The 57774-nt window shown below is 32.7% G+C and overlaps 2 protein-coding genes across 3 annotated transcripts; both read left to right on the forward strand.

The window, feature by feature from the left end:
- The first annotated feature begins 5572 nt into the window (after positions 1-5572).
- LOC148597301 (uncharacterized) lies at positions 5573-13498 on the forward strand. 2 transcript variants are annotated; one of them, XM_088564177.1, is made up of 7 exons: positions 5573-5600; positions 6875-7006; positions 8477-8773; positions 9400-9582; positions 9976-10253; positions 10582-11468; positions 12943-13498. In XM_088564177.1, exons 3-7 carry the CDS (start codon positions 8735-8737, stop codon positions 13233-13235), a joined length of 1680 nt encoding a protein of 559 aa, XP_088420303.1. In that variant the 5' UTR covers positions 5573-5600; positions 6875-7006; positions 8477-8734; the 3' UTR covers positions 13236-13498. The 2 variants fall into 2 exon arrangements, with proteins under 2 accessions (XP_088420303.1, XP_088420301.1); XM_088564175.1 differs by lacking the exon at positions 5573-5600 and adding an exon at positions 5641-5858.
- Positions 13499-18963: 5465 nt separating this feature from the next.
- LOC148597302 (uncharacterized) lies at positions 18964-39752 on the forward strand. Its single transcript, XM_088563425.1, has 9 exons — positions 18964-19077; positions 25775-26959; positions 28077-28282; positions 30078-30266; positions 31044-31252; positions 32960-33062; positions 34536-34656; positions 35580-35695; positions 37940-39752. Exons 2-9 carry the CDS (start codon positions 25900-25902, stop codon positions 37976-37978), a joined length of 2043 nt encoding a protein of 680 aa, XP_088419551.1. The 5' UTR covers positions 18964-19077; positions 25775-25899; the 3' UTR covers positions 37979-39752.
- Positions 39753-57774: the final 18022 nt, after the last annotated feature.

Raw genomic sequence — 57774 nt, forward strand, 5'->3', positions numbered from 1 at the left:
TATTTTATATACATCTGAGAAAAAACTGTTTCACATTATGGGCTGAACTTAAAATTTGTAATTAGAAAATGAATCTTATATTAAGCTCTGTAGTTTTCGTTTTCAGTATGCCTGGGACAGCCCCCAAAAGGAAATTGTATTTTGTGCAAAAAGGACCAAGTCCAGACAACGTCCACGGAACAATGATTTTTGTACTTTCTGAAATAAAGATTTCTTTCAATCTATAATTCGGCTTGAAGATACTTCAGTAATAATTTTGAATATAATAACCTGTCACCTTCAGAATATCCTTCCTAAAATAACAAAACTCACAGCAAAAAATTTTAACTATTTATAAATGGACAATATTAAAATTGCACCAGCTCGTAATCATCAAACTAGACTATTAATAAAAAAAACACCAGGTCTCCTGTCTGTTTTTATTTTATAAGGTGACGGAACATATATGCATGCAGATGCTATACTTGTTTTTGATAGAACCCTCATATATTTTCAGGTAGAACTTAAGTCAGACATTTAGCAAGGGTTGTTGGCATCTACTCCCATGTTACATCCTTTATTTTGTACTATGCCCACCCCAACCTGTTGTGAACTGGTGAAAACCTGGATTCCATTGAGAAGAATTACACGGATTGCGTAATTGATGAGTAAACTGAAAACTATTTATTTCGAGATGTTTAGTTGACATAAAATTGACTATGTCTTGCTGAAACTCTTTTCTTCACAAATTCATTCCTGACATTCTTTGTGTTTTCATCGAGATATTTAATTAAACAACACAACTTGTATCACCCGTAACTTTTTTATGGTCAATTGAACTCATTTTATATTTAGCCCCAAAACACTACATTTATGTACAAATATGTCATGCAAGTTACGCAAAATCATGACGTTGGGCCATGTCGGAACTTTGGGCCCTATCCCATTAAGTCGATAATCAGTATAACTTATCAATCTGTCTGAACAAAAGGAGAATTGACCATAAGGAATGAAAAGTCATATTGTCGTATAGTTTGATCAATAGATTTCATTTATCCACCTGTTAATTAAGTATGCGTGTAAAACATGTTCAATAAAAAGGCACAGAGGATTGATGTCGAAACTTTTTGTTACAACGCTATAATGAGTTTTAACTGCCATTTTTAACATTTATTTTGTGCATGCCTGGTAATATTTAGTACCGTGACAGAAAAATAACTCTCTAAATATTAATAAAATATTCTATTTAATATCATTTTTAGCCCACCAGGCCAAAAACCATGTGAACTATTGCCATCACTTGGCGTCCATCGTCGTCGTCGTCCGTCGTCGTCGTTAACAATTATACAAAACTCTTTTCCTCTGATACTACTTGACCAATTAGAACTAAACTTGGTATGAATGTTCCCTGTGGTATCCTGCATTGAACTGATGTAGGGATTTTTGATAGGTTGAAAACATGGCTGCTGTTACTAAAAATAGAACATAGTTTGTTTTTTTTTTGCATATATCTCCAAAACTGTTAGCTTTAGCTAAATTCTGACATGAATAAAAGTATTCAGCATGATGAAATCTATTTATGGTCAAATTTTGGTTTTAACCTGTTAAGACATCTTGGAGTTATTGCCCTTTTCAACGATTTTTCATGTTATTTCTTTCAAGGATCTCCACTTATTCTACTTGACCGATTGAAACCAAATTTGGTATTTAATTTTTCTTTGGGTATCCTGCATAGCACTAACGTGGGGATTTTCGATCTGTCAAAAATATGGCCGCCGTTACTAAAAATAGAACATAGGGGTCAGACAGTAGTTTTTCACATATATCTTCAAAACTGCTAGGTTTAGCTAATTCTGGCGTATTTAAAAGTGTTCAGCATGAGGAGATCTATTTGTGGTCAAATATCCGTTTTAATCTGTTAAGTCATGTTGGAGTTATGGCTCTTTTCTGACGATTTCTTGCTATTTTGCTATTATTCATGTTATTGTTTTGAAACATCTTCTCCTCCGACATTATTTAATCAATAGGAAACAAACTTAGTATGGATGTTTGTTGATGTATCCTGCATTGAACTGATGTGGGGATTTTTTATTCATCGAAAAACATGGCGGCTATTACTAAAAATAGAACATACGGGGTCAGTCAGTATTTTTACGCATATATCTCTAAAACCATTAGTTTAGCCAAATTCTTTCAATAGCTGGAATGATCCTTATTTTAGGACTTCAAAAGTCTTCAGGGATCAAAATTGTCAGACGACATAAGAGTTATTGCCCCTGAAATGGGAAAAATGATGTTTTTTTTTAGTTTTCAGTCAATATCTTGAAAACTATGATATATTAAAGGAAACTTTCAGTTGTTGAAATGATCCTTATGATAAGTTCTACCAAAGTCGTCTTGAGTCAAAATTGTTGGACAACTTCATGTTAAATTTATTGCCTTTGAAAGGCAAAATTCAACCAGGTGAGTGATTAAGGCTCCTGGGAGCCTCTTGTTTTAGTAATCAAGGCTTTCCATGTAAGCTGACACTAAATCATAATCTTTGAATTAAGAGTCCATTAGGGTCAATACTGTAACTGACATGTTTGGTTATAAATCCGATCATATTGATAGAGGACCACTCATATCAACTGAAATGCACTATGGACACTCCACTTGAGATATCGGGACGACGCGTTATTCCCTTTCCCGCTTATCTCGAAACACTGAGGTATTACATAAATGTTCACATGAACACCAATGTTATCATTGAAACTGGTGTTACTGAGTATATATTTTTGAATACCCTTTCGATTTCTTAAAGTTCTGCTCACCCTACCCCCACTTAAAATGTGTAGAAATTCATAAATTTTAAATAATTCAATATTTGAAAACAATGGGTAGCGAGTTTACCAGTCATGTCAGTTTACACGTAAAAAGGGGAGGGGTCCGGACTTCGGGCGAAGATGTTTACACATAGGAGGGGGAAGGTTTATTTCGACCCGTTCATCGCCTTTCTATGTCTTGACAGCTTTGCACTTCAGAAAAATACTGGATGTCGTTTAGTTAAGCAAAATAATGAACGCAAAATTCTCGTGTAACACATGTACACACGATCCGGATAGTACTTCGATTGAGCGCGCGGGAAAGCGTATTATAACACACGGACCAATGACGGAAAATGGATATTTTCCCAAACATTCGTGTTTTACGTAGAAAAAATTTAGGAAGTACACAACACTATGTTTATACCTCATATCACAAACGTATTCGATCGTGTATGGTTTCAGAGGAGTTGCGGCTAAAAGAAATCGGTCTCTTCTTTTAGTAGTATAGATGTTGTAAAATCGTGTAAACAACAACAGAATAGTCTGTTCATGGGTGTAACAAGGGTTCTATTAATTCATTTATTTAATGTTTTGTCCACTTAGCAAAGTACTTGTTGCTTAATCGTCAGTAACTGTCAGAGGCATTAACATTATTTATAAAGATAACTTTTTATTTTCATCTTGGATGTCTTGGACTTTGCGATGACAATTAATGCCATAGATGCGGAACAATCTGCAGTATTTATGATAAGTCATTGACTTTTTTTGTAATCCATAATGTATACCATTAGAACGCTTTTATCTATTTTAAAACTATCTAAAATACATCTAATATAGTCTTGATTGGATCAGAGATTTCTACTACGGAAGCAGCTTTAATGAGAAGAATTTTATAGTTCAAGGTCTACATATCGCGGTAACTACATGGTGTATGCATACAGTATCAAATTTTTAAATACTTAAGGGTGTTCGCTGCTCTATTTGGAATATAATACTTGCAAAAAATTATATGTCTATTTCCGTATTTAAATTGCATCAGTCCATAAAATGCTATATGGACCGGCTGGACATTATGTTGGACCGGTAGGCCTGGTTTATTTTCCTTGACAGTCTCCTCCCGGATTCGCTTACAATATTTGATTTTCATTCAGAACAAAAATTTCGTCTGACAGATTTGCTTTGTTAGACAAAGACGCATGGATGGCTATACAGTTTTGCATGTTGTAGAAAATGATATCTTCAGCATCACACAGTATGAGTATGAAAGAAGCTTGTTAAAATGAAAGAGTATGATATAGGAAATAGTTAATTATACGGAGGGTCAAATGGTATTATATGGACTGTATGTCGCATTTAAAAATTATATGGACCACAGCTACGCTTCGGTCTATTTATTTTTTTCGGGACTGGAAAAGGATTTTACTAAATTTTCCATACGTTTTGTCTTGAATATTTTTATCCTTTAAAAACTCTGACGAAATGACAAAGATTTCATTAAAATTACCAAAATAAATTTTGATGTGTGTTTGGTGAAATTATGAAAAGAAAAGTGGGGATCACTGGGCACAAAATATGAATGTTATGAAATGAATAAACCCGGAAGAGTACAAATATCTGACAAAAATGTCTGAAAATAACCAGCAAACATCCTTAACAGCATACGCTTAAGTTTAAGTCCAAATAACGGGTTTTAAAAAAAGGTTTTTTTCAACACTAAGTGGGCATTCATCGTCAGTTGTTGAACACTTGTTTTCACTTTATCAGTATCATTGAAATTCCTGCTTTATTCCTATGTAAAAATGTATTGGTGGTTAAATATTTACTGTACCATTGCTCGCATGGCAGCATTATTATTGTTATGCGATTTCATATCCATATAATCATGATCAGCGAACGTGATACATCAAACAAGCAATGTAACATTTTCATTCTAATTTCTTGAAGCTATATAAATTTCACTGATCCCGGATGGGGAAAAACTTATAAATTGACAGTTTGCTTCATTAGAGAGCTAAATGTGACCGCTAATATTATATCTAATAGTGATTTTAAAACATTAAAAATTCCGGCTAGTAAGCATTCAATTCTATTGATCATTTAATTTAAAAAGTCTTATGGAAAATACCCCACGCTATGTACTGATCAAAGATCAAGTATTTGGGATCTTATCAGCATTGAAATAGTCCCTCTCGTCACAACGCAATACACACAATATTTTTCTTCATACCACTAAAGTCATGAATAGCAAGCAAACTGTATTTGATATACAGTCACCTGTTTAATTTTGTCATGATCAAGTCCCTAATGTATAGGGAAAAGGGGCCTTGGTCTATATGTTTTATAAGATTTATAAATTATTCATTCTTTTATGTAACATCCATTTGCAAAAAAAATTAAAGAATTAACATTTTTTATAAATAAATGTATAAGAACATTTGTTAAGACTATGATTTGAGATTTTACTGTTACGAATCTTCTATATTTAGGATCTATCGATTATTCTCTGTATCATGATTACGCTGGTCTGAGAAAGAAAGACACGATATACGTATTGTGTCACGTGATAATCGTTGTTTTTTAAGTATTTTTTAGATAGGTTAAACAAGAAGAAGGCATTTAAATCTTTTATATTTCAATATTTGTAACGGTTGTAAATAGTTATACACTTGACGATGATAATCTATTTTATAATTCAAAATATCAATTATATATCTAATTTAGATCTATTATCAATACAATTAAAATATGTACACGTATCTTATTATTAAAAATCATTGCATGGGTATCTTTGATACAGTTGACCACTTGAACACTGTGAGTATTGAAATGACGTAAATTAAGCAAATTGAACAAACTGAGACTTGTTTTTGTGTCAATTCATTTTCACAAAATAATGATTTTTAATAATTGGAAAGAGTGGATAGCCAACATATGATCACGAGGGCCGAAGAATACTAGATTGAACGATTGTATGGAACTTGTTTCGCGCATGCATTAAATTTGAATGCGTCTTTGACACGAGAACCATGGAAAGCAATTGATTATCCATTATAAATTGTAGCAATAATAAAGGTATATTTGACTTACATTTTCGTTATATACTGAGTTGTCATTGTGATCTTTAATTCCTTTTTTTAATTAATTTTTTTTAAACACAAAGGAACCGCATACGATAGGTGACGGATTGTCATAATCTTAGTCTTGTTTCGGAATCGAATCCTTATGGTGTATTATTGTTGTATCAATTGATTTTTTATTTGAAATTAATTACGCAGTTATTTCTACTGCAATGAAACAGGAGAATACTTTTCTACAACAGATACAAATTTTGTTAATAACTACGGCAAGAATGACATCTTTGCATAAGACCCTCCGAAAATAAACGTACTTATCAACTTTTCAAATTTAAAAAATTAAAATTAGATTTCCCGTTCATAAGATGAGCATAAATGTTCAAAATAGAATACTCAAAAGAGCTATTAGTGTATAACTAAGCCCTTCTGTTCTCTATTTCGCTTTTATCTTGTTTTTTTTTTATTTTGTGAGTTGGTTGTTGTTGTTTTGTTTTTCTTGTTTTGTTTTGTTTTGTTTTGTTTTTTTTTGTTTTTTTTTTGTACCATTGTTTTTAATACCTACTGTAGAAAGAAATGAATCCGCCAAAGTAGAGAAGGATGAGCAAAGAAAGATATGTTTGAACATTTTACATTCTCTTGATTGAATTAAAAGTCATCTTGTCTGAAGGATAGTATACAAATGTCCATTTTATATTGATGTGACCTAAATGATGAACGAGTTTCTGTTTTATTACAACATTTCATCAAAATGTACACTACTGTTAGATAACGAAAAATACAACGGAACATTCACCCTTAAACCGAACAAAATATTAAAGGAGACCGGAAATCTAGAATGACAATGTTATTCGTGCATGTTTTGTGCGATTTTAATCATTTTTTTATAATATCACAAATAAATTGCAAATCTACAAGAGCCCCTAGAGAAGGCTAAATAAAGGCGATATAAAGCATTTTTTCGTCGGTAAAACATAGTTTCAGCTGACTAAGTTTTATGAAAAAAGTATATTTTAGGAATGAACCAAATGAAGCAGTAGAAGAAGACCACGAAAATGACGAAAAGGAAGAGGTTGGGTTTCTCTCTAAGTTCAAAGCCCTCCTATCACCTTTATTATCCAAGGAGGCGAAAGATGACGATTTGAGGGAGTAAGTAAGCTCTGCATCTTTGTTATCCAAATTGATGATAATTTCAGGAAGAAAGTACACTTCTCTCAATGTTCTTATTATAGAAGTCTAAAGCGTATGACTTGAAGTAAGTATGCGTCGTTTGTAACCAGTTTTATCCTAGGAAGTTTAGATTGACGAATAGAGGGGGAGGTACATTTACATCACTGTAATTCAAAGAGATAAATAGTAGAGCCTTGAAGGAATGTTTTATATTTCTCCAATACGTTCATCTACTTAACGTTGTAATCCAAATAATCTATGAAAAGAGAGTTCGTAAACTTTTGTTACTATTGTTATTTAAAAAGGGGACGGGTAGACGGGTGATAATCAACTGTCACAATTGCTGTAAGAGGCGAAGGATAACTCCATAACTACGCAGATTTTTGTAACCCAGATTTCTTACAATTAGGCTTCTGGGACAGGGTTATGTTGCTTCAAGATTGAAGTCATCACTACAGAAGTTTTATGGATGTCATGAATTCGTTGATCGTTACGGTGTATCCGAACTGATTTGTTCAACAAGTCATAGTTTTCCTTTCCTCTTTCGTCTACCCCGGACTCGACTTTTTTATTAACAACACGATGGATGTTTCTAGAAAAGAAGAGGACGCTTACCCTACCGCTGCATCTGGTCAATGATCCCGGAATTTAGTGGAGTAAGAGTTGCTCATTTACTTTTTTTACTTTTTTTACTTTTTTGTGGTTCTTCTATGTTCATTTTTGCGTTTGTCTGTTTTATATGCCTGTTCTTTGACACTGGATAACGTTCGTTTAATTTCCGCTAGAATTTCCCTTAATTTCTCTTGAGAGAGATGATGTACTTCTGGCACTAGTTTTATACAATGTGGAAAAGGTGAAAACTCGAGAGAGTCTGTGTCTTCCTGTCAGCTTTGATCTCCCAGGAGGCAAAGGGCGACGACTGGACAGAGTATGTATATTTCTGTCACATGTTTTATCCAAATTGGAGAAGCAGGATAGCTTGAGATAGTATGTAACCTTTTGTAACAATTTGACTCTCAGGAAATAAAGTGTGATGACATGAGAGAGTCTGTAAACTTCTGTCACTAGTTTAATCTTAAGTGGAGAGTGTGACAGCTCGAGATCGTAAGTAACGTTTTGTTATTATTGTTCTCCCCGGGACGAAGGATGACGACTTGGAAAGTAAGTTCACTTTTGTCAATATCTTTATTAGAAAAAGTTAAGAATAACAGATTGGGAGACTTAGTATTCTGTTACCATTTTTAATTGCAAAAATAAGTCGCCATGAAGATACCTTTTTGAGGTACATGTACGTATCCGCAATTATATTTAGTTGCTTAATACTTCCGTTGTACGTGTCGATCTTATAATGATGATATTATTGTAATACTGAAAATAAATAGTAAGAATATGGACTAAAAAATATCAATAATGTCAATGTAAAAAATTGACTTTTTTTATATATTTCAGGATTAATGCTAACAATGGGGTATCTATTCATGGGGTGTTTCTTCCTCATATACAGTTTTCGTCGAGTCCGATGTCTCCTGAAGAAAGGTTGAATTTTGTCAATTTGAAAGAAGATTTCCTGTCAAATCAATTCAAAATTGAAACTGATATATACAATATCAAAGAAGTTAACAGCGCAGCGTTTCAACAGGTTGATGTGGTGTTCAAAATACGCTTACAAGAACAAAGAGAAAACCATGCATATTACCAGGTGTAAAAATGGGCAAGAAGTGGAAGCATGTTGATGCATGCTATGAGGTATGTTTTATACGTTTGGCACAGTTTGTTTGTTTATGCACCAATAAGTAACTGTGTTTAATACCCCTGTAAAAAGGGTGTAACGTTTTTCAGTCCATACCTTTGTCACATGGAATGTTATCCTTCTAAAATACCCTGCTCCCCCGTGTTACTAACTTAAATTTAATTGATCTAATTAATTTAATTAATCAAGAACAATTCTCAATAAGTAAGATGACTTGCACCTTTTATTGTTTTGTTTCGTTTTGTTTTTTTGTTTTTTGTTTTGTTTGTTGCTTTTTTTTTTGTTTTTTTGTTTGTTTCTTTTGTTTTTTGTTTTTGTTTGTTTGTTTGTTTGTTACGATTTTGTGAGTAATGTTATTTACTTTGCTCCTAGCCATGAAGACTCTAGAGTCAGCATGCTTCAATTTTATTATTTTTTGTAGTACATATTGAGCCCCTATCATGATCACCTACAGTGAGTTTTTTTTTCAATACCATTGGGTATAGACAGTATGTTATCACAAGGGGAGTGAGAAATATTAATTTAATGACCTAAGGTCAGGTCGTAAGCATATTCAATGTCATGTACGTGACAATTGTATGTATCGGTCAATAACTTAAAATACCATTTTTGTGAATTTTAGAACAATACTTACGTTTTTGCTGTTTCGCAAGTTCCCAACTCCTTTTGTGTCATTTCCGTCCTAAAAACAGAAAGTCAAGAAGTTTTAACCACCGGGGCACGATACCAATCAAGAATTGAACAAGGTGTCGCTGTTACCTTTCCACCAAATGCTGTTTCAAGTAATAAAACTATAGGGATGAAGGTAAAGTGCCACATGTTTGTACACTTTACATGAAATATTTAACTATACTATAAACAACAAACCTGTGTATAAAAGAAATTTCTGTAATTCGAAATAACTGGAAACGTTGACTTATTCATCGGCGGTGCCAAATGAAAAGATAACTATTTTCATAAAAGTTCCTACATTCCTGGATCAACCACCACAAACGTAAACACATAAAGAGACTAACATTTTTTGTAAACCCGAAGAATTTTCTTTTTATATATTTTTTCGATATTTCAACTCATCGATAAAACTTATTTTAAGCAGCGTTAACTTGCAATCGCCGATCAAATTGAAAATTGTGCTTATTTCGATAAAAGAAAAGCAAGTGGTTTAAAAAAAAAAACATTTACTCTACTTTACTTCTAGCTAAACCCAGTAGATATGGAATGTATTAAAAGGAAGGGTAGCCTGTTCGGCCTACTAACAGGCATATCATCCTGTCTACTAACTAACCATATCGAATTCAAGAAGGCAGTCGATGTTGAACTACCTGTTTCTACAGTATATTCTGTAGAAGAATGCAACAACAGTACGGACTTTTTAGTTTTCAGACTGAAGGAGGACATGACACTATCATGTAAAGGCTTGACGCCAGTTATAGACCAAGAAGGGAAAGCTAAAATTGTTGTGGAATCTTTTAGTGGGTAAGAATAGATGCTCTGCCTCAAATACAGTGTGATATTACAAATAAAGTGTCATTTTTTGACTGGGAAGGAATAGTGGGAAGACTTTAGCGATTCCCTTTCTTTGCAGAGGGGGGTTGGTGCTTTACATGAGAACTGCTTAAGTTGCATTCTACATTACAAAAATCCATACATTTCAGATATCAAAGATGGTTGAAATGAAATACATTGAGGTTTCCGATGTTTGAATGATATTCTTGCTTTTTGAATAAAAAGTCAAACCTCCGAGAGAATACACTTCTGCTGTTAAGGTCTTCACGATTTTTATAAATGTTTTATCTTACTTTAGGTATATCATTGTTCGTCGGACGTCGCTTACCAGTTCAACTTCCAGCATTTCAATGGTACTTGAAGAAGCATTGTCACTGAAGAAATTTTGCAAGATTTTATTTTTCGTTCGGAAAGACAAAAGAACCCAAAGAAGTATTACGATTTTACTAGAATGTGTTGAGAAGGAAAGAATTGCAGAGGTTGCACATAACCGACAGGAATTAGGATTTGAACACGTTTCTCAGTGGCAGAGTAAAGATTTGTTCCTGAATCCAGACAAAACAATTATTTCTGTCGATGTAAGAGGAAAGTTTGCAATTCCAAAATCATCTGGTATTAAGTATCCCAGAATTACATTCATCCCAGTAGCAGAAGATAATTACACGCGATTTCAGGTTGATATGAACCCCTCAGCCGGTGGGGAGATATATGGTGTTCTTTCCTTCAGGGATAGGAGAGGTATTATCGATGAGATTTACTATGATCCAAAAAGTACTAAGCAGTTGCCGCCAAATCTTAAAATACGCCACGATATTACCGGTCGCCATGATGAGGTTCTAAATTTCAGACATGCTCAAACACCATCAAGTGGGAGCCCGTCTACTGGTACTCCGTCTACTGGAACTCCATCGACTGGTACTCCATCAACAGGGAAAAAATTTACCTTTTTGGCAAATTACAATGAAACATTGACTCTTAAAAATGCTGAAATAGCCAGGCCTGGCTCCCGGAAGCCTTTCGTCGACAAAAATACGTTTTCAAAACCAAACCAGGAAAAGTCAATGGATGATCGAATTGACTTAAGTTTGGTTAAACAACCAGAAAAATCGGTGGATCAGACTAAATCAAAGGAACAGAATATATCCGAAAGCAATAACAAACCAAGGGAGCTAACCAAGGAAGAAGGTAAACTATGAAAACTAAGGTTCTTTTTTCTAATGTGACCAATGCTGCACAAATGCTGTATAATGTTCTAAAAAGCAAAGTCCTCATTAAAATATGACAAGAGACCCACTGTAGTTTTGATTTCAGTCTGACACGAAGTTGTGTACGAATCGGAAACCGGTCGAAAATACTCAACCTTTTACGTTCCACGAAAATACTATTATAAGGGAAGTGACCATGCTCTCCGAGTATGGATATACAAACTATCGTGACTTTTCCAATGATTATGTAAGATGTTCTAAAACGACTGATGATATTATAATACCAAAAAAAAAAATAATGCAGCAATAAAGTTGTGTGATGTTATATTATACCTGATGCTGCAATAATTTGGTTTGTGTTTTGAAATAACAAATTCTGCAAGATTGCAGTTTGTTTCAAGGTTCCGATCTGACTAAAGCTGTAACACTTATGTAGTTCTATATGAATCTAATTTAATACTGATGCTGCAATAAAACCTTACATATGCAATGTTTTATGTGATTAGATATGCACAGCTGCAATCGTTTTATGAACCTTTTAGTTGTCAAAATGGCTACTGATCATTATATCCCTTAGAAGTGTATTTGTCCTATAAGAATTGAATAATTCAGGAACATCCAAGGTACATGTAACATGGTGAAACACAAGGAGTGTCATGTGGTATATTTCTGTATAAGATATGATTAGTTTTATTTTTATTTTCAATTTTCTTTTCGATTCTTACATTACTTTCTTAATGCTAGAGTTTCGAATTTTTATCAAAGCATATATATTTGATACTCCTGCGTATAGAGTGTCCATATCACAACTCATACGTTATGCCAGAGCTTGCCGAAACTACGCAGACTTTTTGTATAGGCTTTTGGAAGAGGGTTATATTGCTACAAGATTGAAGTCATCACTACAGAAGTTTTATGGTCGTCATCATGAACTCGTGGATCGTTATGATGTATCCATCAGCACCATAAAAACTGATTTATTCAACGGGTCATAGTTTGCCTTTCCTCTTTTGTCTACCCCGGACTTGACTTTTTATTAGCAACTCGGTGGGTGTTTCTAGAAAAGCAGAGGACGCTTACCATACCGGTGCACCTGGTCCATGCTCCCAGTTTTTAGTGGAGTCCGAGTTGCTCATTTACTTTTTTACTTTGTATGTATGATTTCAGTTACTTTATGTTCTTTGTTGTGTGTGTCTGTTTTCCATGTCTGGTCTTTGTCCCTGAATTAAATTCTTTTGATTACGCTATAGCCTTGGTTCCCTTGATTACTCTTTGACATTGATTAAAGTAGCATTTGACACATATATATACATAATATTGAACATCATACTATGGGGTTGCTTATATCATCGATATATCGCCAAGAGCTTGATTGAGGGTTATATGGATCAAAGGGTTGTTATTTAATGTGAAACACTATGTTCTTTTATCAAATGTACATACTCCTTTTTCAGCATTCTTCAATGACAGAGGACTAATGGCCATCGTAAACGTGCTTACAATGGAACAGATGTATGACATTTTTATCAACATGAACATGTCAGACGAAAGGTATGCCGAAATAAACGATGATATTCTTGCACGGAGGAAACTACTATTACTCAAAGCAGCAATCAAATACCAACCAGAAAATTCCAAGATCAGCAACCTTCTAATCGCTTTGAATGCTTCAAATCAGAAACCGTTAGCAGAAAAAATAAAGAAAATTTGGGATGATAATGACGATTTACACAACATATCCACTTAACCATATTTGTTTGTACTTTTGAATTTGTAGTTACATTTTGTAAATGCACCAGATTGTACTGTGAAATAATTTGTGAGGACATATATATTCTAAAAAAGTTACATCATGAAATACCAATATTTTTTTGGCTTTTTTTTTTGTTTTTGTTTTTTTTGGGGGATTTTTTTTTGTTTTGTTTTTTGTTTTGTTTTGTTTTTTGTTTTTTGTTTTTTGTTTTTTGTTTTTTGTTTGTTTGTTTGTTTGTTTTTTTTTTGTTTTTTTTTTTTTTTGGGGGGGGGGGGGCAATATTGAATATGAATTTATTTGACTTAATGATTTTTTATTTTCTTTATGTTATTTCTTTCATGTTTCATTTTAACCTGTTCTGTTCTGTTCTGTTTTGATTTTGTTTTTTTTGTTTTGTTTTTTATTTTTGTTTAGTTTTGTTTTTTGTTTTTTGCTTTTTTTTGGGGGGGTGTTGTTTTTGTTTTTTTATTTTTGTTTTGTTTTGTTTTTTTTGGGGGGTTGTTTTTGTTTTTTATTTTGTTTTTTGTTCTGTTTTTATTTTTGTTTCATTTTTTTTTGTTGTTTCTTTTGTTTTTGTATTTTGTTTTGTTTTGTTTTTTGGTTTTTTTTTTCGGGGGGGTTACTTTGTTTGTTTGTTTTTTATGCTAAATAAATAACAACTATATATTCGTTTGAGAACGGTTTAAATTTGCAAATATTCTACATATATACTACACAATCTAATTAAGACTTGATTTGCAGGGCAAAATTCTCCAACTTGGGCCCCCATTAATGAGGAAATTAGTCAAGTGATCCCCCTACTTCCTTTTCATTTTTGGGATGAGGGTAATAAAACATAATAAATCAAAATAAAGAAAATAAAATTCGGGCTTCTTAAGTGATTGAGCCACCTTTAAAATGTAATATGTCTTTAAACATTTTCCAGGGAATCCTGACAGTAGTGTATTTACCGGAAGTTTTATTTCCTTTTCTTTTCAATGTCTTTTACTTATATTAATTAGAAATTAAATAAAAGAATGAGTTCCTTTTAGATGAAAACTAAGTCGGCCATTTTGAATTTCCTGGAAATGGTACTTTTTCTAGTGGCTTGCTATCTGAAATACGTGAGTAGCATAAAATACAATGGTGCTCCATTAACCTTTCCAAAATTTGTACAAGGCCGCTGGACTATAGAAATAAATAAGAACAGTTCTTACAATGGTTCTCCTTACATTTGTTTACTTACAGTTTTAAAGGGTGTATGTTCACATAGATGCATGTAATATATTAACTCATGAGTATTAGTACATAAATTATGAAAATCGATGATTTATGAGCGGTTGCATAATCTATCAGAAAGAGTAATCAAGGCAACCAGGATTTTAGCGCAAATCAAAAGAATGTAATCCAGGGACAAAGACCAAACACAAAAAAAAAAACAGACAAACACAACAAAGAACATAAAACAACTAAAATAATACATATAAAGTAACAAAAGAAAATAAGCAACTCGGACTCCACAGCTGCACCGGTAGGGTAAGCATCCTCTTCTTGTCTAGAAACACCGCCGAGTTGCTCATAAAATGTCAAACCCAGGGTAGATGAAAGAGCAAAGGAAAACTATGACAAGTTGAACAAAAAAGTTTTCGTGGTGCAGATGGTTACATCGGAACGATCCACGAATTCATGCTGACGACCATAAAAATTCTGTATTTATGACTTCAATCTTGTAGTAACATAATCGGAGGTATCAAATTTGACAAAGTATATATCATGTTCGTATTTTTTACCCAGAAAGCATGCCTCTGTTGAGTCGACATTAGCTTATGGTTGGCATTCATACAGTTTCCGTTGTCGATTTTTTGAAAACAATCATACAACTTATGACATATGCAAATGGCTGTATCTAAACCTAGATTCTATGTTTGCCTAAGATACACATTGTTTGTAAAACTTTGGCGAAGGATTGATCCGGCGTTATATTAGCTCAACATTGGAACACAAAAAATATAATTTTACCTTTAAAAAAATACTATCATTATTATTTTTTATTATATATTTACAAATATCATCCATTTTGTTGACTTCATATTAATTATTAGTGGTAAAAGTTTTCGTTTTTATTAGTAACTTAATCAAAATGACGGTTATAATAATAAAACTATAAAATATTTCCACTCTATACAGTTTACGGACTGACATTACGTATAATACATTTAAGTACACTTTTTTTTCAAAAAATGGAGTTGTCTTGAATATGTATATATGTTTTATAGTCAAATCCTACCTAACTAAAATACAAAGACAGACCTTATTATTTTTCTATTTTGTGAATTATCAGTATCTGATTTCTTGTATAATCTGCTCTACATGTAGACAAAATAAGTTTTCCTTTTCATGATATAAATATGTATTATCATCTTAGCATTTTGTACAACCGGACTTCATGTGGTTGATCTGATTAATTATTGCTAAAGAGGGTCTGTAATTATAATTATAAGTCTAGGAAAAAATAATTTGAAACAAATAGTAAAATTTGCTTTGAAATCTATATGAATTTATTGTCGGACCAATGATTAGATTAACGTTGGGCAAATGTTTGGCAATATTTAGGCCAACGTTGGTAAAATTACTTTTTATTGATAATACATCGCAGTTGTTTGTTTATTGTTTAGCTCCCGTTTGGGCCAATGGTAGCCCTTTTTGAACTCATTACGTTGGCCCAACGGTTACAACCGATGATGTCAAAATGAAGCTAAAATCGCCAATACATGCTTTGAGTATTTTTATTTTTTCTTTTTAATATCAGAATTAACTTTTAAAGAAGTGTTATTGAATACACCTATAAAAGAACAGTTTTAACCATGGTTCTAAATTATCATTCACGATCATCATGCGGAAGAAATGTTTTATTTAGCCTGTTCTTTAGAAAATTATTCTGAATCCGTACTAACATATACAGACATAGACATATTTTTTTTTTATCTTGATTCGAAATGATTTATAACATCAAACATGAGCTCTCATGAGCTTTTTACCGAATATATACATAACGTAAAAACATATAAATGATGTAAAAGCACACAGTTCAGCATGTATAACAATCAAGCATAAGCAGTACAGTTAAAAGTAAACTAAAATAAATACGAGCCAAAATAAAAACAAATTAAAAAAGCAGAGATAAAAAATATGACTTCTTGCATGCACTGCATTTACATTCTGATACATTCCAGGACTGAAGCAGACATTCACATTGTGGAAAGCTATTACTTTCAATCTTGAAATGTTCGGACAAGCCGTTCCGTAATGCACGGGCTGCGTACGAAATGAATTTTTGCCAAAAGATGTTCTTACCCGTGGGATATCCAAAGTATTGCTGTACCTGAAAGAATAATTTGATTGTTTTTTCACTTACCAGGTTATTGAGACAATTTGGAGAAAAGGTATTTGTATTTAAGATTTTACATGTTATCAGTGCCTTGGTCCTGATGCGACGGATCTGTAGAATTTGTAGAGGACCTTTCTGTAATAAATCCAAATATGACGATATGTTATCATCATAGACGAAGCGGACTACTCGTTCCTGCACTTTCTGTATTTTTAGGGTAAGTTTCCGAGAAGCAGTACCAAGCCAAAGGGAAAAATTGAAATTGTTAAGAATGAATGTATGAAAATTTGTGATGTTAATCATTAAGCCTGGAAAGAAATGGACCAAATCGTTTTAGAACAAAGAGTTGCTGAACTGCTTTTCTTTATATAATACCAATAAGGACGTCAAACAACAATATGACTACGTTTTCATATATTAATTTGAATACTGAACTTTAATTGTGGGTTCATGTCAAACGTGTTTTAACCAAATGTTATTACCTGAAACTTTCCAGGATATGCCTGCATTTTGTTCAGTTTAAACTATTCTATCAACCGATTTGACTCCATTCCAAGGGTTGATATAAGATTTCCATAACTTGGACTTGAAAATGACAGAGTATTGTCGTCCATGTAGAGTGATCCATATTTGATGTAATAAAAATATCGTTTACAAATAGATTGAAGAGGAAAGTACCCAATAAAGAGCCTTGTGGTACCTCTTTGTGAATGCCAGCTCAACCTCTAATGTTGTTTCTGAGTTGAATTTGCTGTTTTCTACCGGTCGGATAAGATTTTAGTAAAGAGATTGCATGTGGTGTGCAATACCGTATGAAAGCAATTCATGTGGAAGGCAGTCAAATGCCTAATATAGAGAGGTCCATGAGAACAGCTGCCAAATGATATTTTTTTTGTAATAGGGCCCCTCTCCATCATCATTAACAGTATGGTGTGGCAAATATATGTTCCTTGTGATCAGAAGTGCACGTAAATGCGGATTAATTATTTTATCGAAAAAAAATCAGAAATTTGGATCTCTAGTACATTTTTCATAGATTTTGTGGTTGGCCTTGATGAGACTTTTATCACAAAAGTTTGTGTTAAAGTTCTTGTCATGCAGATAAATTTTAAATAACAATAACTTGACCTCGATAGCAAAAATAGGTTGAAAATTCAAATGCGTTGAAATGAAATGGCAACAACGTCACGGCGTGTTTATTATTCTTAAACAAATATTTTATTTTATTTTTATTATTTATTATTATTATTATTATTATTATTATTATTATGTGTGTGTGTGAATCACAATGAGGAAATCACTGCTGATGAAATCATTAAAGCAATTCGCTCACTCAGAAATGGTAAAAAATGCATCTGCGAATCTTATATCTAATGAAATGGTTAACAGAGCAATACCAGATTAAATCCAACCACTGCATGAATTGTTCAATATGATTTTTAAGACTGGGAAGTTCCCCAAAATTTGTAATGATTCCTTTCTGGTACTCCTACATAAAAAGGGAGACACCTTTGACCCAGGAAACTTTCAAAAAAAAAAAAAATTAAAAGTGTAAAACAAAGAATAATAGATCAAAATTTGCAAGTACAAAATTATAAAATACTACAATATTCAAAATTATACTTTTTCAGCACCACATATAAGATGGGACAAACACCAATATATGTAGATATTGTTGTAAACGTTTCACAACGTGCGGTATTTTCAAAAATGCGGACAAGCTCCCATTATCTTATTATAGAAAAGGGTCGACGTACATGTAGTAATGTACCTGTTTCAGAACGTTACGTTTGTATAGGGTATGCAATTTTTAAGTCATGTTGAAAATGAAGAACATTTCTTACTTCATTGTCCAAGAATGACAGAAATTAATCGACAAAGTGAATACTTTGGTTCCTGGCTTTACAGATTACAATACAAGATCCAAAATCAATATTCTTTTCTATAGTAAATCACAAACTATTTTGAGATTTTCCTCCACATTTATAATTGATTTTAAATTAGAGATATAAGTCTCCAATAATATTGAATATATTAAGCAATTTTAATGTTATGTCTTAAATTTATCACGTTTCACTGTAATGTACATTTATTGTTGTAGCCAGCCATAACCATGCACTGTAATTGAGTTTGTGCCAGTAAAGTATTTGTATTTATATAATTTAATTTACTTTATGTTTTGCAAAAACAAAAGATCATATGGGTTAAAAAGGGATTCACTTTTGGCACCATGCTATATTATTATTATTTATTTATTTATTTCAATTTCAATAAATATCGATAATTCATTGGGGAAAAGGGTACGACATTGATGTTGGTCCGCTCTGATCAAAGATACAAAACATAATTAGCTCCCTTAAATTTATAATGACTAAACTTCCGCTGTCTGTATCTATTTTGTCTGGATGAAATAGACTGAACTTGCAAAGCATGAACGCTGACTAACGACAGACTCTATATAAATATGGAGTAGGCACATTTATAAACTAGCACTTTATTGTTTAATTGATTTCAACAAACTTTTGGTCGACGAGATAAGCTCTCTGTGATTGTGAAGTAGCTGCTAAATCGTAGCTCTTGATCTTTTTCTTTTTTTCTGATTTTGCGATCTAGATATCACAAAATAAAAGGGAGAGCTGCGTTTTTGCAGCTATCTCTGAAGTTACTGAACCCTTTGTCGGAGATTGCTGATTTGCAAGACAAGCTTGGGCCCTGGGACGTCAGATCTCATCCTATAAAAAAAAAAAAACGAAAAAAAACCACTGGATTTTGTGTGTTAATTCGAGGTGATTTTGTTTTATTTTATTGGCTCTTGAAAAGTTAAAACTAGGTATGACTATAATGAAAATTTATACTCATATAGGGTAGACATTACCTAAATCAGCAAGCACTGTGAGCTTTACCATACAATGTACCGTCTGTGTGAGACTCATAAAAATATTAAAGGACATTACAAAGGGGGGTTCGACCCAGATGAAGTTTTTTGTTTCGCAAATGTAATATTTTTATTTATACTTAAGCAGCAAGCAAAATCAATATTTTTATTTGAAAATCTGCCTTGGTATAAATTAATGGGGTAGTTTTTTTTTTAAATAAATGAATAACAGAAGAAAAAAATGTTTTCCCAAAGTACCAACCCCATATCCCCCTTTCCCCTTGCTCTCAAAATGGTTGATAACCTTATAGGACTTGGCAATACTTTACATATTTTATCCCTTAAAGACATCTCTAGCAACATCCTTTTCGGTTTTGGCTAATCAGATCAGTCTGTACAGATACCGGAAAAATTACAGTTCTCCACGGATGGAGGGACCAAAACAAAATTTGGACGATAGCTGCATATTCCAAACAAAATGATCGCCTTTCTAATCTTAGAAAAGCTATGCTTCAATTTGGATAATATAATCAGAGTTATATTTTTTTTCCAAGGTGGGTTAGGTTCTTGACAACAGCAGCAGTGGAACAGCAAATATACACAAACTTCTCAAACTTTTTATAAACATCATATTCACTTCTTTTAATTGGTAAAAAAAAAAAGAAAACTATCAGAAAAGATGAATTTATTTTTACTGAAACATAATCTTAACTTGAGTATATTTATTTGTTTGGTTTAAGGAAACAATGAATTTTCTCCATAAGGACAGTCACTTTTTGTTACTTCTGGTACATGACTTTTTTTTTTTGTTAGTATATTGGGGAACCTTAAGGGAAATTTAGATAGTACATGTAATAACCATAGAACTTACACTGCTTCCAGTACTCGCTATTATGTCTACTGGTCAGAGTAGATCTTGCTGTTTTCAAGACCTAAATGATTTTGCCAATTTGTTCACCAAAATTGTATTTCTCAATGAAAATTGTATGATAGAGCATTTTTAGAGCAAAATACATGTATCAGCAATCTTTCAGATGTTTTTTCTTTAATTTTGACCATGTTCAACTTGTTTCACAGGAGAGGACAGAATATTGGTTGGCAAGAATTACATGTACTTGCCACTGAGAGCTTAACTCCTAGACCAGTATGCTTTTCTGCAGTATTGGGTATTTTGAGAATGAAAATTGATAAAATTGCAAAATATAGTGATCATGAACTTGAAGGATTATAATATTGTGAAATTTTGTGAAATTAACAGTGTGTGAATTTCATATAGGCAAAAACACATGTCAAGAATGTTGTCTGATGTACATCTGATAACAAATAACTCTTTCTTCATCTTTCTCACTAAATCACAAGTCATTGATATATGACAAACTGAGGTCACTTGGCCCCAGCTTGTCTAGCAAATCAGTTGTTGGATGTTTAAGTAAACACATACTAAGTGTATCTGAACCTGTTTCTTATTTTAGACAGTTAGAGCATTTATTGATAAGATTTAAAGCTCCGTTGGTTGTATTTCACTGTCTTTAAGCAGGGATAAAACTTTAAAACTTCTTTTTTGCAGGAGCCAGCTTGGCTACTAACCTTTTATTTCTTGGAGCCCAACAAAATTGTGAGTGGCCCAGTTTTTTTTCTTTGGAAAAAACAAATATACTTCAAACAGTTCTTTAGTTTAATATTGTCAATGCCTATATAACAAACCCTTACTTCTATATTTTGAAACAGGAAGTATACAAATTGTTTCTAATGATAAATTTTGACGGACATGCACACAACGATGCGTACATGTATGTTGTGCTTACTGTAATATTATTATTTAGGAATAAATAAATTGATTGGCTGTTTGAGTAGAAATGTTTGAAGTATATATCAAATTTGCTTCATTATTTTCAGAGATGGAAAAAAAGCTTGTATGTAGTAAAATTCAACCGGACTGACAATGCCGAACCAATTTCACTGTGTCTATTATTTCGATAAAAGGTTCTGCATTTGAGAACATGTGACTTCCATTCATAATAAAACCTCCAATTTTTTTTTATAAATAAGCGTTAAGTACTTTTAGCAATAGAACAAACTTGTTATTGGAGTTATAAAATAAAAATATTGCAGTTGCCACCTGGGTGGTCTGGAAAGTGATGTGAAGTCGCAAAGTGAAATTATGGTAGCTATTGGAGACTGTTAAGCTTTATCCCTGTTAAGCAGGGATAAAAATTAGCAGTAACCTAGTAGCTCATGCCTACTAGATTTTGAGCTGGGCTACCAAACTTTTGGGTAAAAATTATTTGAACATGTAGAAAATATTCAACAAAAAATATGGTCTGGCCTACAAGCTTGTATTTCCTAATCTTTACCCCGGTTTAAGTTGAACTCTTTGTTCAATTAGGTTTTGAAGATACCTAGAACTGGCCTGACAGATAGCCTTGTAGGCTTTTATATAATCCTTTTTTTTTTTGGTAAAAACAAATAGTATCTCCAGTGACGAATGCCTAGAGGAACTAGGCAAAATGTAGCTTTTTCAACATTCTGTCGAGTTGAAAACAATGTCCTGTATGTCTGTAGAGTGTTTGTTTACTGCTTACATGAACATTTGACTTAAACAACAACTTGACTTAATTAATTTACATTTTCCAGAGATATTGCCAAACATAATCAACAATTTGTACTTCACAGACCGTGGCAGATCTAGGGCCAGCAGGGGTATAGGGTTAGAATTCTTTCTTCTGGAAAATTTTGTTAAAATGGTACAAAAGTTTGGCAAAAATGAGCCTGGATGTGCACCTGACAGGCACCACATTTTTTGTAAATTTCTGAATTATTTCTAAAAGTTGCAAGCATAAAAAACACCAACTAAATAATTTGTTCAATCAGGGGTTAATACCTGTACCTACAGTATCTGCAGGATTGATTGGTAAATAATTGTTCTCATCCTGAAATGCATGTATCTGCCATACATGTATGTAACATGTAAACCATATTCTATCAATCAAACTCTGGCATGCTGAAAATTTGAAGTTAAGTTGGGGAAAATAGACAATTTGAAGGATAAGTGCATGTAATTTCCCATGTGGAAATGTACATTGTGAATATATTTTTCTTATAATCCTACAATGCTGTGGTATTTTGTGGTGTAGATATTGTATGGTCTTTGCATGTGTTTTCGATCCACATGTGAAATCGATCACAAAATAAAACTGTACATGTACATGACTTGCTGAATTATACTTCAATTATTTTGTGTAAGTTTAAAAACACCATTATGCAACAGGGTTCTTGTATGTCCATATTGGACAAAATTAAAGAATTAAACAGGTAAAATACTTATTTTTATTCTCCCCATATGTTTTTACCACAATTTTTATACTTAATCCATTTCTATTTGTAACTCTCACCCCCAAAAAGTGCATGTCTTAATGCTCTAAACTTTACCACTCAATTCATCTTCAAAATAACTTGGGTAATGGTGTCATTAAATCAAAGATCTGTTCTGACCAGTCAACATTTCTTTTGAAGAAGAAGGATTTAGTTGTATAAATTTAATTTGTACTTGTTCTTAAATCATTTTTCAATTTTCAGTTCCGTTTGAGTGTTTTTAGTGAAGTTACATGTACCTGACTGAATTGGAATTTCTGTTATTCTCATCTCATTCCCTAAAAAATCTCAATTTTCAAAATACAGAAAATTCAGAAAAGAAATCTTGACATAGTAAAAACAAATTAAAAGTTAACTTATCATAAATATCTTGATATTTACATTACATACATTTTGTACATGTACATGTATGTGCTGACTGCAAATTTTTTTCATTGTGATTTCAACTGAATTGACATAAGGTGACTTAGGTCAAATTCATTGCTCTAAAATGTAATATGAAACGATTGGTGGTTTTGACAGTCTTGACTATTCTTTCTGATCTGGGGCAACACCTCCCCCACCCCCCACTTGCAAATATTGTGTTAATAGATGTCTTTTAATAGTTCGAGGTAGCGGAGCCCAGGGATCAACACTATCAGTAGTCCGGTAGCCCTGTGCCACCCTAATTTTGGAGAGGACTACTTGCAAAATGTTCATGGTAGTCTTATGGGCTATCTAAATTTTGCCTCATTTTTCATAAAAACTAACAGCAGGACCATCACTACCATCTGTGGACTACCTGTTTTACCTCTGAAATAGTCCTGCTGACCACCAAACAAATGAAGTTAGCGTCAAACCCGTGGAGCCCAGCCTTCAGGATACCTGACTGAAAAACTCAGAAAAAGTATGTCCTACTAGCAGCTGGGCTGCTCTGTTGACGCTCTAGCCTACTCCCAGACCCCACGTGGGTCCGAGAGCATTTCCCCACTCTTAACTTTTTGGGAATACGCCAATGTGTAGAGTGGTAGAATGAAACATTTTATCAATTTGTATTATACAGTATATTTATCAGAACTTTTCTTGGGTGATCAATTCACATGTCAACTGCATTAAACACATATTTATTGGAGCTCCATTTAGTGTAAATTACAGGGATGATTTTTTACTGCTCTGTGGAATTCTACTGTTTCAAATCCAGATTTTACGGTTACATTTCTTTTTTTTTACTTTATATTTATTTCTGATTTTACCAATCACTGCTTTGTTTACTGATGTTATGAAATCGTCCCTTAAATAAAAAAAATCAATCAAACTCACACTACTCATCAATCTAAAAACTATAAAAGTCTTTTAGCAGCCTGCCTCAAAAAGAAAAAAAAATAAGTGGTATGCAAATAACCCAGATTTTAAAGACCTAGATTTGTATCAACCAGACCTGATTTTCTTCCTCTTTAAAGTGGAATTCTGCTTTTTTTTAATTCAGCTCTTACCATTATGAATTTGCTTTTGCTTGTATTATAGTATATGTATATTGTACATGTATTCTGCTGTTGTCATCAGTATTTTATAATTAATTTGATTTTGAGACAACGACTTGAGAATAAGTGTATAAAATTAATGAATTTATACCACAAAAGGAAGGCGTGATTAATTTTAGGGGTTGTGTGTTGATATTAGCGTTTGTGTCTTTCACTTTTTATAGAATTGGGGCCAAAAAGAATCCACTTCACTCTGGTTAAACTCATATCCTGTGTAAAATATAAAATACATATAGCATATAAAATTCAAAGCAATATCAAGCTCAAATTTTATCCATACTTTCCCCTGGCCCCAGCTGTTCATAGTTAAACTTCTGTGGTTATATCTTGCTGCCTATGAATTATGAATTTTGTTTTTACCCTTCACTCAAACTTATTTGTCTCTTGAAATTTGTTTCACTCTCATTTCTTTGATAAGGAAAGCCCTATAACTGACAAGAAATTATTGATGTCTGAACAAGTAAGCTAAAGATTGAACCATGGACGTGTACTACTATGTGTACAATTAAGGATACTTAGAGTATAGAAAATTGCCATTTTGACATAACATACATGCATATCTGTTTTTAATGCTATAGAAATAAATTCAATAACAAAACTCCCATGCTTCCAATGTAAACACATATTTTAAGTGATGCCCCTTGTGAATAAACCTTTAGAAATCAAGCAATTTTATGCATCACTCTTAAAGGTTCACAAGCCAAGTTATCTTTTGCAACTTTCAAAACATAGGATCATGCGGCATTTTTTGGCCACTTCCATGGCTTCCTTACATACAATTTGAAAATGTGCTAAATTTTGACCCTAGCCCCCACCACTGTTTAAAGTGCTGTAAACAAAAATTGAACAGCAAAATAAAGAACTGGCATTTTCTGAAGTTGTAAAATGAAATTTCTTTCAAAATGTATTAAATTGAAAAAAATATTATTCAATCCCATGGCTACTGGCCTTTTCTTCATGACAGATTGTTCTCCCCAAAAGGGACGGTCCTTATGACGTCTTGAATATTTACTGTATTTATACCTATAACCTATTGGCATTATAAGTTTGATAAATCTAACATGGATTGTCTCCCTTTTGCCACAAAAATTACTTATTCTGTCTTCACAACTTACTTTCCAATTCACAGGCCCAAAATACATTTTTCAGAAATTTTTGTATAGTGTTGGCCTGTAGTAGTTAATTTTACAGGCCCACCTCCATTTTGACAAGCCATGGGCCTTGGACTACTGCTTAACCATAAAGACTGCCTATTTCAATGAAGTTCTTGTGTTATGTAAGGGTAAGTATGGTAAAACAGTTTAATACTTTAGTAAGATACAAAAATGTAAATGAAATTTGAAACAAATAAAACTGAGTACTAAATGTTTTAAAATCAACTGATTTCTTTTCCACACAGGTTGGTTACTACATGTACGTGTAGATTAGACTAGCCATTGGCAGACTTGTGAAGATATGGAACTTTTCTGAAAAAAAAAAGACCATTGATTCCATTAAATTAGACTTTGATAAATTCATGAAAATATGGCTTCAAACTACAAGACTGAGTCATCCAGTGGTGATGATGGCATTGTCAGTGGTACACTCCCTACATCAAAGACCAGAGACTCTCTCATAGAAAAGTGTAAACAGTCCGGACTAGCTATACGTAGATATTTATATTGTATGGAGCCTTCAGCCACTGAGTCCTCCAGTGATGAAGATGACTTCTATAAACGTGATAGTTCTGAAAAAGTTTTTTGTACAGTATCTAGAGAAAAAGGAGATGATGCCTGTCGACCAAGATTATGTGGAAGGTTCAATAAGCCTTCAAAGTTTTTGAAACCATTAAATGACAAAACAAGCTTATTCCGTGGAAATGATCTGGATGAAAGACAAATTCTTCTACATGATGAAGCTTCAAAATCAGACAAAGATGACCATCTATTGACCTGTGCTCATGGGTTTGGAATGTGTCCAAGTAATGTTTGTAAATATTCTCCGTCAGGTCAGAATGATGAATGTCTTTTTCTTGGTTCTGATGAAAATAATGATAGCAAGGGTATTTGTGAATTCCATAACTATTTCCCCGGGTTAGACAGAGTGATCAATTCAGGAAATATTAACTGTGATTATGAAAATACCCAGAATCATGATATAATTTGTGAGAAACAGCAGCTGAGGTTAGATTTAAGTGACAAGGACAAACCTACCTGTAAGAGAAAGTTTAAACTCAATATAGCAAATCATTCTTGTGATAATGTATCTTCATTAAATGAAGGAAATACAAGTAAACCTAAAGCCAACAGCAGCAAGTGCAATACTTTCAAAAATGATAAACCTGAGAAATCCCCTTCTGAAAAGGAAGACTTGTATAAATTTCCAAATTTTTCGGCAAACAGAAGTAACCATCATTCATTTGCTCCCCAGAACTCGACATCAAGTAAGAGTTATCTCTCTTTGGACAGTACATCTGATATGAATTCATCATCTTCTTATCCTCCTTTGGATAGTGCCTGTGATGTTATTGATGTAAATCATCTTGAGACACTATTGGATTACAGTCCTTCAGGCTATATGACAAGTCTTGCCAGGGTTAATATTGGTAAGAGTATACTGTAGTTTAAAACTATTTTAGATACAAAGAATATGTAAATCAAGAGATAAAGAAATAATGTAGAAATAAGTTATTAAGTATTAGTAATTTTAAGAATCAGGCAAAATGGGAAAAATCACAAACATGCATGTCAAAACCCCACTGATCTGACAATGTAATGTCACTCAAGGATACTTTCTTTCTATGTTTAAGACCCTTATTTGATTTCTGCATCACTGGCTTTGTGCAGAAATTTTTCAATACTATCTTAGAAAAATGTGGTTTTTGACCGAATTATCTGCCTTGAAATAATCATTTTCAGTGCATTTCAGTGAAATTGTAACGCAATGGACCAGCATGTTTATGGAAAATCTTGTCTGTTTTCCTTGATTCTGATGGAGCATTATTATAATTATAATCAATTTACACAATTGAAACGATGGTTTTTTTCATACCATGTTTCACCCTTTGCCTGATTCGCACAGGGACTGACACTTAACAAACAAGGATAAATTAAAACAACAAAAGCATAAGAAGTGAAAAACACATGATATACACTTAACACAAAAAACTAATGTAAAGCGAGAAAAATGAACATAACGAACCCCACTAAACACCAAAAGATGATATTGATTGATATTCATGTAAGCTAATTACTACTTAACAAGAGTAACCCTTCTGAAAAAGCATGCAAGATAAATATCAGATTTTCAAGGGTTCGATTTTAAGTTTCTAGGTTCTCCTAAGAGATATGAAAATCTCACAGAGGATGTCTGAAATTTGCTAGTCTTGCATTTCCTGGTGGTGTTTGATTTTTAATCAGTATTTCAATTTAGACGTTTAGTTTTGTGATAGGATCATCAATTACAAATAATTTCATTGCCATGATTTCTTTTTATAACTGCATTTAAATATGTACATACATGTACATGACATCATAAGATGCCACAAACTTTGAGTGTTTCCTCATACCTACAGGTGAGATAAGGAAATCTCACATGGCTCAAAACAGGTACATATTTACAAAGTGAGAAAACTTTAATTTATAACCAGATACTGTGTTATTTTTCTGATGTGGGATTCAGGCTTTCTATAACATCTACATTGTAATTTAACTTTTTCACAGGAGATGAGGACACAGTTGATGACGCCTGTCTTGTTGGATCAGAAGAATCAGATGTTACTCACTCAGGCAGTGGATATAATCATGCCTTGCCCTACCTTTCTGACAGATTGAGAACTAACTTGGTTCAAAGGTTAGGTCTGTCTGATCTGGTTGGTGGTTCTAATGGGGACAACCAAAGACAGGGGAGTGAATTAGAAATTGATCAGGTTAGATATTTTAGCATAATAAGAGCCTCTATATAATGTTTAACCATAACAGATGTAGGGCGGATCCAGGGTTTCATGTTCAGGGGTGTAGATAGAATCTTGGTGGATTATTAAAGGAAGGGTTAAGCTAGGCAAAAAATGTGTGGGGTTAGAATACTATTAAGGTATTGATTTCACTGTGTACGAATTTTCACTATTTTTAAGGTGGACAGAAATGCATGAAAAATGGTACCTGCAAAATTGATTTTAACGCTATACAATGATTATCATTTTTTTAAATCGTGAAAATTGATTCCCCAAAGGTGTTAACCCTCCCATTTTTGCAGGAGTCTCCCGTAATTTTACCTTTTGACCCACAAAAAAAGTCTCTCCTCTGGAAGGCATCGATATCCCTGTTTCAAGAATTCCTTTTGTAAAACCTCCCGTTATTAAATTTATAAAATTTTCATCAATTTTTGTCTGCCATTTTTGTTAATGTCAACAACTGCTTGGGCCGCAAAAGCACTTTATCATCAAAACGCTTGGAACAGCTGATCGACATACGAGTCTCTCTGGAGTTATCTTCTTTTATATCAACAAATAGCATGATTTACAATTTCGAATGGATAGTTATGTAAAGATTTTACGAACTTTGTGGCCCAATACAACTAGCCATTCCATGTGGCTGATCATTTTACTTGACTAAGTGAAAAAAAGACATTCCTTGACAATAAAATTGCAGAGAAATTTTAATGTAAAAGAACTAAATGCACCCAAATCATAAAGCAGGTTATTGTACCAAGTCTTGGGGCTACACACATATAGTGATTGAAAACTGTAAACAGAAAACATTCAGTATTTTTTATGTGATGAAAGTAATAGTAAGGGTGTAAAAAAGTTCTTTGCTACTCTTGTTCACATTTTTTTAAAGATGGAGGCAGGTCCATCAGACCAGATTCATTGACATGCCAGTGATGAACATTGGAATAGGGCAAAATCCATGTTATGCCATACCAAGCATCACTTCTGTGAATACATGTAGAATTCATTTTGTTGATTCATTCTAATCATTCCAGCAAATGTACATGTATCTATGGACTGAAAAATTTTTTTCATAGAGGAACTATACTTACATGTATAGTGCCATAGGCAAGATTTTGTGCGAAAATTTTATGGTAGACTATACACAATGTAAAGAGAGTTCCCCAATTAACAAAGTATATCATATCAACAGGGTAAGAATTTAAAATTAATAGACCCTTTTGTGCTTACTGTGGGATAGTCGATGAACATGTGTAGAGCATGCTCAATACAATGTATACACTTCCACGAGGAAAACTCCTACCCAAGCCCTACATCGGGAAAGTGTATATTGGGCATGCTGACCATGGGGTCAAAATATCACAGGGGGAGGGTTTATCACTGCAGGGGGTTAATCGGCTGTGATATTTTAACCCCTCCTGCAATAAATTAACCACTTGCTGCAATATTTTAACCACCTTGCTGTTAAACATTAACATGCCTTCTGGTTAAAATAACCCTAATATTTCATGCCATATATATTGACCTTGGGGTTAAGATATGTTATTTTAACAGCATGGTCAATGGTCAAAATATCATATGATACTAGTAAATAGACCTGTTCAGGTTATATAGTGTTGAAGGTCCAAGATCAGTGTAATCTATTAATTTATTGTGTTATTATAATTAAAAATATATAACGAAAAAATAAGTAAAAAAATCTACCAAATATTCTCTTTTAAAAAAAACTGACTTCTTTCCATTAGCATGTACAATATGTACTGCATTTTGACAGGCCTCAGCTATGGCTAGAGAAGAAGACTCTGAATCTATTGAAGGGAGACAATCAGATAGCAATGCTGAGTATGTGACAGAGGACAGAACACTCTCTGATCTTCTGTTTGATCTGCATAAGATAGATATGATCGATAGAGTATTTTTGACAGAGACCAGTGAAAGGCTTCATGACCAGAAGAACCATTCTGTAGGTACCGAATATTGTTCTTCAAAGATTAGATGTTGAAGGTTTGGACTGTATATGTTCAGGACTGTTCCATTACAAGATATGATGTACCCATCGAAGGCACTTTTTCACCATGAGAGTCACCCATAGAAGTTTTATTGATATTTTTTATTAAACTCAATATTTTGTCAGGAGACCTGAACACCCACCCATATACCATGAATAAAAAAGTGCCTTTCCCCTTCCCCCATTTGTTTTACTGGAACAAAACTCAGGAAAAATTGCAATTCAAAATCATATGGAAACATGTGTTTAGGACTGGAATGAAAATGGATATAAAATTTGGGGTTGGTTCATTTAAAATCCCAACTACATATTGAATACATTGTATATATTATTAGGAGCAAAATCTCATGAAAAAAAACCTAAAAAAAACTGTGAGCATAGCTTACTATAAGATATCCTCTTTCCTTAAAAAAAAACGTCCAAAATTTATATATATAAAATACAAGAAATATATCAAACAGATCAAGTTTACATAGATTCATTTTAAAACCAAATCTCAAGATATGGCTAGCCTATACCAAGGTTGTGTCAAGATATCAAGTGACTGTGATACAGGTAATTTGACAGAAAACTTTAATGAGAATTCTGTATTCATGCCACATGGTCATAATATAACACAGTTGTCAATCAGAAAGTTGAACTTGCAAAAGAGGTTTAGTGAAAGTAAGTGTTTTGCTTCATGTACGATTTTTATAATTTAGGATGAGTCAGGATTCCTTTTTAACTTTATAGCAAACTTGCAGTAGACAAGGCGAAGAGCATGATCCTGATTCTGGTGATGATGCAGATGATGAATTTGATTGTGAATGTCAGTTCTGTTTAGAATCAAGGTCAGGTCAAAGTTCAAGTGGTTGCTATGGTAATGACCAACACAATGCAGTAGATGAGGAACAGCAAGACACAACCCGGCTTGATAATGATAATACGCTTCTGAACTCGTGGTACTTAAAGTGTATTGTTTCTGAAAGGGGAAGACCACTTTTGTGTTAAGTTAGGCTCTTATGAAAAATCATACCCATGTAAACTAAAATAAATAACCTTTCATGCAAAATACACTTTTCTGAAATGCACAAGGCTATGCAAATTTCAAAATCTTTGAAATATATGTGGATAGCCATCTAACAGAACTTTTCTATCTGAGGGAAGATCACAAGCAGACTTTATTGCTTTTTACCAATAGCTTCCAATTAGCTTGTGACATCACTAAGTCGATTTGGTACTGATACAAACACTTCATATTAATATGTAAACAAAGAATATTTCGTAAATATCCTGTTTTATTTAATCACCAAAGCATGCTGTCTTGTCAAACTTATGATTGCACAAATGATAAAAGAGAAATAGTCAAAAAGTTTTTTGACTTGCAACTCAACATATCCATTAGATTTTCCTCTGACATACTAGTCTTGTAGCTGTAAAGCTAATTGTTTGTGAGTGTTGTCTGACATTTGCTGACAGGTTGTGCCTCAATTTCTTCTTTGGTATATTTTTACTTAAAAAATTATAAAGGAATAGTCCCAAATTTGTGCATTCTTCGGGCATCATAATCAATTACCTGTTTACTTTCACCTTACAAACTGACTGTGACGTCATAGCTCATCCGATTTTGCTGGCACCCATAGGCGCTGAAAATTCAAATACCCTAATTATAAATTGAGAAAATTTTTTTAAGAAAAGGAAATAATTTCTTTGCAATCTAATTCTCATGAATATTTAACAGATTATTTTCAATATTTATGACTTCCACAATAACATGGTCTTCTCCTTTAATTTATATACTGTAAATTCAAAACTTATTGTGTACATTAGGTATGGTCAATTTACGTAATTTTGAGAAAAAAAATATGCATAAAACTGTTACAAGCTTTATTGTGTGAGTTTATAATTGCTATTTTAACATCACTCAAATTATTCACAACAATTTCTAAATCCTGTGAAATTTTAATGCCATCTCTTTATTTTGATGATTTTAAGTGTACATTATTTTTGTCAGGGATGTTTTTTACCATTATGATTATTTTCTGTTCATTCATTTCTGTATTTGCTCTTGGTGCTCCTTGTATTTAACCCCTGCTTTAATTGGGGGATTAGTACAGTCCTTGAACCGATCCATGCAACGATTTGACAGATCGATGACCGGTGACCAATTTGACCACAGTTTCATTATGTAACATAACGTAAGATCTGTTTGAAATAAAAGAAATGTAAAATAAAAGTATAAATTGATGTTTAAATGTATTACATTACGTAAATATGTGTAAAATTGACCAAAAAAAGCGATGAAAACAGTAAAATACAGTGGCCGCTCTGTGGTCATGTGATGCGATCATCGGTTTAATTGATCGGATTGACGGATCAATGACCGATCAGAAACTGATCGGTGACTGAAGACCGGTCACAATTTTTGTTGCACAGATCGGTTCAGGTACTGTATTACAAACCAGGGACATATAACTGGTCCATTATGAAAAAAAAAAAACATTAATTTGTACATTCTGTATTGAATTTGGAATTATTGGGTTAATTGTATAATTATCTTCATTTATAAACGATAAGCAATATTTTTATTTTACACAGAAGGTATTATTGCACGTGCAAGAAAAGTCAAAATGAAACTGCATCACATTTTTTTGTATTGTATATTGTAGGCTGATGGATGATGATTCAACATATGCCATTAGTTCAGTTCGATTACCTCCCTTAGATATGCTTATTCAGGAGAGAAGAGCTGATTTAGAGAGAATGTTTGAGGTAACGTTATTGATTAGGATTTTTACATTTAACTTGTATTGATCTTGTCAATTAATTTGATTAATCAAAAAAAACTGCTTGTCGTTAAATTTGATATTTGATTTTTCATGATTTCTGAATTTGCCCAGTATATAAAAAGTATCAAAGTTTGGGTATATGACATGTGTACCCAGCTCATTTTACATGTTACATGTTTACAGAACACTCAGGAACATTTGTTTCTCCAACACTCAAGTTGGAGTTTTAAATCTATGTAAGTCTGTGAAATGCCATATCAATCAGATTTTTATCTTGGTGAAATATTAGTGTTACACCCACCCAGCTGGGAATTGTATATGTTGAACAGAGAATCACTGACATTGGTTCCTGAGCTCCCAGGTCACTGACTTCCAGAATTCATTGGGGACACTTGAAAATCACAACAGGGGAGTCAACGGGATGTGAAAATACTCAATCTAATTGCCAAAATCTATACCAGTAATATGAGTCAAAAGTTGATTTGTCAGCACAATAAAACAGCGGTTTAGACAACTAGTACATGGTATTAATGATTGACAAATATATTCTGAAATCTTAAAAGAGACATTCTTATTGATACATACATCCATCTGCACCATGAAAACTGATTTATTCAAAGGGTCATAGTTTTCCTTTCCTCATTTGTCTACCCTGGACTTCATTTTTTAAGAGCAACTCAGTGGGTGTTTCTAGAAAAGCAGAGGACGCTTACCCTACTGGTGCACCTGGTCCATGCTCCCAGTTTTTAGTGGAGACTTATTGTAACTTATTACTATTACTGGCAATGTTCCTAGTCCTGATAAATGGCTTCTATTTTGCAATTCTTATGTACACATTATATTGATGTCTTGGGACTTGTAGTTAGTTTCTTTTATTTCTGGAAAAGCCGTTCAATTATTTAAACTATCAGAAACTTAAAACTTCACCAGACTGTTTTTACAACTCTGTCACTCGAATCAAAATTGTTGGTTCAAAGGATTTTATTTATAATTATTATAATGATTATCAATTTAAAAATGCAAAATTTAATTATCAGAAGATTGCATTATTACATGATGAAAATGCGAGGTAATATTTCTACAGGATATCTCCCACTCATTTGACTTAGCTGTAAATTAAAAATAACTCATGATGAACATGTGCAAAATAACAAAAAATTGAATATACCGAATTTTTATGCCTAATTGAATTTTATGACTATTACAATATACAAACCGTCGGTGTTGGCAAGGTGGAATCTGGGTGTTAAACACTGACTATGTCGGTGTAACACCAAGTTTCACTCAGGTCAGACTTAAGTGTTAGAGAACCATTCCACTCTGAGTGTAGTGTATGTGTGTTGTATTAAGTAAGACAAAAAATAAGCATTATCAGTATTTACTTTTTTTTTCCTATGTACATTAAAATTTATTTTTGATATTATGATAGTTACTTACTTGATAGTTTTTCTTGCAGACTGTGATAATGCAGATGCTTGCCGTCTATCCTGATTTATTAACAGATCAGGCCCCACCCCCTGCTTCCTCTGACACAATTGACAGCTTACTCATTGCTGCTCCCACTAGTCAACAAATTAGTAAGTATTAATAGATGTGATGACATAATGAAACAGATCAGGCCCCTTCCCTTGTTTTATATGACACAATTGACAGTTTAATCATAGCTCTTTCCTCTAGTTAACAAATCAGTAAGTATTAATTGAAAGATGCTGATTTCATGATGAGACAAAGCAGATGCTGCTATCTGCTTCTTGGGCTTCAATTGACGGCCTTATTTTATTGTCTATAAAAAGTACAAATCAGATTTTTGGAAGATTTATTATAAACAGAGAAGTGTTTTGAAAGGGGTGATACTAAAATTGGTGAGGTGTAATTTTGAATTTTTTTTTTTGGAAATTTTCCTGTTTAAGTAGGTTAGAGCCATGGTAGCTGTATATCAGATTTGATTTTCTTCTGTTTTAATGCAAAATTCTGCTTTTTTTATTTTTTATTACAGTTGTTTTCATTTGTATGTTTTACGCAGTTTCCACTTTTTTGGTTGTCTTCTTAAAACCATGTCTGTTATGTGTTCGAATGGTGTAACACACCCAGCTGTTGGTTTTTTTCCTCAGGATTACTGTGAAAGTACTATATTTCATGGGGTACCAATTTTTGTGGTTTTCATGGGTAGGCCAAGCCACAAAATTTGGTTCCCAACAATGTGTATACTAAAAACCCTAAAACCACGAATTCAAGAATTCACAAACTTTTGTTTCTTTCGTACCCACGAAAATTGGTATCCACGACTTTTAAGTACTTTCACAGTAATTAATACACTTTTAAAAAATCTGGCTCAGGGTGTCAGATATCTGTTTGACAGACCAAATATTCCTATCCAGATATTCATAAAATATCTTCTTTAGATGAAAAGAATGATTGGTACTTTTGTTGTAATAATTTGTCCACTGACACCACTTCAAAAATCTAATTTTTAGCATTTTTTTCATTTTATTTTTTTCAGGTCAGAAGCTTTCTTGTCCAATATGTCTGAGTGTATATGAAGAATCAGATTCTACAACCATTTTACCCTGCCATCATCTGTTTCACCCCCTGTGTATACAAGCATGGCTCTCTAAGGTAAGATATATAATAAACTGTGAAAACTTTTATGTGCATGCTGCCCAGGTGGTCCTGATCTAGAGAGTTGGCCTTTAGTTTGGCAGGTGGTTCTATTCCTAGTAGAGTCACTTAAGGAGGTAGACCTAAGGTAATTGACACAACTCTTAAAAATCATTGGAATGTTTGTATTCAGCAGTTTACATCAATCTCCTGTAAGCATCAAAGGAACATGGATTGATTTCATTCTGATTCAAGTAAAAGCTTGATAGGCTTTGGTGAATTGAATATGATTCAAACATATTGATTTCGATAGTTATGTCCCCTACCCTAGGTCTACCTCCTTAATGTACTTGAAAAATTGGTAGTCATAGCTTCTCCATCAAACACCCATTATTTTAAGAGATAGGGTGAAGGATGTTTGTCCTTGACTGTTAATAATGTTTCAGTGTCAGGTGACATGTCTACCTGTGTGAACTTGTACAATAAAGCTTAAAGGGTGCTGGACTAGTATAAAGCAGCATGTGTTGGATTGGTCATACTCTCTCATCTTGTAATGTATTACATACATGTACATGTATCTGCCATAGAATGTTAAAATCACAATCAAAAATCATATATGCACACTAGTGAGGTTAAATAGCTGCAGAAAAAAGTGTTTTAAAGGGAAGGCAGAGGACTACATTTACTGGTGAAATTGCCCCCCTAATTTCTGTAAAAAACAGATAAACTTTAACTTTCTGTACAGAGGTGGTAATCCAAAAGTTTTATTTGGACTATTTGTATGAATTTTTTATACTGCACAAATGGGTTATAATCACTGGTTAGAATAAATGATTTCCTCTTAATTTTGTAAATCACCATTTAAAATATGGGATGCAACCATGTAGACCCATGTTATCTTGTGATTGGTTCATTTTCTTTTGGGGGTAGTGTCACTGCAGTATACAATGTGATAGGGGTGAGCTGTTGGAGAAGGTCATCTGAGTGTATCTAGTCCTTTTATTTATATTTCTTGGGGATCTTCAATCAGTCAGTGAAAAAGAAATACCACCGGACTAAAGAAATGTCTGGTAAAAATGCCTTTGGTCCGGCAAAATTTAAAATTATTTTTTAGTTTCCAAATAATAGAAAAGTACAAAATTGGAGAATTGGTCCAGGAATCTCTGAACCAATTTCATGTTCACTGATAGTTCATCCTTTTTTTACCTAAAACATTTTAATTCACCTTTTATGAATAAAGATATTAAGCCTGTCTCATCTTACACTACCGGTGCAACTGGTCCATGCTCCCAGTAGTTAGTGGAATCCGAGTTGCTCATTTGCTTTTGTTACTTTGTATGTATGAGTTTAGTTACTTTATGTTCTTTGTTGTGTATGTCTGTTTTCCATGTCTGGTCTTTGTCCCTGGATTACATTCTTTTGATTACTGCTATAAACTTGGTTCCCTTGATTACTCTAAAACTGAAAGTCACAGAAGGCGAGACTAAGATGTTGCTTTTCCAGCATCAGCATGTTATGATATTTTGTAAAGTTTTCTGATTAGGTCTATTTAATATAAAACACTTTCTGAAAGTTAGCCAGACTGTCATATATCACCGGTAAAAATGTTAGAGGACCGGCAAAAAAATTTGAAATGCAAGACCAGAAAATTTCACATATTAGTCATTCTTGATTCAGGTCAAAAATGGATGGTAAAACTTGGTTCAGTCCTGAATATAGTATGTCATCACTAAACTGAATATCCTGAAAAAAATTGAGTCACATTTCATATGCAGATTATTTAACATTACTACATCACTGTTTCATGCATACGCCATGGCAGCCATGGTCTATTGACTTTGAAATTTCTTTTAAAGAATTGAATGTTAATTTTTGTTTTTTGATTAGATCAGTATTACATGAACTACTTGTGCTAGGTCAATGATTTTTATTTGCATTAGCATCACTACATTACTTTTCAATTTGTTTCATTCATATGCCACCTCAGTCATTATTGTATATTGAAACTATAATCCCCTAGACCCCTTGAAATGAGGAGAGGGTTTAACTTCTTATTAATGATTCCTCCACTCTTATGTGTTGGGGCTATGATGCGATCCTCTTGTCTGTCTGTCTGTTTACATATTTCTCAGCTTCTACTAGAGGAAATCCTTAGATTGTGTGCCTATTGCTTTTGAATGATGTCAGATCTGTCCCATACATGTCATATCACCTGTTTTCAAGTTTCTTATTTTTTTTTTTTTTAATTTCTTTACATTTCAGTCTGGAACATGTCCAGTGTGTAGATTCATATTAGAGTGAGAAGATTAGAGATGCAGAATTGGAATATTTTTGATACACCATTATAATGACTTAAGTGAACGTATATCTTTCCACCATTACCTGTAATTCACTTTTAGTCTGAATTTTAAAGATCAACATGTATTTTCTTTAATGTTTTTGGAGGTAAGAATTTAAACCATGGCATGTTTATTTACCACTACTAGAAGGTTACTCCTACAATGTAAGGGGTTGGAATTCCATTCTTCCATACCCCAGCCTCTTACCTCTAAGCACCATATTGCAAACTGCTTTTTCTGACCCTCATTGAAATCAGTAGAATTAGAGTAAAAATATTTACCATTATCACTTGATTTCCTTTGGGTTAAGCTTCTTTTGAGTGAATAAAAGACTTGAAATAGTTTAAAAAAAAAACATGTTTACCTAATTCACATTTGCAGTGTCTTTCAACATATCAGATGCTAGAGGTAAGGTCAGAAAATAGCTTGCCATACAACCTCTATCACTGCTGGAGAACTAGAAGGTGTGTCATACACAAGAAAGAAAAGCATTAAAAAAATTTGTGAAAAGCATATGGACCTGTGCTATTTTCCCCAATGTTCTTGACCAAAAGTTGGGTCAATTTGAAAAAAAAAATTGCTGTATTGTCCACTAGTTTCATTAGAATCTGCGGAGAAAACCCAATTGTTCCCAAAATGCAAATTGCTAAAAAAAAATAAATAAAAACAGAAAAGGGAAAAGTTAGTAAAAAAAAATAAGCGAAAAAAAGGTCATTGAAAATGCCTTTTTTCATTTTTGCTCTGAATTGTACATTTGAAGTCAGGAATTTCTAAAGAAGCACTGTTGCAAACACTATAATGCATAGCTTTTTTCGTTCAGTAATTTTAGAAAAATGCATCTCTAAAAGTGATAGGTGGTTGGTAATGTGCTTTAAGGTGAAAATGTAAATTTTTGGTTAAAAAATGTAACATAAAAGCCATAAATTTAATGTAGCTTATTAGTACATATTTGTTATTCAGTGTTTGTAGCCCAGCAGACTTGACAGTTGTACTTTGCATACATATATAAATATAAAGTGTTATTAAAGATCAGATTTTCAGCTAAAAACTGACTCTAGTATATATTTTTTAATGTTGTTATTTCTCTGTTCCAATAATTGGTTAGTCTTATTTTTCATCAAAGTTTTAAATTTTATGTAATAGTATCTATTGTCCTTCCTGGTCCAAATTACCAATATTTGTGTCTGCTCTATAACTTTGATTTTATCGGAGTGAGATTACCTTATAGCTAAGTGGTGTGAACCTTTTTAGTTGTCTTCAGACACTATAAATATAAAGAAACAGCTGTAGGTCCATGTTGATCATGAACAAAGACAAATATTTAATTGATTTTGTTATTAAAAAAAATAATTTTAATAATTTGATCAGTGGGTCCTCTGTGAGGGATAAAACATTTTTTCTAATATTTTTTTTTCGCTTTTGTCTCTATTTTTTTACACTGTTCATATAGAAATACTCATTTTTTCTGATTTTGAAATTTTTGATTGAATTGTTTAATTACATGAGCTTACATGAACTCACAATCTACATTTCAGTATACACCTTTTCAATGACATATTCTTTATAATGTTACATGTTCTTAATGTATCTGTTGTGTTGTTTACATGTACATGTATTTAGCATTTCAAAATCAACCTGTACTTGTTAATTAGCATTTTCTTTACTCATGGCTACATGTACATGTGATAGACTAATACATCGGTATTGTTATCAAATAAAGTTTTCATTTGTCATAATCTTCCTTTGTTTTTTATTCCCAGCAGGTTCCTGAAGGAAAGAATTGACCAAAGAAATACAATTTAGCTTCATATCTGTTGGACTGTTCATAATAGTCATAATTAGAATTATTGTGTCAGTCATTGCAGATTGTCAATTAATTGGCAATTGTTTTCAGTCAAAATTCTGCTGTTATATTGTTATCTATCATGGTCAGCATTGAACGGAACTCGCACATATAGAATCAATGTCTTCATATTTGGATTTATTAATGTAACTGGCCAATTTAAGTTGCAGTCATTGTAAAATCATGCAAATTCTGTCATATGTGATACACCCAAAAAAAAATGCTACATATTTTTATTTTTGTTCTTAAGTTGCTTTATAGGTCTATATGATGAAATGTATAATTATTCATTCCAATCTGTCAGGTTTTAGGAGATAATCCACATTTGAAAATCGAACAGTTCCTATTGAATTCTAGTGTCATTTACAGAGTTACCTCCCTTAATTTTGAATTCTACATCGAATTCTATATAATTGTTATCTTCTAGGAGCAAGGGTTCTATGAAATGCCACGTGTTAATTTCTGTTTCTGTTTACTATAATATAGACAAATGTCAAAAATAAAATATTTAGGCTTTCCAACCACGAATCACATTATGCATGATTCTTATCTGGAGTGAGGGGTATACTGTTTCATCCTTGTCTGACGTGTCTGTAACATTTTCTTCCGTCAGTTTTTTTTTACATTTGCCCATCACAGCGGCCTGAAATTTTAACATATTCTTCCTGTAGGTACATGTATGCCATATTGTGGGATTCTTTTTTGGTAAAAAATCCATAACAACTTCCTGTTTACCAAGGACTTCCAAGTTTTTTTTTTTTGCTTTATATTTTTGAAAGGTTATTTTTCGTCGCACTTTTCTTAGCAACTACGTACTCATCTTTTAAACACATTTTCTGTAGGTATGCCATATGATGGGATTCATTTTCGAGAAAATTCGACAATTTTCTGTTAACCGAGAAGTTATGTCGTCGAAATCGGGGGTATTACCAGATACATTCGAAACTCACTTTAGTAAGATGGCAGTGTCAAGTGAATTAGGGGGTTTTAATGACCTTGACTGCCCTGTTGGGTTTCGCACGGATGGCCCAATTGGGTAGGCTTTAATCAATATTATATTAATTTTAATTGTATTTTAAGTCATTGTCTCCGCGTACACAAGTTTTGTACTGACTTCCCAGCATACAAATAAAATACTACAATTTCATTGATCAAGAATATTTTATTATTAGACGTACGTGTTGATGGAGTGTGTATATTTGTGACCAGTAGGCGGGACAGAAAAGCTTGTACGTATTTTACTTTTGATTTCATCAATAATAGTGGTATTTAAGATCACTGTATTGCTACATGTAATTTAAGGCCCGTGTATTTGATTACCAGGAATTCAGGCGTATCCCATTCTGTCTGACGTGTATAACTGTTTGATGGAATCTTATTGCAGTATTCAAATGTTAAATATTACATGGATGTTTATCATCTATTATCTGATAAGCAGTGGCGGATATAGAGGTTTCCGTAGGACTGAAGAAATTTAATTTAAAAAGGGGTACACATGCATGACTTAATGTTTTTTTTGGGGGTTTTTTTCTTGTTTTGGTTTTTTTTTCACACTCTGCATAAATTTAACCAAAATATATGGGGAGTTCAGGGAATAGAACTGCCACTACGCAACCACAACACCAATGAATTTTACGAAAAACCACACGAACGTGTACTTATACATTTACAAAGAATTAATACAAGAGTGTACATGTTCGTACCATTAGTAAGACTTTCTTACGACAACAATGAGTAGTGAAGCAGTTCTAGATCATTATCAGAGACCAAGACTATGAAGTGCCACCGCACATGTGATGTTTGATCTTATTAATGGTAGTTTATTTGTTTTTTAAGTATAAGTATGTGTAAGAATCAGGCAAAATGTGAAAAATCAGAATCATATAAATCCAAAAAAACCAACCAATCTAACAATACAATTTCACTGAAGGGTGATTTCCTACCATCTGATCTCTGTTCATAAATTTTTCAATATAAACCACAAGTACCCAACATGTCTTTTTACATCAATTATATGCTAAAAAATAACATTTTTGCTCAAATTGAGGTATTCTTTTCAAGTCCAATTTTCCAACTAATTGGACTTCGAAAAGTTCAAATATTTTATACTTGGGCTCATTTGCAAGCTAAGACACCATATTAATGTACTATATCACACAAAGGCTTGTTTAAACTACGCTATTCTGGAAAAATGACAATAACGGGTGATCAAGAAGAAATTCTGAAATTCTGGAAATTCCTCTTTTTCGTTTTTCGATTTCATAGAAATTGTTACCCAAAGGAAATTCTAAGCACGTGAATTTATCAGATATGTTCGGTGCAACATTATCTTAATTATGAATGGTGGGATACATATTTTTTCATTTCACCCCAAAAACCTAAGTATTACCACAACTTTGCAACTTTCTTGGTACCATTGTAAAGCTGAGACATTTGGCTACATAATTATAATACCTACATTTGTTTAGTTGTTCACACATGCTGTCTTGGGAAGGCTTAGACGCTCAAACAATTGAGTCACAAAAATCAAATCAGCACGACCGGAAGTCAACGCGGAAGCATTCGAAGTAAAGATGTTTCTCGGTTCTATACATGTCCACGTTGTTGCCTCGACCTAATCGCAAAATTTGAGAGAAAACATTAATTTGCATCAAATAAGCCAGACAGTGCTATGTCTAACTTTCCTAATGGGTTGCACTAGCATACATGTACATGTAATACATAATATTCTATTTCAACAAACAATTCACAGTTCATATACCGAAGTACCAGTAAAGGAATTGTTTTATAAGATGGTGGTACAAGGCATTCTTTTGTGATAAAAATTATGTTCAATAAATTGATAAAAAGACGAATTTTAATCAAATTAAAGAATTTGATAGTAAGATTTGTTCTCGAGTAAAAAAGAGAGTGGTCGAAACCATCCATGCCAAAAGCGCCTGTGGTATGATGATGATATTAAATACCAAGACTTTATTTTTTTTGCACAAAGTTAGATTACACTTATTATGACCAAATTTTAAATCAATGGTTTAGAGAGGTGAAAACTGATAAATACCAACAGCCACCCTCCAACCATCTTCCAAAGGCAGGGTTTTGAGTCCACCTTCGCTCCCTAAAACGTTTGAGTGAGCGATGGTGGACTCAAAACTCTGACTTGGGAGAATGCCCTTCAACTAGTCGATGTACATATATAGACGGTAATGTTAAGAGGTAGCGAAATGAGGATTAAATGATACACGTATTTTTTTTATTTAGCATGCATCAGATACATGTATATAGAATGATATGTGTATTAGTGTTAGAATCATATATAAGTCAGTGTTACACAAGAGGATATGACGTGTCAGAATTTCAAACCAAATCGGAGAAAGGAAAGAACGAATTCCCGATCTCAAATTTGATTGATGAAAACAATGAAGTAAAACGAGTTAAATTAAATAACAAACAGTCCATGGACGGATTCAGGCATTTAGAAAAGGATTGGCACCAGCTTGGGACGGTAGGACATATTAATTACCTATTTTGTCAATTTTACAAATGCAAAGGACAAATGTTCCATTAAAAAGAAGGGTACCAACCCCCTGAACACCCAACACCCCAATAGAGTCTGCAGTCACAAGTAACAGATAAATAAAGCATAACAACAATTGTTAAACATTGTTGAAGATTCAGCAGAGATATGTCCTTTTAGAAGAAATGTGTAGTCGTTGACATACATATTGTGTAGAGTTGACTAGTGTACACATGAATATTCAGCAGATAGACAACAACGTGCTATACACGTGTACAGCGGGAAAATACCATTTAGGCGAAGAACGAACTTGTGGCTGAAAAAATGTATCGTAATGAAATAAGTATAGACCCGAATTATTTATAAATCACAAATTTCCCATAGCACACAATTCGATACCCCAAAACACTGGGGATTGAATTTCATTCCGTGTGTCGAACATTGGGGCTACATGTTGAGGCTTTTTTTTAAATAGTCTGGTAGAACTCATAAGTGTTGGATTTGTCTTCCTCTTACGATATTTTTGATAATCTTCCTAAGTATTTGGATCAAATGCTGAGGTTCTGATTAGAGATCAATGCAGATTGCAGTTTACTCTATGCATTTCCTTTGGAACCCCTCATAAGATCACTGAATCTGCATCTTCAATCAGGCCCTAACTGTTAAAGGAGCTCATATGATGTAAAATACAGAAACATATTTTTTTTATATCTTAGAAAATATCTACATCAATTTTTTTACGGCATTGTTAAAATAAAAACAATTTTTGATCACAGTGTTAGTGACGTGTTACCATTATTTAACTGTACATATTAACAACTCTCTTTTCTTGTTAGCAAGCTAAATAATCTAATGCTACCGGCGTGCTCAGTTTTAATAAAGAAGATGTATCGATAGCGAACTTTTAATGTAAAGACTACTAGAATGCTCTGTCAAATATAAAGCAACATACATGGGGATCAAGTTATACAAGAACCAGCAAAGATTTGGAAAAGGAGTGTTGTCAGCCTTGGTTCCTCAGAAAAGGGGGTTGCTAGACGGTATATATTTTGCAATTATTTGTCTATTTTTTGCATGAAAATGCCAATTTGTCAAAAAAAAATTGAAAAGGAAGGATTTACGTTTTTTTCTTTAACAGTGTAAGTAGGAATTATACATTATCAGATTCTAAAAAGGGTTGTAACCAAGAAAACAATTTAAATGTAAAAGACAATGAAAATCAATGACGATTTTGAATTTATTTTTCGGAAATCACAAAATTTTATGAAACTTTTACTTTTTTTACTTAAAAAGTCAAACTGCAAATGTAACTACAATGTATGTTTCTAATAAAAAGGCTATACATGCTTGTTTGCATTCAACTTCCAATCTTATTCCTTAAAGTTTTATTCTATTTATAGACAGTGTAAGTTTAGACTGGAGTTACCTTTCTTGTTCATTATTTTTTTTTATACAAAGTTAGATACAAAATATATTCCGTTTAATTGTTTTCCTTCCATTTATTTTGACTGGATATTAATGCATAAAAGTATATACTCTTTTTCAGTCATTTTACTTATTTAAAAAAAAAGAAACCACTTCTTCTGTAGCTAAGACTTGATTTCAATGGGATGACCTGTGGTATTTCTTCTGACTATTATGGAAGTCTATTTCTGTCGTCAAGATAAATAAAAGTCGCGAAAAATTATCTCGAAAAGTCGTGATAATTGGTGTATTTGTCGACATAAATGACAATTTCATCTCAAAAAATCAATTTTTCGTGATAGTTAAGATAATTATGTCGACCGTTCGAGTTAATTATCACGACTTATAGAGAGTCATGCCAATATGTAGCTTCGACATAAATATTTTCGCTAAAGCTTTTTACCAAAATCACGACATTACAGCTATTTTTTGTGACAAAATGGAGACAAGTTATCTCAACTTGTCGTGAACGTATTGATATCTGTCGACATAAAGTATAGCAATTTTATAGTTTAAAGTTATGAAAATGCCGAGTAGTGTCAGCTACAAAATGTATACATTGTGATAAATCATATTGACTTTTTTGTGAAATAACTTGAATTGTTGACGTAATATTTCGACGAACGTGAAATTTCGTGATAAGTTATGTAACTTACCACGAAAAACTAGCTTTTGTCGAGATATAAAGTCAATAAGTCAAGTTATTTCACGAAAAAGTCAACATAATATATCGTAATTCACATGTTTTGTTGTTGACACTACTTGGCATTTTCACAACTTTAAATTCTCAGATTGCGATAGTTTATGTCGACAAATATCTTAGACATCATAACTTTTACGACCAGTTGAGATAATAAATCACGATTTGTCATGATAATTAGCACATAAAGTCGTTGTATTAGTATAAAGTTGTCACATCTTATCGTGAAAATATTTTATGTCAATGGCACAAGTTGTCGTCGGTTCCCTTAAAGTCGCGATAATTCATGTTATTATATCGAACGGTCGACGAATTATCTTACCTATTGCGAAAAATTATCGTGACTTTTTGAGATAAAATTGTCATTTATGTCGACAAAATACCCAAATTATCACTACTTTTCGAGATAATTTTTTGCGACATTTACTTATCACGTTGACAGAAATAGACTTCCATAGACTATCATCATTTTGTTTTTTCGGACCCAAAGTCACACTTTTTGTGACGACATACCGCAACATCTTCGAGAAAGTGAAAAAAATAATTCATATAATTATGGATACATAAATGGTATACTGAAGGCTGCAAATGGTTCAGAGACTGACTAAATTACTATCTGATTTCAAGAGTTGTTTCCCTTACCTGGACTACCTGCTTAAACTGGAGATGCATGGTTTTTTTTTAAATATATATAGAAGTGTTGTATCGAATGTTCCCAGTATAATAAATTTCGATCACACTGTTAAATAAATTCGGTAACTTCATTCTCGGACTTTCTCTCCCGTCAAATCGTCACAGCTTTGTTATCAATCGACCAATCACATAATTTAAAATTTCGTGTTGAAAAAAGCGATAATTTATGAATAAAATCTATATAATAAATAAGATAATCAATTAGTTATCGTGAATAACCACAGGCGTTCTTCGGCACTCATGATAATATGTTGGTTATTCACTCTTTCCAATTAGTTATCCTGTTATTCTGCATTGTCTGAAATGTTGAGTACCGACCACACAACGGAAATGAGGTTAAGTATCATGCCATGCCATTCAATATAACACGGTCAAGTATCATACCATGCTATACAATGCAACACGGTCAAGCATCATAGCATGCTATACAATACAATACGGTCAAGTATCATACCATGCTATACAATACAATACGGTCAAGTTTCATACCATGCTATACGATTCAACACGGCCGAGAATCATAGCATGCTATACAATACAACACGGTAAAGTATATCATACCACGCTATACAATACATCACGGTCAAGTATCATACCACGCTATACAATACAACACGGTCAATTACCATACCATGCTATACAATACAACACGGTCAAGTATCATACCATGCTATACAATACAACACGGTCAAGTATCATACCATGCTATACAATACAACACGGTTGAATATCTTACCATGATATACGATACCACACCACCAAGTATCATACCATGCTATACAATACAACACGACCAAGTATCATACCATGCTATACAATACAACACGATTTGCACAAAAAAAACATACCGTATCATGGTTTGAATTTAATTAATTACAAGTAGCCTATATAAAAATAAAACAAATGTCTGGTAGAAAGAGTAATCAAGGGAACCAAAAATCAAAATCAAAAGAATGTAAATCAGGGACAAAGACCAGACATGGAAAACAGACAAACACAACAAAGAACATAAACTAAATTCATACATACAACAGCAAATGAGCAACTCGGACTGGGAGCAAGGACCAGGTGCACCGGTAGGGTCAGCGTCCTCTGCTTTTCTAGAAACACCCGCCGAATTGTTCATAAAAAGTCAAGTCCTGGGTAGACAAACGAGGAAAGGAAAACTATGACCCGTTGAATAAATACATTGCATGCAATAGACTCCGTAATTGTAGAAAGCACTCCTGCGGTCCTCTCTAGTAAAGTAGGAGTGTTTTACCTTGTGCTAGATAAAATTTCCGATTGCGTTTTAATGACTAAGTCAAAAAAAGTGTCAATTTTTTTTCATGACATGTATGAAATAACTACAAATGATAAAACAGTTACAAACATAGGTTTAAGTTTAGTCAACATTGGTCAATAGACCCTTTTGTGCTAACGTTGGGGTAGTCAATGAGCAAGCGTACAGCATGCTCATTATACATTTCCGCGAGGAAAATTCTTTAGTTCTACCCAAGCTCTACCTCGCGGAAGTGTATATTAAGCATGCTCACCAACTTACCACAAAAGGGTTAATATTACACACAACATCTTTGAAAAAAAATCTACATATAACTGAAGTAATGATTGAGTATTTATCGTTAGACATAGTTTTACAAGAACTCTAATATCAATAATTAAAATTGCTCGAAAAGAAACCGAGACAAAGGAATGTCCACATGAAATCCATTAAAGAATATCAAAATTACCGGAAATAGTACGGAAAACATTAGACTGAGAAGAATTTATGAATCCCCAAGGTTTTCATAAAAGGTATTGATACAAATAAACCATAATTTAACATAAAGGTCGAACGGCACTTACAGTACACTGAAATATGTCCTAAACGAACACTAAATAGTTTCTTAATCAGACAAGTTTTGAAGTCCTTTTAAGTAGCAGTCTTGATAAAAGTTAGATAGGAGATGATTCATGCATGTCAAAAACCCACCGAATTCTGTTTCATTTCTTGTACAGAAACCGTTATAGATCACATAACCAGTCTTTAGTTTTTCATTTGTGGGTTGCGCTTTTGAGATACAATTGATATAAATTGTACATGAAATCAGCACTTCCAAGAGTTATCGTTCTTGATTTGATTTGATTTGGTTGATTTTAGTGAGAGGTTAAAGTGTAATTATCTCAAAAGTACATATCTAAATACAGAAAGGACTATATTGCCACATAAAAATATATCATAGGTAGACCAAAAAGCATCATCTGATCCATTAGTAATTTTATACCATGACTCACTTACCATTACCAGGGTCTGAATTTTATATGGACTAGTACTTGAATTAGTTTAAATGTTTTTTTTAAACCTACGTTTGCCGAGCAACTGGCAATACAGAACAAATTTAATAGATCAAATCGGGTTAGCAATAGACGTATTCCATTGTGTTTGTATGAAGCATACTTCACATTCTGTCCTTAATGGAAGGATGGAGAACGAGGAAATTTCGGACAGAGAACAGGTTTTCTAGATTTGACTTTGAAACATGAAAAAAGGAGAAACTGGTTAAAAGCAAATTTGTGTTACTTTTTATCCTTGGAAATAATTTCTTTGAGTGTCTTTAGTAACTTGTATACAGGAGGTCTTGCTTTTATTATTATTATTATTATTATTATTATTATTATTATTATTATTATTATTATTATTTAATAGATTAACATAAAGGATGATATAATTTTTGTCTTAGATGTCAGGAGAGACGTAAATGTGTTTTTTTTTTATATCTTAAAATTGCCTTAAATCAAAGAAATCCTACAGAATACTACACGATATTTCCCTTAATTATAGGAAAAAATGTACAAAAAGATAATAAAAACACCCTGTTTGTTTTCTTTTTGATTAACAATTTCAAGTCTGCTGGCTCATAAATTTCCAACTGAAAGGGTATCTGAAGAAGAAAACATGACCTAAGATTCCTCAACAAAGATTCATGTTCCAATATTGGATGATTTCAAAATAAACTTTCTTGTTGGATATCTCTTGAGAACTTTTATCAACCAATGCTTCAATAAATGGATACGCACATTTTCCAAGTTCCATATTACTATCCAGTCCCCCCGAAATTTTATTGAGAAATAATGTCAGTTTTGTGCAATGTAAGGGTTGAAATATGCAAATGACATTGACTGTCTCAGTATCCAATTACAAATTGGCGGACCAGGAATCCTCCATATTTTAGATTTTGTATACGTTTCTAGTTTTCAGCAATCAAAAATAAATTTGTATTTCAATCGTATATTATTACAACTTTTGGGTATACTTTAGGTCTCAGTCTTGTATTCTTCGCGCCATAGACCCATAGGCTTCTATAGTATACTTTAAATTTTCATGATGTTTTTTTTTTAAATAGACAAGGAGTTTCAATCAAACTTATGACAATGTTTCTCCATCAAGGAAATGTCAAATTTTAGGTCCATTTAAGAAACAAAAAAAAAGCACGAACTTTGGTATACCAGGACAGGTCGAACTAAAATAGACTTTTTACTACTTTTACTTTTATTTTGAGTTCATAAAATATACCCCCTTTTTGAAGCCATTTTGGCATTGACTGAATTAAAAATAAAAATTGCAATACATAGACAAAAACAATTTATTCGGTATCTACGTGACAAAAATGTCCTTTGTATTTAATAACACGTTATCAGGTTATATTTATTCAAAAAACCAAAATGATGTTCGCAGACAATCCTTTTTTTTTTGTTTGTTTTGTGAATGTTTTATTTATGTAATTTTTGGGTGTAGCATATCTGCCAAACCAAAATAATATAGACTTGATATGTAACAATATAAGTATTCAAAGTATACAATGTTAATTTCTTACTTTTTCTAAAATAATGTTCGTGTTTAACATTTAACGCTTACCTTACCGGTGCACATGGTCCTTGCTTCCAGTTTTTAGTGGAGTCCGAGTTGTTCATTTGCTCTTGTTACTTTGTATGTATGATTATAGTTACTTTATATTCTTTGTTGTGTATGTCTGTTTTCCATATATGGTTTTTGTCCCTGGATTACATTCTTTTGATTACCGCTATAACCTTGGTTTCCTTGATTACTCTTTAACCAATAAGAATATAGGAATCCTTTAACTCATGAAATACATGTACTATAAAAAGCATTCTGATTATTAATTCAAGGAAAATCGAACATTTTTCTTAATCTATTTTGTGAGCATATGTGTTATCAATATTCTTGGTTTATACTATATGTCCATAATCCAAGTTTTTAGTGGAGTCCGAGTTGCTCATTTACTTTTGTTACTTTGTATGTATGATGTTTAGTTTTTTTTTATGTTCTTTGTTGTGAATGTCTGTTTTCCATGTCTGGTCTTTGTCTCTGGATTAATTCATTTGATTACCGCTATAACCATGGTTCCCTTCCTTGATTACTCCTTAACAAATGTACACTATGGACTTCATTCTAACAGCTTTTACCTTCCTTGAACCCTAAGTTTTATTTTTTTTCCTATTTCATAGATTGCATTAAAACATTTGTCATCTAAGTTAATGGTTTTTAGATTAAGTAATTGCAAAACTGCAAGACTCTTTAATTTTCATTTCTCTGAGAAGACGACATAAAAAGAACCTAATTAGCAGTAAAATTTGTAAGTTAAAATCTCAGCTGGAAATGCTCAGCTTTAAACACGAAAAACACCAAAAAATACATATTCCAGACAGACAGAATAAAATTATTGACATTGATTATGAAGTGTGTTCGTTTTAGTGATCTCCTGAACTTGATAAGGAAATTTAAAAATAAAACAGATATTAATAATATAGAATTAACATAAATTCTTTAAACTTGAATGATTTTTTAAAATGTACTCCCCAGGTTTATCCCAAAGCACATTTGCTTGACATATAAAAAGTAGAAGAAGCTTTATATGGAATATCCCAGCTCCTCGCCCTTTGACCTTTGACATATAGTTGGAATATGAAAAAGGAAGTTAAACCGAAAGTTGATGTTGCCACAGTCTGAATATGAATTCTACAACATGGTATGCCTTTATTAAGCTTCAGTTAAAATATTGCCTGGTAGTTATAGGCTTAATAAACAAATAACTTATGCTGAAATATTGAATAAAAGTGAGAATTTTTTATCATTCTATTTCTTTCATTTCATATCATTATTTCCCTCTCGTCTCTTTGAAGTGAGCGTGACGACAAAAGACATGCTCCTCTGATTATATTTATGAAATGTCTCACCTATTTTTGTCCATTTAAAACCCAAAATCCCCTAAACTTAATTCACGTTTCCCATCCATGTTCCCGATCCAGATTTTCCAAAGAATTGTATAATTTATCTAATATTGAGTCTTTATAAGGATAACAATATACCCTCCCAATTTTCTAGAGAGATGATTTTGCCATAGGGTCAAGGAGTTAATAGAAAGAAATAAGGTTTCTTTTATGTTTTTACTGTTGATTATTGTCTATATGTATATCTAAAAACCAATTACCAAGGCTGCTAATAATTCTGTTGAATAAATGAAAAGTTAAGACTCAGTCATTGTCAATAAGCAACATATGATTCTGTCATCTTCCTTTACTGTTTGTATTGCTCCTTGTAAACATATGGAAAAGTCGGTCGATGGTAAACAACGAAGTTTTGTATTAAAACAAAAGTACTAATTCACAATTAACAAATCTAAACTAGAAAAAATAATTTGTGCCTGTACAATGTAGTTAAAAGAATAATCAAGGGAACTAAGATATTAGAGGTAATCAAAAGAATGCAATCCAGGGACAAAGACCAGAAAAACATGGACATGGAAAACAGACATACACAACAAATAACATAAAGTAACTAAAACAATACACAAGTAAGAAAGTAAATGAGTAACTCCACTTTATTAATTTAGATAAGAAATGTGTTCGGCTTACCTGTATTTAAAACAAGTACTATCTTTAAAAAAAAAGATAGCCGACGCAGTTAAACTTTGCCAACTTTTTTTGATTTGTTGTTATTTTTTAACCTTCAAGATCCTTCGAAGGAGTTTTACCTTTCTGTAGATCCGCTTGATGATATTTGATGAAGTAATTACCACCAATACACATCAATCCACAATAAATTGATACCAAGAGATTGACTTTGTTATTATACCGCCATTAATGGCAATCTGTTGGGAGCTGATTTGACAAATAGGATTAGGGGATACATTTATGTAGATAGAACTAGATTAAACCGTAAATAATTACTTCCCCTGGAAGAAAGTATTGCCGTCCACAGATGAAATTTTCGTCATAGATACTTTTACAAGGAAAAATTCCTTATCAAAATCAAACCATTGATATATGTATTTAAGATTAGTTAATTGTTCATTAGAATATTTTTCAGATGATAGTATTTTATCATACTGCTGTGCCCTGCTTTCCATTCCTAAATCAACCTTATACCTTTTAAAAGCACACGAGCAAGTCTTTACAAGATAGTGTGTTGCTGTTTTCGATCGTAAATTCGTGTCTCCATGTCTAAAAAGCCATCACAATACTCTGTATGCAAAGAGTGGTATTATTATGTCAGGTTTCCATGCGACAATATAGGAAATACAATTGAGCTTTGAATTGTTTGGATGACGCATTCGACAAACTTGATCCAAGGGTCACATTTCTTGTCTTATAAGCCGACGTTCTGGTTACTAAGCTTTATGAAAATGCAGCTAATGGGGAACATTATTTGTATTTACTACATGTACCAGTGAGAGGAAACCACTGCTACAATGCCAACGTCGGATAATTCAATACGTATACAATTGAAGGGTTATTGATTCTTTTTTGTTTTGTTTTGTTTTTCTTTGTTTTTCCAAAGATATATTTTAATGTTTTATCTCACTGTTCTTTAGTATAATCTAATTCAAAAACAATACTGAAGTGAAGTTGTAATTGAGTACAGTATGTACATATAAAGGTACATATCAATGGATTCAAATTATGGACCGTTCTTTCCTTGTGCTGAGAGTGAACTCTTTTCTAGCTTATCCTTGTTTTAGTCATGTGACTTACAAGGATGTTTAAAACTGATAACATGCGTGTCTGATACAAACAATTGTATGATTCGAAATCGTAAGATTGTCGTTTTTATTGTAAGTGTTTTTATTGAGCACGCAAGAAGATAGATGCACTGGAGGACAAAATGTTATACCATAAAGTACTATACAAAAGATGTACCATTTGTTCTAAACATAAAAAATCTGAGAATTATAGGAAATCATAGCCAGCCGACCAATCCCATGGAGGTTTCTGATGTCAATTAAATAACATAGTTCGCAGGACCTATCATGTTCAGTTTATATGATATATGAACTTGACTGATTCTTCCTGCTTGAAAAAAAAACATTATCGGAGTCCCTAAGTAGGTCGCTAAAACAAAACTGACGGATCTATTATCTTTACTACTACGTACTTTTTTTTATAATTGATCTGGGAATTGATGGAAATATTTTAGAAAAAAAAGCATTTTCGAAGACAAATTAGAAAATAAGTCACATTGAACTGTCCTTATCATGAAAAAGAGGAAGTAGGAAACTAGGGAATATCAACTTATCAAATAATGCATTCAAAATAATAAAAAAAAAGGAAAGAAAAGAGCAGCGATATTGTAACTGAAGTGTATATGTGAGCTCATGGACTTCCTTTATAACAACAATCTACAATTTTTAATGTTAACAAACCTATTGCTCGTTGAGTATGACGTTTTTGTGTATGAGGAGGGAGTTCCATGGCCTATGCTCACAAATTAACTAGGGAATATCAACTTATCAAATAATGCATTCAAAATAATAATAAAAAAAAATGATACAAACCAACGAAAAAATCACTAATTACGTGCACTAAGAAAAGAGCAGCGATATCGTAACTGAAGTATACACGTGAGCTCATGTACGTCCTTAATAACAACAATCTTCAATTTTTAATTTTAACAAACCTATTGCTCGTTGAGTATGACGTTTTTTGTGTATGAGGAGGGGGTTCCAGATCGTTTATCATGTCAAAAGAAAATTATTCTGTATTTCAACTATTTGACAATTTCAACACTATTTTTCTTTTATTGAAAAAATAATAATAATAAATAATTGTTAGCTATAAAAGAAATCTTATTACGAACCGCAGATTATAAGAGAAAAAAAAGGTTTTTATTTTGGTCGATCGAAGGTTCATTTAAAGAACCCACAACATATTCAAGTAGCAAGTGTGGGAACCTGAACTCGGAGAAGAAAGCCAGTTCTACACTGAGTTATCGGTCCTAAACACATGGTAAGTTCTCTTCATCAGTAACATATCTTCTTTTGAAGTTTTTCATTATAAAAAACGCATGCAACGAATATTCTATTTTATTACTTAAATATCGTGCACATTAAGGACCGTTTTACATATTTTCAAGTTTATCACCAATGCTTTGATGTTAAAGCAATGGGCGAGTTTTATTAATAACGAATGTGCTATTTTACACCATTCAATACAGATCTGAGAAAAATCATTACAATATTTTTGTTTCATGCAACATTTCTAAAATAACATATTAACAACTTGATCCGTTTGCACAGTTTTCTGAAAGTCGTTTCCTGTATATACTACCTGTTCAGGTGTCTGTTTATTATTTTCAAAGACTGCGTTCAAAGACATTTGTACTTTTATGTTTCATTCAAACGTAAATTGTATGGTTGTTAATTTTTTTAATTTGCTTTATAGAGAACAAACATGTTATTACAGGCCATTTTTAACATTGTTTTAAAGAAGATCATTCGTAGTACTAGAAGCAGAAAGATATCCAAAAATAAATTAATGCATGTACATTTATCATCTTTCTTAATTAAAAACAAATATGAAAGTAGGTTTATGGATTTTATTATTTAATTGTCAAATTCTGTAAGAATCAAGAAGGGTTGAAACATGGTACATACATGAATAAATACACCATCCCACGAAACACGCACAAGAACACACGAAGCACGCTTAAATGGGAATGTTACACGTTTCAGCAGGTGTATGAATAAATCCACCAAGTTTAATATAACTATATCGTTTGGTACATTAAGTTATTTTTTCATTTAGATGCATTGGAAATAAATATTTAAAAGGGAAGAGAAATCTATCCAACACCTCATTTTTCTAATTCTATAATGGACGCTTACCCTACAGGTGCACTTGGTCCATGGCGTCCGAGTTGCTCATTTGCTTTTGTTACTTCGTATGTATGATTTTAAATACTTTATATTCTTTGTTGTGCACCATCGTATAAACTTCATTAAAATAGTAAATGCTTAGAGATCACCCAAAGGTTTTCAATTATTGTAAACACCCCTTTAAGTTAGGCTTGCAGTTACTGAAATCTAGCTAAGACATAACAGAATGACACTACCATCATTATTACCAGCATTGGAAAAAATCGGTCACTACAATTCCAGTGGACTGGTAAGTAACATTTGATGCAGTGCGCAAGAACAATGATTTAGTGTATAAGTTGGGTTGCAATTAGGGGTCGAATATTATTTGTATTTGTAAAAACAAGGTTTAAAAAGTAAACAATTGTTTGAAAATTGTATCCTTTATGAACATATTTATTAACGGATTTTGTTTTAAAAAAAAGTGCTATATTGACGAAATTTCCATAATACAAAAAATGGGTGAACAACATTATTTTTATTTAGGAACCTGCAATTGCTATTGAATTTTTGACTCATATTTCTGTAACGGTAAAAAAACTTACTTAATGTTTTTAGAAATTTGTGAAATAGGTATCCCTGTGAAAAGCTTTTCGGTTACGTTAATTAAAAGCTGACGCTAAGTTACAAATACAAGCAAAGCGGATCAGTTGTGAAATAAAAATACCGTAGGAGGCTGCTTCGGGAATATCACCATATAGGAATTGAAAATTAACAATAGGAAAGTAAAAATATCTTCTCTTTTGTCAGAATTTCTTCAATGAAGGCTGTCATTTTTTATCTGAATTAAAAAAAGGTGTATGTGTCCTCTTTGAGTTAGACTTGGTCAACTTAAGTTTTTTTGGGTAGGTACCTTGAACATAGTTTTCGAAGTTTCGATTATTTACGGCAAAATATCACCAAGATACCTTAAAGAATAATCAAATGAACCAATATTCTTTTAGAAATCAAATCAATTACAACCCGCGAACAAAGACCAGATATGGAAACACACACACAAGAAAGAACATAAAATAACCAAAATAATACATGCAAAAAAGTAAGTAAGCAAATAGAATCTACTTAAAACTGGGAGATCCGACTAGATGCACCGGTAGGATAAGCGTCTTCCGCTTTCCTAGAAACACCCGCCGAGCTACTCATAAGTCAAGTCCAGGGTAAACAAAAAAGGAAAGGAAAACTCCGACATGTTGAACAAATCGGTTTTATGGTGCGTATGGGTACACCGTAACGATCCACGAGTTCATGGTGACGGCAATGAAATTTCTGTATTGTTGACTTCAATCTTGAAGCAGCATAAACCTAATCCAGAATACTAATTGTAAAAAATCTAGCGAGTAACAAAATGTCTGCGTAGTTACAGCAAGGTCTTATGAGTTGTGTTATTAAAACTCAAGTTTTAGTATCCAGTGTAAGGTTGGAACGGTCATATGATCGGTGAATGTATACCACAAGGCAGCTTTACGCATTGTAATCGGTGATGCCAAGTGGAAAACAATAAAAGAAAAAAAAATTAATATGAAAGATTTCGCCGTAGCGTGAATATTCTTTGACGCGTGTCGTGGAGCCGTACTTTTGTTGCTACATCGTAGAATGTGTTTTCAAAAGTCCATTTTAGACAAAGTGGAAGCATCAAAGCCAAAACCAGAATGATTCAATTTTGAGAAAATTGACAACCCCCATGCTTGCTTTTGTCTCCATTAAACGAATATCGAATGGGCTTTTTATGTCTAATGTATATTGTGCTCCTGAGAATGTCATAATGCCAACATATCGTATCCGATACACATTATTCTGGTCGAAGCTTTGTCTATTAAATGTTTCCCGTGATCTGATCATGGCAAAAATAGGCTAAGCATATATGACATTGTAAATACTACTGGAACGTTTAAGGCTGAAAACACTATTAAAGTGTCATTTATTATAACGACAACGAATCTTAATTCGGAGTAAAATCTCGTTTTCACTGAATGCAATTACGCATTTCTTAGTTATAGCTGTTTGTGAAGTAAAAATATATTTTATATGCATTATGAATAACCTGTTTCCTTATTGGAAAAAAAAGACTGGGATCTCACACTTGGTGATAGGGTAGAAGTCGTCATAATAGTAATAAATATGAATTTAATCTTTTCATAAGAAGCACCAAGAGCCTGATTTCAGTTTGACCGAAAGTTGTTATACCAAGAGTGATATAAAAAAAGGACCTTTGAGTTTCATATATGTAACAAATGTTTATAGCTCGCATATTTGATAAGAGTTAAGATTTAGGTTTTAAGGTTTATATTTAAAACAAATAAATCTTGGTCATAAAATTTGGCTTTATTACTTAAACAAAATATTAACGATTCAA

Source organism: Perna viridis, chromosome 15, assembly GCF_037379345.1.
Source record: "Perna viridis isolate PV_CMFRI_1.1 ecotype Kerala chromosome 15, ASM3737934v1, whole genome shotgun sequence".
NCBI lineage: Eukaryota > Metazoa > Mollusca > Bivalvia > Mytilida > Mytilidae > Perna > Perna viridis.

Excerpts from the sequence above, each read along its gene's own strand:
- LOC148597301 (XM_088564177.1), top strand. The coding sequence starts at position 8,735 with ATGGGCAAGAAGTGGAAGCATGTTGATGCATGCTATGAG. Across the intron at positions 8,774-9,399 it reads ATGTTGATGCATGCTATGAG|AACAATACTTACGTTTTTGC; the intron begins GTATGTTTTATA and ends TGTGAATTTTAG. Across the intron at positions 10,254-10,581 it reads GTTGTGGAATCTTTTAGTGG|GTATATCATTGTTCGTCGGA; the intron begins GTAAGAATAGAT and ends ATCTTACTTTAG.
- LOC148597302 (XM_088563425.1), top strand. The coding sequence starts at position 25,900 with ATGGCTTCAAACTACAAGACTGAGTCATCCAGTGGTGATGATGGCATT. Across the intron at positions 30,267-31,043 it reads ATGACCAGAAGAACCATTCT|CAAACTTGCAGTAGACAAGG; the intron begins GTAGGTACCGAA and ends TTAACTTTATAG. Across the intron at positions 35,696-37,939 it reads TACAAGCATGGCTCTCTAAG|TCTGGAACATGTCCAGTGTG; the intron begins GTAAGATATATA and ends TTTACATTTCAG.